At 56.5% G+C, this 61,956-nt stretch overlaps 1 protein-coding gene across 3 annotated transcripts; it reads left to right on the top strand.

Moving 5' to 3' along the window:
• Positions 1 to 8,666: 8,666 nt before the first annotated feature.
• Positions 8,667 to 46,177, top strand: TENT4B (terminal nucleotidyltransferase 4B). 3 transcript variants are annotated; one of them, XM_079760055.1, is made up of 13 exons: positions 8,667 to 8,833; positions 9,511 to 9,990; positions 32,037 to 32,160; positions 34,082 to 34,128; positions 35,133 to 35,253; positions 36,413 to 36,520; positions 38,371 to 38,499; positions 39,078 to 39,291; positions 40,510 to 40,636; positions 40,725 to 40,828; positions 40,926 to 41,113; positions 42,311 to 42,475; positions 43,588 to 46,175. In XM_079760055.1, the coding sequence occupies exons 2-13, from the start codon at positions 9,605 to 9,607 to the stop codon at positions 43,762 to 43,764; spliced, it is 1,890 nt and encodes a 629-aa protein (XP_079616181.1). In that variant the 5' UTR covers positions 8,667 to 8,833; positions 9,511 to 9,604; the 3' UTR covers positions 43,765 to 46,175. The 3 variants fall into 3 exon arrangements, with proteins under 3 accessions (XP_079616181.1, XP_079616182.1, XP_079616180.1); XM_079760056.1 differs by having other exon boundaries at positions 9,508 to 9,990; XM_079760054.1 differs by lacking the exon at positions 8,667 to 8,833 and having other exon boundaries at positions 9,221 to 9,990; positions 43,588 to 46,177.
• Positions 46,178 to 61,956: the final 15,779 nt, after the last annotated feature.

Here is a 61,956-nt window from a genome sequence, read left to right as displayed (position 1 = left end):
AAATTACTAAAATAGAATTTCCATATGACCCAGAGATTCCATTCCCAGGTATGTACCCAAAAGAACCGAAAACAGGTATTCGAATAACAGCTTGTATGTCAATCTTTGTAACAGTCCTGTTCACAATAGCCAAGAGTTGGAAACAGCACAAATGCCCATTGACAGATCAATGGTAAAGCTAGATAGAGCATAGTCATACAACGGAATATTATTCCGCCATGAAAAAGGAATGAAGTGCCTGGTCGGTTTGGCTCATTGGATAGAGCATCGGCCTGTGAACCAAAGGGTCCTGGGTTCGATTCCGGTCAAGGGCATGTACCTCAGTGTCAGGTTCCTCCCCGGACATGTGGCCGGGCATGTGTAGGAGGCAACCAATCAATGTGTTTCTCTCACATCGATGTTTCTCTCTGTCTTTCCCTCTCTCTTCCATTCTCTCTAAAAAGCAACAGAAAAATATCCTTGGGTGGGGATTTAAAATAATAATAATAAATAATAAAAAATAAATAAAACGCAAGTTAAAAAAAAAAAAAGGAATGAAGTGTTGATCCATGCTACAATGTGGATGACAAAGGCCACATATTATATGATTCCACTGATATGAATATAGTATATTCAAAGTAGGCAAATTCCTAGAAATGAAAACAGATTAGCGAATGCCCATTCAGGGGGGTGGGATGTGGGGAACCAGGTAGAGGTGATGGCTGCACGACATTGTGAATGTACCGGTGCCACCGAATTGGACACTTTCAGAGGGTTAAAATGGTGAGTTTTACTTCGACTTTAGAAAGTCCTGTACCTCCACTAGCAGTGAGATGGGTAGGGCAAAGAGTACAGCAGAGGGAGGAGCGGATCCTTCGCCCGCGCAAGCCCAGGCCTCGGTGGGAATGACGGCCAGTGGTTTCTTGTAAATCCGTCAGGAAAATACCGGTGCGTATACTTTTTGATTTTAACAAAAATGGATTGTATTCTGCACGCCATTCTGCACCTTGCATTTCCCACTGAACGTCTGAGTGAGTTCTCCCGGCCAACCTGTGTCATGCCGGCTCATTCGTTCGCACAGCTGCACACTAGTACTTTATCGACTGACTGAGCTTAATCTGTTTAACTAGCCCCCACTTGATGGATGGTTAGGTTCATTATCATTTTTGGCGATGACAGGCAATGCATCCTTTTTTAAAAATATATTTTTTTATTGATTTCAGAGAGGAAAGGAGAGAGAGAGAAACATCAATGATGAGAGAGACTCATGGATCAGCTGCTTCCTGCACAACCCCTACTGGGGATGGAGCCCACAACCTGGGCATGTGCCCTGGCCGGGAATCAAACCTTGACTTCCTGGTTTATAGGTCGACACGCAACCCCTGAGCCATACCGGGCCGTGCACATATTATGCATTCTTATTTAAAGATTTCTGTGCACATATGCAAACATATGCAGGATCGATTTCTGAAGCTGGATTCGCTGGGTGTTATGAACCGTATTGTGACACCTCCTCCCCATTCATATGTCGAAGCCCTACCCCCCCAATTTGAGTGCATTTGGAGATAGGGCCTTTAGGGAAGAAGCTAAGGTTAAATGAAGTCATAAGGATGGGGCCCTGTCAGGCCGGCGTGGCTCAGGGGTTGAGCTTCAAACTATGAATGAGGAGGTCACGGTTTGATTCCCGGTCAGGGCACATGCCCAGGTTGCGGACTCCATCCCCAGTGTGGGGCGTGCAGAAGGCAGCCGATCCATGATTCATTCTCTCTCATCATGGATGTTTCTCTCTCTCTCTCCCTCTCCCTTCCTCTCTGAAATCAATTTTTTAAAGAAGTCATAAGGATGAGGCTGTAAATCCAAAAGATTAGTGTCCCTTATAAGAAGAGGGAGAGCAGAGAGCTCTCTCTTTCTGCATGCGCACAGCTGAGGACGCAAGAAAAGACGCCGTGTGCGAGCCAGGAAGAGCGGTCTCACCGGAAACGCCTCAACGGCACCTGGCTCTTGCACTTCCAGCTTCCAGAACTGTCAGAACATACCCTTCTGTTGTTTAGTCCCCCCAGCTGCTGGCATTGTGTTAGGGCAGCCCGAGCAGACGGAGGCACTGGGTCCAAGGACATGCACGTCTTTACGTTGGTAGATGGAACCGAAAGGATCTTAGGTCACATGTCCACACAAAGTCAACCAGACTTGTGTCTCCCATGCCCTCCCCGCGCTGGCAATCACTGCTCTGTTCAATCTTCGTCAATCAGAGAAACACAAAGAAAGGTACCCATTTTAATGAATGCTTAATGTCGCGATTTTTCCAAATGTGTGTGTGGCTTGTAACGAGTGAATTTTTTTATACCATATATATATGTTGATTTCATAGAGGAAAGGAGAGGGAGATAGAAACATCAATGATGAGAATCATCTATTGGCTGCCTCCTGCACGCCCCCTACTGGGGATCGAGCCCACAACCCGGGCATGTGCCCTGACCAGAAATCCAACCTCGACCTCCTCGTTCATAGGTCAAAGCTCAACCACTGAGCCACGCGGGCCGGGCTAGGAAGTGAATGTTTACCCTCCCTCCCCATCCCTGGAAGCCCATGAGGTGGTATGCGTTACGTGAAGGCCTGTCCCCTCCACAGGGATGTCTCAACGTCCTCATCCCCTCTCATTTCCTCCTGCTCCTTTCCTATTTCATGAGTTGAAATGGGTGTGAAGAAACAGAGGTGAGCCGAAACCGGTTTGGCTCAGTGGATAGAGTGTCGGCCTGCGGACTGAAGGGTCCCAGGTTCGATTCCGGTCAAGGGCATGTACCTTGGTTGCGGGCACATCCCCGGTAGGGGGTGTGTAGGAGGCAGCTGGTCGATGTTTCTCTCTCATCGATGTTTCTAATTCTCTATCCCTCTCCCTTCCTCTCTGTAAAAATTCAATAAAATATATTAAAAAAAAAAAACAGAGGTGAGGGGACACTGTTTTGGGGCCTCTCATCTGTGGGGGTGAGAGACACACCCCTGCTCCCGGGCGCCAGGTGCCCCCTTTGCTGCCTCCCTCATGCCTGTCCTCCAGGGCCTGGCATTCCAGCTGACCGAACGAGGGTTTGGCTACAATGACACATGCTGAGCAGAAACACACCACACACTGGAGGACCGCAGGGCTGTGAGCACGGCCCCCGACTCATCTCTGTGCGCCCCAGTGTTCAGTGTTGGTGGAATGAATGAATGAATGAATGAATGACAAGGACACTGGTTAAGTGTTCAAATATTTCTTGGGAAGCATGTTATGTTGGCCAAGAGGCCGAGGACAGCTTTTGACCTTCATAGGGTTCAAAGCCATGACCTTGTAGCCATGTTGGCGAGATGGGCGGCTTGAGGAGATGGAACAGTCAAGCTGATATGGCTTTCCTGTCGCCTGTGAGAAATGGTGATGTTTCCCACCGACGCACTCACCCAAAGCTACTTAGGATCTGAGAAGGTGGACAAATGAGGTAACACTCCCTTTAGCCAGCAGTTCTCCGATGCTGATTCGTCACCGAATCTTCATCATGGCTGTGCGTTTTCAGCTCCAGTTTTCGAACTTTGAACAAAGGTCAACCACCACGTGCTGCTCTGGCCACCGCCCCTCGCTAGCCGCTGGGAGGGAATATCGATGTCCCAGACAGTCTCTCCAGCCCTAGGAGGGGTGCTCAGGGGATCCGTGGGGCACCGGCTAGTTTCAGAACAGGTCAGGGGTTACGCGTGTGACACCGCTCCATCTTTCGCGAGTGGTGACCCGGCAGCTGGTTGGCGGCCCGCGGAGTGGCCTCTCGGAGCTCCGTGCTGCCCCCTGACTCAGTCTTCCTGACAATGGAATGGGTTCTCTCCGTTCGTCCTCAGCCTGCAGACTTCCGCTCCACCAAACAAATGTGGGACTTGCCCCACGCCCCATGATCTTGGCTGCACTTTTCTAAGTCTGTTATTAGACCCTCCCCAACCCCAGGCTAACTCTGTCACTTACTCCAAATTTTCTTGAGTGAGAAGCCTCTTGGGTCGGATGCACAATAGCAGTGAGGGGAAAGCGGGGGCCTTTGGCTTGCAGTTACCTTAGAAAAGGCCCGGGGCCTGGCTCTCCCGCGTCTGAGAGCGGAGTTTGCCTCTGCCTGTGAGGCAGGCAAGTTCAAGGGCGCCCTCCGGTGATGCGCGGGCACACGCAGACCGCACAGCCGGGAGCGGGCCGTGACTCGCTGTCCACTCGGTCGCTCTGCTCGGCTTTTCCACGGCAATGTATTCCCCCACCAGGTCACCCCGGGGCGCCCCTGCGCGCTGGACCCCGTCCTAACAACGGAGGGGAGAGCAGGGAGCGGAACAAACCGGTGCTGAGTGGCAGGTGGAAGGACAGACGTGCAGTAGCTGTCCGTCCCGGGGTTCCGGCGCCCGGGCATGGCTCTGCGGGGTTCTCCCCTGCTGCGTTCTCGCCGGGAGGCCCAACGGGAGGAGCACCCGCTGCCGGCTCAGCCCAGCTGCTGGAAGCACGTTTGCTTGCTGGGCTGTGCTGCGGGTCAGAGGTCAGCTCCCACAGGCGCCTGCTCCCCTGTGAGCCCCGGAGGCCAGAGTCTGCTATGAGGTCACATCCTCAGGACGAGGCATCCATCCAGTCACCACGTTCTGCTGGTTAGACAGGTCGTAGGTCACACCCTCAGGGAAGGGGAGTGGATTATACAGAAAGGGGAACCCCAGGAACTGGGGATCACGGGGCCATCATCTCCGAGTCCGTCTGCCACCCACCAGGCCCCTGCTGTCATGGAGCTTCATTACAGGGGGGCAGACGGACCATGGGGCACAGACGGAGAAACACGGGGTGCCGCATGTGAGAGCCGAAGCCGACCTATCAGGATGCCCAAAGGGGCCAGCCGCCGTGGCTCCGTGGTTGAGCATCGACCTATGAACCAGGAGGTCGCGGTTCAGCCTGGTCAGGGCACATGCCCAGATTGCCGGCTCGGTCTCCAGTGGGGGGCGTGCAGGAGGCAGCCGATGGAGGATTCTCTCTCATCACTGATGTTTCTCTCTTCCTTTCTCTCTCTCTCAAATTTGCAAATAAATAAATAAATGAAATAAGGAAATATGTTTTATTAAATATTAAAAAGAAAAAAAGAAAGAAAGAGCTGCCTGAATAGCTAGCGGAAACTTGAACAGTTGTGTTTTTTTCCCACCGTCGTTAGGCAAGGCGGGCAATTCTCTGTGGGGGCTTTACAGCCACCAAGGTCAACGTCTATGGAAATGCCACTCAAGTCAGAGGTTACCCAGAGAAGGCAAATCTCTAGAGGTAGAAAGAAGGTTAGTAGTTGCCCAGGGCGGGGGTTGGGAAAAGGGATTGACTGCCAATGAGCCCTAGAGATTTGGGGGAGGGGGGGTTTTGATAGAAAATATTCCAAAATTGGATGGTGGTGATGATTGCACAACTCTTAATTTTACTAAAAAATTTCACACTGAAAACTAACAAATTTTATAGAGTATGCATTATACTAAAAGTTGTTATACACCCACGTACGCACTCACGCACACACTCACTCACTCCAGAGATCCCAGAATGACACACCATTGAGCAACGTGTTTCTAAAAACAGCGCTGGGAGAAATTGGGACTGTCCTTCCGCTGCCTGTTGTTTTGACGTCTCATTGAAAAAGATCTCCCTACTTACGAGTCTACTTTGTTTTCCCTTCACGAAGGAGGAGAGAAAACCCACGATATAATGAATGTATACTGTGTGCAAGAGGGAAAGTTGTAAATGCGGCCTAAGCCCTAGGTTACTAATGCCTGGAATGACTGCTTCATAAACTGAGTCCCGGAGGTACTAAGAGCCCTACTGTGTGACTGTCAGCCCTGGGCTGGTTCGCGCCGGAGGGCGGGAATATAATCTTACACTGCCCATGCCTTCATTCCAAGGCCAATTCCAAGGCCAGTTACTAATCACACCCCGTAGTAGTGCGCGTGCTGTGTCCCTTCTGTTCCTTGCAAGTTAATACGACAATAAAAATCCTATTTAAATCTGCTGATTCTTTGGTAATTTGCTTTCTTCTCACTTCTCGGCTCTGTGTTTGACCTGCAGAACCTTGGTGTTGCCGTAAATCTTTCAAGTTGAGACCAACAGCTCAGCATGTTCTTCCCTAAGACCAAGAATCCTGAGAATGAACAGGACATCCTATATAATAAAAGGCTAATATGCAAATTGACTGAACGGTGGAAGGAACGGTTGCTATGACATGCACTGACCACCAGGGGGCAGACACTCAACGCAGCAGCTCAACCAGAAGCCGGGCTCACGGCTGGCGAGCACAGCAGCAGTGGCGGGAGCCTTTCCTGCCTCTGTGGCTGCGCTAAGGATGCTAAGTGGGGAATGGGCCTAAGCCATCAGTTGGATACCCCCGAGGGCTCCCCGGACTGCAAGAGGACGCACGCCAGGCTGAGCCCCCCCACCCGCCCCCTGAGTGCACAAAAATGTCTGGGTGTATGATAGCTGTGTTGTGTTGTTGTTGCTCATCAATATAATGCAGAGATTTTTGAAGACTATAATGTCTATTCTCTTGTTCTAAAAAGCAAAATGAAAAGGTTGAGTCATCAAAATTTATGATTGAAATGAGTCTGTCTCTTTGGATGCAGCAGGTTACTGCGGATTTGTCTGAGAAAGTGGACACATTTTTGTGTATGTAAAATTCCCTACTGTTTTACTTGAGACTGGATGGTTTTTGAGGAAACCTTCACGAGAGAGACTTTATGGTTCTAAATCATGGCACCACATTCACCACTCAATGACACGGCCTTATCATCTGGTCCACAAAGGCCATTCCTGCCACAGGGCCTTTGCACTGGCTAGTTCCTGGGCCTGACGGGTCATTCCCTAGATGGACACGACCCACTGCCTCACTGAAGTCCCTGCTCAAATATCCCTTCCTCAGAGCAGCCCTCCCTGACCAGCCCATCTAAAAATAGCACAGTCACTGTCCCTTTAGCCTACTTTCTTTTTCTTTGTAGCACTTAACCACTGTCTGACCTTACACGCTTGCCTTACCGCTGGAATGGAAGGTCCATGAAGGCGGGGACTTCGTCAGTGTAGGTCATGCTGGTACATAATATCTGCTCGAGACATAGTTGTTGAATGAACTGAATAAATTGCCATGTGACTTTAAATATTTACCCCTTTTGCCTCCCTAACCAGACAGTAAATTCATGGCAGGCAGCCAAAGGCCCCGGTTGCTTACTTATCTTCTCTGAAGCAATTAGCTCCATTGTGTATGGATGCTAGACATTCAACCCAGATGTACTGAGTGAAGGCGCTGAAACATGAGCATGTGACCAGGCTAACGGGTCAGCGTTCCCTGCAGGTGAACAAGGACAGGTCCGTCTTACCGTTCAGCCCACACGGTGCAAAGTACTTTTACGTCTATTAGCTCATTTGATCGTTTTGCCAATACTGTAGTAGTTATAAGGTTTGCCTTTAGAAATGAACACTCTATACAACAAATGTTCATGTCTGGCATGCACTGCCCCATGGATACTTTTTTGGGGGCGGGTCTTAGATGGCAGTGGCGTTTAATGTGTTCTTGGACATTGGAAGAATATTTTAAAAGACGGAATCACATTTCAAATCAGGTAAGTGAAAATTGAAAGAGCCTACAGGATGTTGGTCCCTTGACGTACCCGTGTGCCCGGAGAGATTTCTGGAAGACTGTGTCACAGTCTTCACGGTGGTGATTTCTAGATGGTGGGACCTGGATCATGTTTACTTTGTTCGGCTTTCTATTTTTCCCTTTTGAGTTTTTCAAAACAAACTTGAAGTCCTCAAAAGAAACCAATCTCTATGCAACAGTTTATTTCTGTTTCGTTTGTCAGGGTGACGAGCATGAAAACACTGCTCCTCCTTTTCCAGGCGAGGTGATTCTCAGCACACACACAAAGGACCAAAATTCTATAGGGCTTGTTGTAGGTTTTCCGTATTTACAGCCATATTATCCTCTCAGCAAGAAAAAAGGGAGAGCAACGCTTCCTTATTTGATAGTTTTTTATCATTTGCCAAAAAAAAAAACTTCCCAGGATATTGAGCTCCCCAAACAGAAGGCCCAAATCTGGGGCTGGGACTTGTGGACTTGGGATCACCTTAGAGGCATACGAGAGATGTGCTCATTCTCCTTTTTTTCTCTCCTGATGATTTGAAATACTGAACATTCCCTTTTCCGCGTCTTAACCACAGGGATTGGGAAGATATGCAAATAGCCACCCCGTGGGAAATCTCTACCGATGCCAACAGTATCTGGTCCTCCTGTGAGTCTGAAAGGTCGGGTTTTCCGTTTATTCTGAACCGAGGCCTTTCCAAGAGGGCGGTGCACCCCTGGGCGGGCGAGGTGTCCTTACACCCCAGCAGCAGCGCATGTCCGTCTCCGCGCCTGTGCATCCGCGCGCGTTGATGTGTGCGTGGATGTGCAGAGTGGGTTTGGGGCTCATGGCTAACACCTGCAACGATCACGCGCGTGCGGCCGCGCAGGTGGGCTGGGGACCCTCCGCCGAGGCCAGGGCGTGGCTGGGCGGGCGCGGGGCGCGCGGGGCGGCGGGCGCGGGCACCAGCGCAGCCGCGTCCGGGCGGGGCCCAGCGCACGTGCGCGGGGCCGGGGCACTTCCTCCCTCAGGCAGGTGTGCTCGGAGCTGAGACCTCGGGAGGGGTCGGCACCAAGGACATCCGGGAGGCGGGCGGGGGAGGGCCCATGGGCGGGGCGGCGCCTCCCACCGCCCCTTCCCCGCGGAGCTGACGCCGACTTCCGTCCGGCCTCACCCAGGCTCCGGGACGCGGAAACCGAGACCGGCGGTGGCGGCGTGCGCGCGCGAGGGGCACCCGGACGCCCAGGTACGTGCGGCTCGGTGCCCGGCCGGCGCCGGGACGGTTGGGCCGGGCGGTTGCGGGCACCGCTCCGCGCCGTGGTCTCTGTGACGCACGGTGCGGCCTTCGGGCAGACGGACCGCACGGCGCGGGGGCGGGGCCGGCGCGGGGGCGGGGCGGAGCGAGCGGGGCGGAGCCGGCCGAGGCCCCGCCCTCGGGCCGGAGTAGCGAGGACGCTACGGAGCAGGCGCATCCCGCCGCCCCTGCCACCGCCGCCGCCACTGCCACTGCCGCCGCCGCCGCCGCTCGTCCTTCTCCGGAGCCGCCGCCGCGGCCGCCATTTGCACGGGGACCTCGGTGACAGGCTCAGCAGAGGGGCGGAGGGAGGGGGGAGGGCCCGCGGAGCCCCCGAGGGCGGGAGCGACGCCGCCGGCAGCTCGGGCAGCAGCGGGAGCAGCGGGAGCAGCAGCAGCGGCAGCAGCGGCAGCAGCCGAGGCCGGGCGTGCGCCCGAGGCGCGGCGGCGGCGGGCGGCCCTGCGGGAGGCCGGGAGGGGCGGGGGCAGAGGCCGCCGCCGTTTGATGGATCCGAGGATCGCCTGGTTCCAGCCAGAGCAGCTCGGACCGTCCAACAGTCTGTGGATGCAGATCTGGGAGACGACCCAGGGGCTGCGGAACCTCTACTTCAACCACCACTGTCACAGCAGCGGCGGCGCGAGCGGCGGCGGCGGCAGCACGGCCACCGGCGGCAGCGGCAGCGGGAGCGGCAGCCCCGGCGGCGCGGCCCCGGCCCCGGCCAGCATGTACCGCTCCGGGGAGCGCCTGCTGGGCGGCCCCGCGGAGCAGCGGGACTTCCTGCCCCTGGAGACGACCAACAACAACAACAACCACCACCAGCCCGCGGCCTGGGCCCGCCGGGCAGCCGCGGGTCCCTCGGCGTCCCCGGCCCCGTCGGCGTCCCCGGCCCCGTCCTCGGCCGCTGTCCCCGCCGCAGAGTCCACCGACCCGGCCTCGGGCAGCAGCAACAAGAGGAAGCGCGACAACAAGGCCAGCACCTACGGACTCAACTACAGCCTGCTGCAGCCCAGCGGAGCGCGGCCCGCGGGGGGCGGCCGGGCCGACGGCGGCGGGGGCGTGTACAGCGGGACCCCCTGGAAGCGGAGGAACTACAACCAGGGAGTCGTGGGGTGAGTGGTGGCCCTGCGGCCTGGCGCCTGGCCCTAGCACACGCGCAGCGGGGCACACGCCCACAGAGGGGGGTGGGGAGAGCCCGGGCGAGGCCACCCCCCTGGGCCTCCTTCACCGCTGCCTCTCAGGGGGCTGATGGACATCCCTTCATCTGCCCACCATCCACACCTTCCCCTAACCCTCCTTAGCGGCCCACACCTCTCCCCTCTAGCCATCCACGCCCTGCCTTCACCTCCCTTAGTCATCCACACGCTCCCTCTTAACTGTCCCCGTCTTCTCCGACCTTACCCATTCATTCTGTCCTCACAGCACCCCTCCCCGTGGCGCCCCCCCGCAGTGAAGCACACCTTCCCAGACTCCCCCCGCAGCCCTCCCCACTTTGCTCCCATCCGCACACCCCAGGATGAGGTCGTTTTGCCCAGGGAGGGCGTTCATTCCCCCAGAACGGTCCTGCGTTGGGGCCTTCTGATGGAACTGGACCTGGAGCTAATTTCCTTGCCAAGAATAGAATCATCCAGAAAGCTCCTCCCCCTCCCTCAATCCCAAACAGGAATCGCCAGCCCAGCAAGGCTTTGCCTGCTACTGGCCCTTTGCTCCATCGGTTCATTTTCTTTTTATTTTCAAAATGTATCATCTTAGCGATGCCGGATGCTGTGGGGAGTGAGGAATGGGGTGAGGGCTAAGTTTAGGCCGGTGGAGCTGGGGAGCTCTTCTTCTGCGGCCCATAGAACTTTCTAGGAGTTCATGGCCCCTGGCCCCAGCTCCTGGCCTGGCCTGGTGGACAGCCAGGGCTTTTCATTCAGGGGTAACTGTATGCTAATGAGGGAATGTTGCACCACTATGACAGTCTGGTTAAAGTTCAGCTGTTACAAAATGCAGCCTCCCCCTGACCCCTAGTGAAATTATGTACATGAGCAGGGGAAGTTTTCAGCTAGGTTTCCCGTCTGGGAAAGCCCTCTGCTGGGATAGGACAGGTTACTGAGTGTGTGTGCGTGTGCGTGTGCGTGTGTGTGTGTGTGTGTGTTTACCTGGTGTGTGTGTATGTGTGTGTGTGTGTGTGTTTACCTGGAGTGTGGAGAAGGAGCTTTCCAATTGCTTTTCACTTTTCAGACCCTGCCTTACATGGGGCTGCAGGAGGCCAGTGAAAGCTCTGTTAGCCACCCCTGGTGGAGCCTTCTCCGAGATTCACCCGTTAGCTCTGCCGGGAGCGGGTGTGGAAGGCCTGGGGGAAACGTGGTGGGTTCCATCTGCTTCTCGTGGCCGGTGTCTGCCAGACGCTAGTACAGCTCACACCTTCTAGGGAGGATGCGGTCCAGCGTTGCAGGGCTGGCGCCGGGGAACGTGTGGAACCTGCCCTCACTGCCCCCCCCAGGGGCGCCCTTCCAGGGTTGACCCTGTTGCTGAGCTCCAAGGGCGCTCTCCATGGCCATGCCTTCCCCTAAAAGGCTCCGGGTTCCATCCTGGGAGTGTGGCCGGGCGGGGGAGCGTCGACCTGAGGCTCAGGGAGAGCACGTGGATGCTGAAGGGTTCTGGTTTCCTCGGGGCTGGTTCAGGAATGAGCTCCAGTGAAGTAATCCGTCAACTAAACACTCGAAGTTCCCTGATTCCCGTTTCCAGAAGCTTCTGCGTACGCGCCTAGCAAAGATCCCTTAGCAGTCCAAAATGCCGCGGCCTCTTTCTGATCAGGAGCTGTCCCGCCCTCTCCCGGCTATCGGTGGGTGAAGGAGCGATGACAGGGTCACATTTGAACTTGGAAGCAATCTGGTCTTGTTCGGATGGTATGTTGCCCTCAAAGGGATTAAAGAGGAACGTTTATTTTCCAGCCGGGTTACTGTTTAAACGGATTATAAACCTGTTTTAACAGTACTTGTCACTTTATCAGACTTCCCTTCTGTTTTTGTTTCCTCCTTTGAGACGAGGTCAACAGTTTAACATGTGTTTGTTTTTATTACATTTTTTTTATTGAAGAGTGTTTTTGTAAGAGTGTCTGGGTGCTTAAAGATTTTTCTTTTGATTTATGGATCCTAGTTTCTTGACTGCTGTGGGAGTTTTGCTATTTTTAATGCAGACATTTAAAACATCTGAGTTCAGAGTGCATTGTTCGGCTCTTCTGAGATTAAACATAGTAAAACCGTTCCCAACATCCTGAGCCCTCGGCACGCGGCTGACGCGGAGCTAATAGGTGAGCCGTTGTGGCAGCCCGGCCTCCATCGGGAGGGAGAGGAGAGCAGAGCACGGGACGGGGCTGGGACAGGGGGGTGCGGGTGGGGGGCAGCTGCGTGCCGCACTCACATCTCATCTCCACGTCCTCTGCCTCAGCCACGCGGGTAGACTTCCTGCCTGCACCTCCGGGGCGGGTTCTGGCCCATCCCCCGGCTCTGGACGCTTTTGGTTCCTCCTTGAACTCTTGAAGCACTTGCTTCGGGTACAGCTTGCCTGTCTGCTTTTTCTTTGATGCATATGTTTCTGCTCACCCGCTAGGCCACTAGGTAAGATGGGGATTTCTTTTTTTTTTTTTAATATATTCTATTGATCTTATACAGAGAGGAAGGGAGAGGGATAGAGAGTTAGAAACATCGATGAGAGAGAAGCATCGATCAGCTGCCTCCTGCACACCCCCTCCTGGGGATGTGCCCACAACCAAGGTACATGCCCTTGACCGGAATCGAACCCGGGACCCTTCAGTCCCCAGGCCGACGCTCTAGCCACTGAGCCACACCAGCTAGGGCAAAGATGGGGATTTCTTAAATGGAAACTAAGTTACTTAGCTTTCATCCTGAAGTCCTCATAGTCCTATTTCAGACAGTTACGTTTGCCTGGCTCACCCTCCCAGCCTTCTCCGTGTACCCACAGGCCCAGGGAGTGGGTTCACTTTCCTTTTCTTCTTTAAGAAATTTAAAAAAAAATTTTCAATCCTCACCTGAGGATAGGTCTGTGGAAACATTGACCAATGGACCCCCATACGTGCCCCAGCTGCGGATCACACCCACAAACTTTCCGTCTCGGGGATGTCACACCAGCCCGGCGCCTTGTCTTCATTGTGAAGTTGCTTTCACTTGTTTTTCTCCCGGGGGATTCGTGTCCCTCCAGAGGCTCTCTGTGGTGTGGGAAGCAGTCCACCTGCTCCTTCCGGTTGTCCATGAAAGTGAGCCATGAGCCCTTTCCTTTTCAGAGATTTAATTGTCCATCACCCTGGAGAAAGGAGGGAGGACAGAAAGGAGCAAATACAGGAAACGTATGGAGTCAGAGTCCCTGGTCCGAGCCCCCGTGTCCAGGAACGTCCTGTGTCAGGCGCTTGATGCTCGTTCGGGCCCATTGGAAAAGGCCTGGCTCAGGGTTTGAGCATCAACCTGTGAACCAGGGAGCTCCAGTGGCGCAATCGGTTAGCGCACGGTACTTATAAGACCTGTGAACCAGGAGGCCACGGTTCACTTCCCGGTCAGGGCGCAGGCCCGGGTTGTGGACTTGATTCCGGTAGGGGCCGTGCAGGAGGCAGCCGATCCATGATTCCCTCTCATCATTGATGTTTCTCTCTCCCTCTCCCTTCCTCTCTAAGATCATCAATAAAAATAAAAATCAATAAAAAAAAAAGTTTGAGTTGGCCACACTGCCAGGACTGGAGAGATGTTTTTCAAGGGTTGGATGACGTTAGCATCACGTTTTGGAGTGCACCTGTGACCGTGGGACATCAAGAAGACCCCGTGGAAACCTTGGTTTAAGGAATAATCTCTCGATGGGATGCTGGGATGGGAATGGAAAGAAGACCAAATGAATGTGAGCGGAACTTCACGGTGAGGATGGAGAGGATTTGGACCCACCGTGGACTTAATAATCAACTACAGTCTTGACCTTGAGTGACTGGGGAAATGTTGGTATTATTCTTTAAATTTTTAAAAATATATTTTATTGATTTTTTACAGAGAGGAAAGGAGAGGGATAGAGAGTTAGAAACATCGATCAGCTGCCTCTTGCACACCCCCCAACTGGGGATGTGCCCGCAACCAAGGTACATGCCCTTGACCGGAATCGAACCTGGGACCCTTCAGTCCGCAGGCCGATGCTCTATCCGCTGAGCCACACGGTCAGGGTGGTATGATTCCTGTTGGTTTGGAGCAAAAGAGGGTGATGAGGTGGAGCTGTCCATCAGGGAGTGGAAATTTGGGGGCTGAAATGTCGTGGTCCGTGTGCAGGGGGGCAGTGTCTTCCCCCGGTCCCTACCCTCGGTCACAGTCCAAGGTGCTGACGCTTTCTTCAGCACTGGCGACAGGGCCTCTGCTCCGCTGCACAGCGTGACCATGTCCGGGGCAGTCGGTCCGTCAGGCAGCCGCCCGTGGGCTGAGGGTGAAGGAACTTGGAGGCCTTGCTCCACAGAATTATTTTATAATTTCTGGGCGCTTGCAGGGGCAGCCCGCGGAAACTCCAGGGGGCGGGACCCTCCAGGTCACTGAGTGCTGCGGCATCGGGTACTGGAACGCGCTTTCGAGGCGGCACCAAGTGTTCTGCAGGGCAGAGTCCACAACATCTTCCATCCGAAATCCGTGATGCCAGCAGCGTCACGGGCAGGATCAATGGCGTTTCAGCGGTGGGCTCTTTCAACCCCCATTTTAAGTTTAGATGTTGGAATCTACCCTGTGCTCACACAAAAGGTGTAGCGTATATATTTTCATTAAATTTTTAAATTGATTTTATAGAGAGGAAGGGGGGGGAGAGAGAGAGATCAATGATGAGAGAGAATCATCGATCGGCTGCCTCCTGCACACCCACCACTGGGGATCGAACCCGTAACCCGGGCACGTGCCCTGACTGGGAATCGAACCCTGACCTTCTGGTTCATAGGTCGATGCTCAACGACTGAGCCAGGCCGGCCGGGCCAGAAGGTTTAGTATATTGCAGAAAAGGAAGGATGAGAAAGGGGGTACAAGAAAGGTCTAAGGCTGGGAGGGGGCGTGTGTGTGAGAACTGCTCAGGTCCGGGGGTGCTCAGTGGCCTTGGATCCCAACTTCTTCCAGTGAGTCCTGGTGTCAGGAGTCCAGAGGGTCCATGGGAGGAACGTTCCAGGGCACCTGTGCTGGTGTTGGATTGATGAGAGGTTCTTGCACCTGCTGACGCTGAGCGGGGAGTGTAAGCCACTTTTTTAATGGAAAACAGAAAAACAAGCTGTGGTACGTGCTTTTACTCCGCTTCCCGTCCTCCCGTCTGCTGAATCCATTAGAGTAACAGTCCGTGGAGGCAGCTATTTCAGGGTCACACCCCCGGTGCTAGAGATGGTGTGTGTTAGTCACCAGCGCGCACGCAGGTATGGAGCAATCCTGAAAGGGCCAACGAGGATGCTTATCTGAGCCTTCGGGCCAGATCCCGGCCGCTCTCAGCACCCTGTCTCTGCTCGTCCGCAGAGCGGGCCGGACAGCGCGGCCTGCTGCAGGGCCTCAGGAGCAGAGGGGAAGGCGCCTCCACCCTCAGAATCCGTGCCAGGGGCCCAGCGGCTGCCGGACCCACAGCATCATCTTACCGCCTGGAAAGCGGCACGGGATTATGCATCCCCAAGGTTACGTTGATGGACGTTGAGGGCGCCTTCTAGCAAGGCTTTTATCGTTTGGACCCAAGCAGCGGGTGATACAGCTATTCCCGTCCTCGACGTTCCTGGAAGATACCAGGGGCTTTAGGCCACAGGGGCATCGGAGTTAAAGATTTTGAAGAAAACCCTGCACGTTCAAGCCGGACGCAGTTGGGGCCGCGTGCGTAGGAGAGGTCATGCCGATCTGGCAATGGAACTCGGGAGCGCCACGCGAACCGTGGGCAGAAACCTGGTCTTCAAACCGCTCGGGCAAAGCAGGATGTCCATGTCGCCTCTTCATCAGGTTCCACGCAGGCTGTCAAACCTCCCCTATTGCTACATTAATATTCTCATGCACAGCTTTCCAAGTGTGTGATTTTTTATATTTTACTTTGTTTACTTATTTACTTTTATCCTCAAGGATATTTTTCCATTGATTTTTAGAGAGGGTGGAAGAGAGAGGGAAAGACAGAGAAATATTGATGTAAGAGAGACACATCAATTGGTTGCCTCCTGCACGAGCCCCAACCAGGGCCTGGGCTGGGGAGGAGCCTGCCACCGAGGTACGTGCCCTTGACCGGAATCAAACCCGGGACCGTTGGGTCCACAGGTCGATGCTCTATCCACTGAGCCAAACCGGCCAGGGCTACATTTTATTTTGAAATACAGTCACAGAAATTTGCAAAACATAGTACAGCAAGATTCCCTGCCCCCCTCACCTACTCTAGTACAATGCTAACATGTAACTGTAGTTTGATACCAAAACCAGGAAGTCGGCATCATTACCACCCAGGCCTCACCAGTTCCATAAGCACTCATTTGTGGTGTGTGTGTAACTAGACTGAGGACTTAAAAGGGCCCAATGTCGGTTTTACTCTCAACAGTGTTGTTTCAACGCTTTTTCTTTTCTGTGAAGTACTTTGCAGCGTTCCCTTCACATGTCCTTTTTTAGCGACTCGTGTGAGATGGATCACGATGTCGATGGAAACGTGTGAGCGGATCACGCTTTCAAACAGAGCCCCGCCCTCCCAGCGGCCGGGAGGAGGCCGGGCTTCCCGCCGGCGTGCCTCTGCTTGGGGAGTGGGCTCCAGGGTGAGTGTGGTTTCGGTGGTGGTAGTCGTTCTCTGGCGGTATGTGTATATCTGAACGAGCTGTCAGACCGTATGGCATCCACGCTTCTAGCTTCACGTCGGTCCTAGAATAAACTTCTTGGGAACTGCTTTCCGGACCGGGATGGAACCTGGGCTCTTCCTTCCATGCAGCTCCGTGCAGTCACTGCTTGGACTTTGTCGGAATAACACAGTGCGTGGCACTGTTGCGTTTTGTCAGTTTCCGCCAGCACGAGAGGGAGAGCCCGTTGGGGCTGTGGTGGAGCGTAAGCGCTCCTTTGCAGGGCCGTGGCTTTGATGCCACGCTAGATCTGCGGTGAGCTTTGGGTCTGCGTGTCTTCAGTCCCCGGAGTTAGTTCTTCACCCTTTGTTTTCTTCGTGTGAAATCTCTGCTCCTTGGAATATACTTGTTTTTAAAATCGGCGTGTATCTCGCATGCTACTAATAAATGCTAATTGTCAGAAGTCAGAAAACACAGCTAAACCAAAGGAAGAAAAAATAGGCCCTATAATACCACGACCAGGATATAACTACCATTACCATTTTGGCATCAATATTTTTAGGCTTTTTAGTGTATGTATAAATTATATCCTTTGTTCTTCTTACCGGTATGGACTCCTACTGTGGATATGCGTACAATGTTTTTTTAAATGTATTTTTATTGACTTCAAAGAGGAAGAGAGAGGGAGAAAGAAACATTAACGATGAGAGAGAATCATTAATCAGCTGCCTCCTGCACGCCGCCTAATGGGGATCCAGCCCGCAACCTGGGCATGTGCCCTGACCAGAAATCGAACCATGACCTCCTGGTTCATAGGTTGATGCTCAACCACTGAGCCATGCTGGTGGGGCTAAATAATTTTTTAAAATACCTCCGCACACATGTTACAAAAAAGGCAAGAAATGGCGAGTGTGGGGGAGGCTGTGGAGAACACGGAACTCTTTTTTTTTTTAATTTAATAAATCTTTATTGTTCAGTTATTACAATTGTTTCTCCTTTTTTCCCCCCATAGCTCCCCTCCACCCGGTTCCCACCCCTCCCCTTTACCCTTACCTCCCCCCCCCCCCCCCCCCCCCCGCTGTCCTCATCCATAGGTGTATGATTTTTGTCCAGTCTCTTCCCATACCCCCCACACAGACACCCCTTTCCCCCTGAGGATTATCAATCCACTCCCATTCTATGCCTCTGATTCTATTATGTTCACCGGTTTATTCTGTTCCTCAGATTTTTAATTCACTTGACTTTTAGATTCACTTGATAGATAAGTATTTGTTGTTCATAATTTTTATCTTTACTTTTTTCTTATTTTTCCTCTTTTTAAAGAATACCTTTCAGCATTTCATATAATACTGGTTTGGCAGTGATGAACTCTTTTAGTTTTTTCTTATCTGTGAAGCTCTTTATCTGCCCTTTAATTCTGAATGATAGCTTTGCTGGGTAGAGTAATCTTGGTTGTAGGTTCTTGCTATTCATCACTTTGAATATTTCTTGCCACTCCTGTCTGGCCTGCATAGTTTCTGTTGAGAAATCAGCTGATAGTCGTATGGTTACTCCCTTGTAGGTAACTAACTGTTTTTCTCTTGCTGCTTGTAAGATTCTCTCTTTGTCTTTTGCTCTTGCCATTTTAATTATGATGTGTCTCGGTGTGGTCCTCTTTGGATTCCTCTTGTTTGGGGTTCTGTGTGCTTCCTGGACTTGTAAGTCTATTTCTTTCACCAGGTGGGGGAAGTTTTCTGTCATTATTTCTTCAAATAGGTTTTCAGTATCTTGCTCTCTCTCTTCTTCTGGCACCCCCATAATTCTGATGTTGGTACCCTTAAAGTTGTCCCAGAGGCTTCTTACACTATCTTCAACTTTCTGGATTCTCTTCTCTTCTTGCTTCTCTGGAGGAGTGTCCTTTGCCTCTTTGTATTCCAAATCTTTGACCTGATTCTTGCGTTCCTCTAGTCTGCTGTTGGGTCTCTGTATAATATTTTTTATTTCAGTCAGTGTATGTTTCATTTCTAGTTGGTCCTTTTTCATATCCTCGAGGGTCTCATTAAATTTATCGGCCTTTTCCATGAAATTCTTGAAAAACCTTATAACTGTGGTTTTGAACTCTATGTCCATTCGTTTGTTGTCCTCCATTTCTTTCGTTTGGGATCTGTTTCCTTGCCTCCTCATTTTCGCTGCTTCCCTGAGTTGGTTGGGTAGCTTTGTGTACTAGGTGTCCTATTGGTTCAACGCGTCAGCCTCCCAGTTACCTGAGGTGGACACTCTTGGTGTACCCCTTTGTGGACTGTGTGTACAGCCTTGTTGTAGTTAAGTCTTGATTGTTGTTGCTGTCGCTGGGAGGAATTGACCTCCAGGCCAATTGGCTGTGAGGAACCGCTGTGTCTATAACGGAAGAATTGCTGTGCTGGAGACACGTTTATGGGGCAGGACTTGTTCCAGTAGGGCTTTGGTGCTCACTGAATCTGCCTCTTGAATGTGTCCCTTATGAGAGTGGTTGAAATCTGGTGTCGTCTCACACCGACCACTAGATACACTAGTTTCTGGATCTCTAATGGGGTGCAGGTCAGCTACTGTCTGAGCAGGAGCTACAGCAAAAACTACAGTTTTCTCCTCTTTGCTTGGGCTTTGGTGGTTTTGGAGCAGTCTGACTGGAGCTGCAGTTTATTTGGTTAAGCTTCCACAGAACAGGCCATTTATATGCAAAAGCCACTGTGTGGAGCCTGGGCGGGTTTGTAGAATGTGTGGGGTGGGGCCTCAGGGCAGGGCGGGGTCTCAGGGCATCACTAGGCTAGGGCATGGCAAACTGGCAATGGCTGCCATCAGCCATCTCTGCCTTTCCGCGTTTCCAATTCCCTGCATCCCACGCTCCAGTGCAGTAAACAATGATTGCTGGGCGCACCTCTGCAAAAAAGTCACTCTCACTTTCCGACCCGATGGCTGAGAGTCCAGCTTCTCCCCGTAGGCATCTGGGTCCCCCGCGTGTCCCCCAAAACTGGATTTCAGAGTGACCGGGAGCTTGTCTCCCTTCGGATTGAAGAAAAGCCGCGCGCCCAGTCGCCCGCCGCCAGCCTGATTCGCGCCTCCGTACCTCAGCTTTTTAGCGCTTGTGCTCCTTTCTCTCCTTAGTTGTAAATCGACCACTCAGCCAGCTTTCCCGTGGTTCTGGGTGGTAGACGTTTTGTCTTTTAGTTGTAGTTTTGAAATTGTGCGAGGCGGCAGTTTAGTTGTTTACCTTTGCCGCCATCTTGGTTCCTCGAACACGGATCTCTTGTGCATGCTGGTGGGAATGTCGATCGGGTTAGCCACTGTGGAACACGGTACGGAGAGTCCCCAAAAATTTAAAAGTAAAACTTCCATATTATTTAGCAAATCCTGGGTATTTATCCAAAGAAAATTAAAACACTGACTGGAAGACGGTAGCTGCACCCCCATGTTCACTGCAAACAGTTGATTGTGGCTGAGACATTGAAGCAGCCGGTGCCTCCCCAGGAAGGAGTGGAGAGGGAGTGGGGTGTCTGTACGCAGCGGAGTACTGCCCGGCCGTAAAGAGTGAAATCCTGCCGTTTGTGCCGGCCTGGAAGGACCTGAGGGCGTGGGGCTAAGGCAGTGAGTCACTCCTGCATGATCTCACGCATGGGGCGTCTAAGAACAAGCAGCGCCCGTGTGTATAGGAGCGGGCAGCAGATTAGTGGTTGCCAGGCGTGGGGAGTGGTGGGAGTTGGGGGGTGAAATGGGTGAAGGGGGTCAAAAGGTACAGACTTCCAGTTGTGAGTCCTGGGGGTGTGAGGCACAGCGTGGGACTGCACTTAATACTCTTGCATATTCGAAAGTGGCTAAGAGAGTTCATCTTACAATTTCTCATCAAAACAAAAGGAAATCTCTCTGTACGGTGACAGACGTTAACTAGTTATTGTGGGGGTCTTTTCCCAGTGCAGGGGTGGGCCAAAGCGGATTTACAGTTGTTCATAAGGAAAAGTTACTGTAGACAAATACTGAACCGTTATGTTATATACCTGAAGCTAATACATGTCAGCGATACCTCCATTAGAAAATAACTTAAATAGTTAAAAAAGATGAAAGAATTAAAAACTTTTAAAAAATGTACTGAATTTAGAAAGAGAGAGAGAAACATCCATTTGTGGTTTCACTTATTGATGCATTCATTGGTTGATTCCTGTGTGCGCCCTGACCGGGGATCAAACCCATAGCCTTGGCGTGTCAGGACCAAACTCTGACCATCTGAGACACGTAACCTGGGCATGTGCACTGAACTGGGACCTCCTGGTTCATGGGTCGATGCTCAACCACTGAGCCCGCCGGCCGGGCTCCAGTCCACCCTTTTAAAGGGTGCCGCCCAGGGGTGTCCGAAGGCTGTGTGACCACCACAGCTGTGTACTTCTAGAACGGTTCATCACCCAGAAAGAGAGGCTGTCCTCGTCACCCCCCCGCCCCCTTCTCCCTAGCCCCTGGCAGCCGCATAAAGACTGGTTGTCTCTGTAGATTTGCTCTTCTGGACATTTCACATACATGGAGTCATACAACATACAGCCTTGGTGCCTAGTGCCTTTCACTTAATGTCTCCAAGTCCATTCATGTGGTAGCATGTGTCAGCGCTTAATCCGTCTGATGGCTGGGTCCTCCATTGTGGGAACAGCCCACATTTCGTTTATTCCCTTATCAGGTGGTGGACATTTGGGTTTCTATGTTTTGGCTATTCATGCTGCTATGTACATCCATGTACAAGTTTTTGAGTAGACATGTGTTTTCTTTATTTTTTAAAAATATATTTTATTGATTTTTTTTACAGAGAGGAAAGGAGAGGGATAGAGAGCTAGAAACATCGATGAGAGAGAAACGTCGATCAGCTGCCTCCTGCACACCCCCTACTGGGGATGTGCCTGCAACCAAGGTACATGCCCTTGACCAGAATCGAACCCGGGACCCTTCAGTCCGTGGGCTGATGCTCTATCCGCTGAGCCGAACCGGTTAGGGCTGGACATGTGTTTTCATTTCTCTTGGGTGAGTATCTAGGGGTGGGATTGCTGGGTCACACAAAGCGGCTGTCACTTCTTCACACACACACACACACACACACACACACCCGCACCCGCAGTGGACGAGGGTCCCAGCTTCTCCATGCGCTTGTCAGCGCTTTCCATGATCTGTCTTCTGGGTGGTCGTCACCCCGGTGGGCGTGACGTGAAATGTCCTGTGGTTTTGTCTGCACCTTCCTGATGGCTCGTGATGTTCGTGATGACCCATCTTCCTGTGCGTACGGGGCCAGTGTATCTTTGGAGACGTGCCTGTGGAAACCCTTTGACGTTTCAGCCATCGTGTTGTTGAGTGTGAGAGTTCTTCGTGTATTCTAGATACTGCCTTTCCCGCATAGGTGCCTGCAGCTACTTCCTCCCGCCCTCCGACTGTCTCCCCTCCCATCCCACTTTCCCGAGAGTGTCCTTCGAAGCACAAAGGTTTGCTTGTTTTCCTGTAAATCGCAGTTCCTGTAAGTGGATTCCAGTTCATCTCTTATTTTTTTCCTGCTGCTTGTGCTTCAGCTGTCATAGCCTAGATACCGTTGCCTAACCCAAGGTCCCGGACATTAACCCAGTGTTTCCCTCTAACAGTTTTATAGCGTTAGCTCTTACATGAGATCGTTGATCCATTTTGAGTTCGTTTTTATGTATGGCGTGAGGTAGGGGTCCGTCTTCATTCTTTTGCCCGTGAATAACCAGTTGTCCCAGCATTTGCCTTTTCCAGAAGGTCCATGTGGCCTTTTATTTTTATTTATTTATTTACTTATTTATTTTTTTAAAAATATTTTTATTGGTATCAGAGAGGAAGAGAGAGGGAGAGAGAGATAGAAACATCAATGATGAGAGAGAACCATTGATCAGCCGCCTCCTGCACATCCCCTACTGGGGATCGAACCCGCAACCCGGGCATGTGCCCTTGGCCAGAATCAAACCCGGGACCCTTCAGTCCACAGGCCCACGCTCTATCCACTGGGCCAAACCAGCCAGGGCTATGTGGCCTTTTAGACTGTTGACTCTCGCGTGGCAATATGCATTTAAGGTTCCTTCCTATCTTTTCCTGGCTTCATAGCTGCTTTTCTAAGTGCCGGAAGTCCTGTGTAAGGATGAGCCCATTACCGCCTGCAGGACCTGGTTGTTTTACGCTTGGGCAGTGATGACTGAAGCTGCCCTCGCCATGTGTGCGCAGGTGTCCTGTGGGTGTACAGAATCGTTCGTCATGTGCCTTTTTTAAAAAAAATATTTTTATTGATTTTTTTTACAGAGAGGAAGGGAGAGGGATAGAAAGCTAGAAACATCGATGAGAGAGAAACATCAATCAGCTGCCTCCTGCACACTCCCCACTGGGGATCTGCCCGCAACCAAGGTACATGCGCTTGACCGGAATCGAACCTGGGGCCCTTCAGTCCACAGGCCGAGGATCTATCCACTGAGCCACACCGGTTAGGGCCGTCATGTGCCTTTATCGGCCTCTTACTGTCCATGGCTCAGGAGTGATGGCCCTTCTTTCACTGAGATTAGTAATTTGTGTCTCCTCTCTTTCTTTCTTAGTTCATCTGGCAGAAGTTTATCAATTTTACTGATCTTTTCAAGGAATCAGCTCTTAATTTCATTGATTTTTCTCTATTGATTTCTTCTTTTCACTGATTTCTGTTCTGATTTTAATTATTTACTGGTCCTACTTTGAATTTAATTTGTTCACCTTTTTTTTTTAGTTTCCTAAGGTAGAAATGTAGATAATTGGTTTTTTACAATATATATATTTTTAATTGATTTTAGAGAGGAAGGAAGAGGGAGAGATAGAAACATCAGTGATGAGAGAGAATCATGGATTGGCTGTCTACTGCACGCCCCACATTGGGGATTGAGCCCGCAACCCAGGCATGTGCCCTTGACCGGAATCAAACCCTGGACCCTTCATTCCGCAGGCCGATGCTCTATCCACTGAGCCACACCGGCCAGGGCGATAATGGATTTGTTAGGCTTCTCTTCTCTGATGTTTGCATTCAGCACTATAAACTTTCCTCTGCTTCCTCTGTGTCCCCCAAGTTTTCATAAGTTGTATTTTCATTTTCCTGTAGTTAGAAATATCTCTTGAGACTTCTTTTAGGGCCCATGTTTTATTTAATCTCCAAGTATTGTGTGATTAATCTCCAAGTATTGTATTTTGGGATTTTCCTGCTATCATTTTTGTTACTAATTTCTAGTTTAATCTTCGTGTGGTCTGAGAGCATACTTTGAATCGTTTCTGTGCTTCGTGAAGGTGTAATCTTGTTAAGGTGCAGAATTGTAGTCTGCTTATGTGTTGTTGTTTTTAAACATAGCTCTCTTGTATGTGACTTCAAAATAACATACGCTTAAAAAAAATCGTATGTTGGAAGGCAGCAGCCCACGTGGTGTATCACATAGTGGAATACTCCTCGGCCTTAAAAAGCAGGGACGTTGGGCCCATGCTGCACAGGGCGAACCTTAGGGACCTGCTGCGCTAGAGACGGCTGCGAGTGAGTGTCCTGTGAGGCCCAGACGTCACAGCCGCCGAGACAGGACGCAGACCTGTGGTTGTTGGGGGTTGGGGCAGGAGAAGGGGAGCTGGCGTTCAGGGGGACGGGGCTTCATTGGGGGGGCATCGCTAAGTTGTGGAGCCACTCTCCAGTTGTGCAGCACAAGTCAGTTCTGGGGACTCTGCGCGGCGTCATGTTTTGTTTTAATCGGTAATTTGAACCTCAGACCAGTTACGTGACTTGACCACGTTTCACCGCTGAAGTGACTTTGTCTTTACCTGAAAGCAGGTTCTTAGCGCTGGTCTCTCGCAGGTCTATGTACCCGTCAGCCTCGCCTGGGGTTTCAGGTACCCAGCCCGCCCGGCTCCCCACAGCCCCGCAGTCAGGTGTCCTGCTTGGGGAGCTGGGCAGGTAGCTCTCTCCCCCAGCCCGCCCGGCTCCCCACAGCCCCGCAGTCAGGTGTCCTGCTTGGGGAGCTGGGCAGGTAGCTCTCTCCCCCAGCCCGCCCGGCTCCCCACAGCCCCGCAGTCAGGTGTCCTGCTTGGGGAGCTGGGCAGGTAGCTCTCTGCCCCAGCCTGCCCGGCTCCCCACAGCCCCGCAGTCAGGTGTCCTGCTTGGGGAGCTGGGCAGGTAGCTCTCTCCCCCAGCCCGCCCGGCTCCCCACAGCCCCGCAGTCAGGTGTCCTGCTTGGGGAGCTGGGCAGGTAGCTCTCTGCCCCAGCCTGCCCGGCTCCCCACAGCCCCGCAGTCAGGTGTCCTGCTTGGGGAGCTGGGCAGGTAGCTCTCTCCCCCAGCCCGCCCGGCTCCCCACAGCCCCGCAGTCAGGTGTCCTGCTTGGTGAGCTGGGCAGGTAGCTCTCTGCCCCAGCCCGCCCGGCTCCCCACAGCCCCGCAGTCAGGTGTCCTGCTTGGTGAGCTGGGCAGGTAGCTCTCTCCCCCAGCCCGCCCGGCTCCCCACAGCCCTGCAGTCAGGTGTCCTGCTTGGTGAGCTGGGCAGGTAGCTCTCTCCCCCAGCCCGCCCGGCTCCCCACAGCCCTGCAGTCAGGTGTCCTGCTTGGGGAGCTGGGCAGGTAGCTCTCTCCCCCAGCCCGCCCGGCTCCCCACAGCCCCGCAGTCAGGTGTCCTGCTTGGGGAGCTGGGCAGGTAGCTCTCTCCCCCAGCCCGCCCGGCTCCCCACAGCCCCGCAGTCGGGTGTCCTGCTTGGGGAGCTGGGCAGGTAGCTCTCCGCCTGTGACTGCAAAGCAGGGTCTCCGTCCGAGGAAGCTAAAAACAATCGCCAGTGACGAGCCGGCTGCTCCTCAGAGATCCTGGTTTATAGGTCTGGGGGTGGGGGGTGGGGGTCCTCATATCATATTTTTAAAATCATATGCAGCCCAGGTTGAGAAGTGCTGCTCAAAGGGTTTTTCCAAGCAGAGGTTCCCAACCCTGGTTGGTTGTCAGAATCCCCTAGCTCCGTGGTTGGCAAACTGCGGCTCGCGAGCCACATGCGGCTCTTTGGCCCCTTGAGTGTGGCTCTTCCACAAAATACCAGGGCCTGGGCGAGTCTATTTTGAAGAAGTGGCGTTAGAAGAGGTTTAAGTTTAAAAAATTTGGCTCTCAGAAGAAATTTCAATCGTTGTCCTGTTGGTATTTGGCTCTGTTGACTGATGAGTTTGCCGACCACTGGCCTAGCTACATGAGGACCCTCGCTGCACGGGGACCCTCGCTGCACGGGGACCCTCGCTGCACGGGGGTCCTAGCAGAGGCGCGGGAGATGCTGGGGGTCACCTGAGGTTACGCTCCAGGTGGAGTAGCTTTGCCTCCCGTGAGCTTGCCTCTGTCCGTTCAAACCAGACCAGTGACTGGGACAGCTGTGGGCCACCGACATGACTTAACGGAGTGAAGCGTGGCTCAGGCCTGGTACCACGCTTGACTTTGGGATTAAAAGTAAAAATGCTTATTAAGAAATTTGAGATTATGTATAAGACTTTTTAAAAATGTGGTCTTGTACTGAAAGTGCTTTATTTGGGCAAGGGGTGGGGTTCAATGCTAAGTTGCCCCCGCCGGGCTGTGATGGGTTGAGGGCGCTCGGGAGAAGTTGCTGGACTTGCACATGACGGAGCGGAGACACAGCACAGCAGAGCGCATGCCGGGTTTCGTTGTGACTGACACAGCGACGGGGCGCTTTGGGTTTGCCCGGTGCCACTGTGCTGGGTGCTGACGGGGACCATTTACCAAAAACGCAGCATCAGGTTTGTGACGTGAGGATGATGAACAGATAATGGTGCCAGAGTGATTGTGTCAAAACAGCAAGGAACAGCGAGGGAGTGTGATGCATTGTGCATTTCCGTGCTGCTTGCCTGTTGTCGTAGTGTTAGAAACTTTAGGTTGCACGTTTAATCATTTTTCTTGTATTTTTGATCAACTTGACTACAAACTAACAGCAAACATGCCATTTCAAAGAAGCTCTTCATTACAAGCTCTCAGCTATTCATTAGTCTCTAAACTCGTCTGTGTCTTTCTGAAAGATCCATTAAAACAACTCCCCCAAGGAAGGCCTTACTGCTTCTGCTGTTTGCAGGCCTTTTCCCTGCATCTGCATGCTCTGTAAAGGCAGCGCTTCGGGGGCAGACCTTTTCCTCCATCCATACCCCAGGGTCTACGTGGGCGCGGCCTGCGGGGGCATCCCGGTGGCTTTTATTTCCGGCTGTGCGGACCGTGCTGGGGCGTGCCGCGCTGACTGTCCAGCTGGCTTCTCGGTCTGCGTTCCTCGGAGCAGATTGAGGGGTCCCTTCCCACAGGTTCCCAGAAAGACCACGATGGTCACTGAACGAGGGGAACTTCTCCGGGGGCTCCCCGGGCGCCCCTCTCCTCTCCGAGCAGGTTAGGTCTTACCGCGCGCGTATGGTTGTCTCGGTACAGCGGCTGTGCGGTTTTGCCCCGGGTCTGTTGGTGCGTGTGCTGTGTGTGTGGAGGGACGTGTAAGTGTGGCCTCGTAACTTCATTCTCCTTTGAGTTGCGCTCGTGCGCCAGTGTTTTAACTCTTCTCCTGCTCATCCCTTCCTCATCTGAAAGTGAGATGATGACGGTGGGCTTGGCACCGTGGAGGCAGGACGTGGGTTGTTTGTCCTTGGCCAGAAGGTCAGTCACGTGCCCGGCAGCAGGGTGAGGTGCACAGTTGGCCATTCCAGAGTGGGTGGCTGTGTTTTCCCGGGAGGAGGCCCCGCCGCTGCCTAGATCTGCGTCACCGTGAAATGAAGCAGGGCTCCCGCGGCAAAGGGCAGCTGAAGGACATGTCACGTGTGCTCATTGGTAAGGAAGGTGATGGTGGGAGGGCTTTGGTGTGACCCTCTGTGGCTGCTTGAAGACCATCCTGTGGAGCCAGCAGTGCCCGGGAGGGAGCTGGTACGGCCGGTGCAGACTCGCCCCTCGGGGGTCATGTGAGAAGCTGGGACTCGATTAGATTGTGGCGACCCTCGATTCCTAGGTCCCCTTTGGGTCCTAATAGAATGTGGTCTGCACGTATTTTCAGTATTTCTTTTTTTTTTTTTTAAGTATATTTTATTGATTTCAAAGGGGAAGGGAGAGGGAGAGAGAGAGAAACATCAGCGATGAGAGAGAATCATTGATCGACTGCCTCTTGCACGCCCCCTACTGGTTATTGAGCCTGCCACCAGGGTATGTGCCCTTGACCAGAATCAAACCCGGGACCCTTCAGTCCTCAGGCCAACGCTCTATCCACAGGGCCAAACCGGGTAGGGCTGTTTTCAGTATTTCAAAAAGGGTGACATCTTGCTTGTTAGCTTGCTTCGCGTGCTAAATAACTAAAGTGTCTAGTTGCTTTGTGTGGGTTTTTCTAAGTCGTTCATTACCTGGCTGTCCCGTCGTCTTGTTATTCACCTGCAGACAGTCCTGTTCCTCTTAGTTTGCTTTGTGGTTGCACACAGTTACCTATTGACGGGTGTTTGGGTGGTAGCCACCTTTGGCTGCTGTGAATAATGCCGAGTGTTGGTGTAGAAGTGTCCACACTGCTGGTTTGCATTTGAGTTTGCACCTAGGGTGGCATTGCTGGATCACATGGTAATACGACGTTTACCTGCCAAGCTGTGCTCTATGCAGCCGAGTCATTTTCCATCCCCTCAGCGATGCAAATCACCCATCTGTACACATTGAGAAAACTTCACACAGTGGGAAGGCCAACAGGAAAGGGTATTTGCCATATGTCTCTATGGCAAAGGTTAGCAGCCATCTACATATATAAAAGCCTAAGCGACCTTACGACCAAACGGCTAGTCGCTATGACGTGCACTGAGCACCAGGGGCAGATGCTCAATGTAGGAGCTGCCCCCTGGTGGTCAGTGCGCTCCCACAGCCAACCTCCCATGGCCAGCCAATCTCCTGCAGTCAACTCCCACCAGCCGGCCAACCTCCCTGGTCCCTTCCCCCGTCCCTCCCCCAGGCCAGCAGGCCCTGATCCGCCCCGCCCCAATCAGGACTGGGCGAGACGGCCCCGATTGGCCCTGATGGCTGGCCAGGCCTAGGGACCCCACCCATGCACAGATTCGTGCACCAGGCCTCTAGTAATGCATAAAGAACGCTAGTGAACCAAAAAGAAAATAACAAGCACAACACAAAATAAGGATGAAAACTTAACCATTGTCGCCCCAATAAATTTAATAAAAAACATTTACTTTAAAAATGGTTTTTAAATTACTTCCCAGTAGGCTATAAGCTTCAGTTCCATCCTGTAGCTAATGAAATGGCCCCCGGGGGGAGAGGGGAGGGTTGCCAGGTGTGGGGGCGTGGCTCCGCGCTGCTTGCTGCTCGGGGGTGGAGCCCAGGTGACTGGTGTGTTCGGTTGCACTTTGTTTCCTGGGTGCTTTTCCCAGCAGCTGCACGTGCCCTCTCTCTCAGAGTTTATTTTGTTGTTAATTTTGAGGGGATCTGGGGCCTCATAAAGTCCGCTGTGTTTGTTTACGTTCTGTTTTTGGCACCTGCGTAAGTGAACTCTGTGAATCAGCCTGTCTTTGCGTTTTTCACTTAAGCTTTTAAAAATTCCACAGCCAATACCAGCACTTGCCCAAGAGATCTCAACAGCACAGGGAGGACCGGGAACTTGTAAGCTTCTCCGCCAGCCTTGTTCCTAGTTCCAGCCGCCGGAGGTGCTGGATGTGTGTCGGGAGCTCGCCTTACCCGATGTGCACGGCTTATTAAGCAGACGTCACCTCTGACCCGCCGGGACTGGCTCCCCCTGGGCGGGGTGGTTCCGGGCCCCCTCCGCGGCACTCGGAGGCTTGTGTACGCATGGAGGCCTGTCTGGTCTTAAACCCCGCCTCTCCCCCAGAGAGAAGTCCGTGGACTGTAAGTTACGGGCCCGTTTTGGTGTGAGGACTGGGTTAAACGGGCACGTTTCGTTGTCGGAGCTCAGCATGCCCCAGCTCCTGTGGAGGCTGCTCTCTGTGGCGTTGGCTCCTCGGGGGTCAGGAGAGGTCTGACCGTGTTTATTGGTGCTTTCACTCTGCAAATGTTTGAGGGACGCCCATTTGGGGACTGAGTTTAGAACTAGCTTTATCTGGAGGTAGTTGGTCTTAGGCGGGGAGTACTGTCCGCTGTTCTTGCGTTTCCCGGCCGTTTCCACGTTTGGCCCGATCTGCGCCGAGAGCTGGGGAGTCCGCGTTCTCCCTGGAGGGGAGAGAATTAACGCCTGGGTGAGTCTCTCTTCCTCTCTCCCTCACGGTTGATTAGAAGTGGTGGCAGGGTTGGGGGGCGAAGTAAGACGCGGGGGGGGGGGGGAGCGAGCAGGTTTCGTTCTCTCTCATAGCAGGAGAGGGGGAGGGACAGGGAAAGCCAACGAGGACCGACCGTCCTTCCCAAACACGGGCCGAGGGGACCGTGGTCCGGAGGGAGGCCACGGGCCGGCACGTGGAAGGACCGCTGATGGCCGGGAAAGCGGGTCTGCGAGCTGCGCTTCCAAGAGAAGTTCACCCGGTGGACACAGCCTCCGTGCCTCCTGCCAGGCCCCTCTCCAGGAGCGGGACACAGCGTGGCAGTCGCTCTTCAGCCGCGAACACGGTTGCAAATGCCCACACAGCTGGCGGAAGTCGGATACGTCGGCTCCTTTTCCTTTTCAGTAATTGTACGCTGTCACCGTATCTTCGCTCCCTCGTTTTTTAAATCTAAGGTGTAGTGAGAATTTGGGGGTGAGTACGTTTCTTTCCTTTTGGCTTTGATGCTCCTGATCATGTAGGCAGTTAGCACACGTGCAGACTGCACCAGGAAGACGGTAGGGCATTGCATTGTGGGAAGACCTGTGGCCCTCGGCTGTGGGCCGGGCCACGTGCACACGGACGCCGTGCACAGGGAGACGTGTTGCTGAGAAGTGGGGTTGTGTCCTCACCTTCCAGGACGTCTGTCGCCCTCGGGCCACCCTGCCCTCCTTCCTGGTTCTGTCGTTCCCCACAGTGTGAGCCTCCGTTTCCTGGGACCCTGGGACCGAGCTCACTGTATGACCAGGCACACCGTCTCCTGTATGACCACGCGTGCGTGCGTGTGGGTACACGGGTGAACGAGGGAGAGCGTCCCTGGGCTGCGCTGGGGCGGGGACAGGGCTGCGCAGGAGAGGGCGTCTGAGTGGGGAGGCCTGTGCTGTGAGCGGGCCATGGCTGTGGCTGGCCGCTGGGAGGCACGGCCAGCCGGGAGTGCCGGGAGCCCCGGGGAGGTCGGGATTGCACCCGGGAGGTGACGTTTGAGTGCTGAAGGCTCATGGGAAGGGTTCCCGGCCCAGGGCCTGCTGGGCAAGGGGGGCATGCTGCAGGGCGTGTGGGCGCGCTGCTCTGGGCTGTGGTGGAGGCTGCAGGTAGGCACACCGAGAGGGAGTTGGCAGGTGCACCGAATGGCACCCACGGAGACCCTGTGGGGGCTGCTGCCGTGGCCTTCGGAGACGGGCTGGGAGCCCTAGGGGGGCAGGGCCTGGTTTGGAAGTGGGTTTGGGGTTTTTTGGAGGGTGGGGGGAAGGGATAGGATTTGGAGACCCGTTAGCTCCAGAGGATGAGAGAGGACGAAGCAGGGAAACACTGCAGTTTCCATTGGGGATCAGTACTCCGAGGGGAGCCCCCAGGAAGGAAGGGGTTTGGGAGAAGATGTGGACTTTCGATTGGACTCACTGCATTTGAGTGACACCTAGGTAGAGTGGTCACCTGGCAGAGGAAACACGGGAGTGCAGGCGTGTGTGTGTATGTGCGTGCACGTGTGTGTGTGTGTGTATGTGCGTGCACGTGTGTGTGTGTGTGTGTGCGTGCCAGTTTCCTTGTGCAAACCCAGCAGAGGGCCTCCTGAAGATGTCACTCAGACGCACGGGGCTCGCCTGGGCCGGCTGCGCCTGAGAAGAGCCAGGCCAGGCCGCACCCCGACCTCAGGCTCTCCCGGAGGAAGTGCCAGCAGATGGAATGTGCTCTCCCAGAAACTCGCTGGCACTTCCACACGGCCGTCTGCGCGTCCCCGGGAAGGGGGAGCCCGAGGCGAGCAGCCCCCCACGTGCGTCGGGCCGCGGTGACTGCCGAGCGTCCTGTCCGGGGCTTGGGCCCCTCCGTGTCCCGGGTCAGGGCTGCCCGGGCCGACCTCCGGGCTCCGCAGTGGCCGCTCAGGGTCTCCTGCTGCCGCTGTCAGCATGCCATCGGGACTCCTCGGACTTCGTGTTTTGTTGTTTTTGATTAAGTTTCATTCGTTCCCATGGTAGCTCAGCACGAGTCGCAGCGTTACAATTAAGGAAGCAATCGAGGCTAAGTCCTCAGCGGAGCTACCAGACTTAGAGGAGGCTGTTGAAGACCGCGGCTTGTCCTGAGGCCGGCCTGCCCGTGTGACCGTCTGCCTTCCTTTGCAGCCTGCACGAAGAGATCAGTGACTTCTACGAATACATGTCGCCGAGGCCGGAGGAGGAGAAGATGCGGATGGAGGTGGTGAACAGGATCGAGAGCGTCATTAAGGAGCTCTGGCCCAGCGCTGACGTGAGCACCTGTCCGGCCGGGGAGCGGGTGGACGTGAGGGCCGGTGTCTCGCCGCGGCCTCCGGGCAGCTGTCCGTGCATCTGCAGAGTCGGGGCTAACATTTGCAGGCCAAGAGTTCCCTTCAGCCTTTGGAATGGGGCTCCCGATCATTAGCACGGAGTCGGCCGCTCCAGGCCGGGGCCCTCGGTGCCGGTGGGCCTGGCAGAGGGCGCAGGAGGTGGTGTAAGGAGGGCACGCCCGTGCGGTCTGCTGCCCGAGGCGCCGTGTCCGCCACACGGCTCCAACCTGCAGATGAACGGTGTCGTTTAGAGGGAAGGAGGGGGGACACTTCTGTCATCTGGAGTTCACGTTCTCAGGCCAATGCGGGCGTCTGTGCCCCCCGCCCCCCCCCACACACACACGCTGTTCTCTGCTCCTACCACCCGGCTCCCCCCACAGTCTCCCCCAGTGCGCACAGCCGGGCCCGGCCTGCCTTTGTTGTGGTTTTTGCACCGAGTCAGCTGCACTTTTAGGGCTCCCGTGAGGGTCTGTTGTACGACTCTGTGCGTCCTGAGGGCCCGCGCTAGAATCCGTTGCTGTGTCTTACACCTTTCTTAGGCTCGGTCCTGGGTGGAGAAGGGGCCTTTTTTTGGTTTTCTTTTCCAATTGGTCAAACACGAACACTTCAAATGAGGGGCTGCAGGTGGCGGGAGGGGAGAGGACACGCATACTTTACTAAGAGCTGCTCCTGCCCATGGCTTCTCCTGTTGGCCTGAGTCAGTGGGTCTGGGGGGGGGGGGGGATGTGCCCCCAGGAGGCATTTGGCATTATGGGTGGGAGATGGTTTTCATTCTCATGACTGGTGAGTGCTCCTGGCAGATGGTGGGCTCAGGCCAGGGTGCTGCTAAACACCCCACAGTGCATAGGGCAGCCCCCCACAACCGAGAATGACCTCCACGTGTCAGGATGCTGAGGTCACAACCCTGACCTGAGCTCCGCGTCCTGCAGCAACGCTTCCTCCAATGTTACGGGGCAGGGACCAGTGTTGGGGGGCAGGGACCAGTGTTTATAGGGCAGGGACCAGTGTTTATAGGGCAGGGATCAGTGTTGGGGGCAGGGACCAGTGTTGGGGGGCAGGGACCAGTGTTACGGGCAGGGACCAGTGTTGGGGGGCAGGGACCAGTGTTTATAGGGCAGGGACCAGTGTTGGGGGGCAGGGACCAGTGTTAAGGGCAGGGACCAGTGTTACGGGCAGGGACCAGTGTTGGGGGGCAGGGACCAGTGTTTATAGGGCAGGGACCAGTGTTGGGGGGCAGGGACCAGTGTTGGGGGGCAGGGACCAGTGTTAAGGGCAGGGACCAGTGTTACGGGCAGGGACCAGTGTTTATAGGGCAGGGACCAGTGTTTATAGGGCAGGGACCAGTGTTTATAGGGCAGGGACCAGTGTTAAGGGCAGGGACCAGTGTTGGGGGGCAGGGACCAGTGTTAAGGGCAGGGACCAGTGTTACGGGCAGGGACCAGTGTTTATAGGGCAGGGACCAGTGTTTATAGGGCAGGGACCAGTGTTAAGGGCAGGGACCAGTGTTACGGGGCAGGGACCAGTGTTGGGGGGCAGGGACCAGTGTTGGGGGGCAGGGACCAGTGTTGGGGGCAGGGACCAGTGTTACGGGCAGGGACCAGTGTTGGGGGGCAGGGACCAGTGTTCAGGGTCTGTGGCTATCGGGAGCACGCGTGACCAGCATGTCCCTGCTGGAAGTTTCTGTGCTATCTGAGCCTCTGCATTGGGTCCTTGACTGAGTGTGGGTACCTGTCTGGGTGCCTGCCTGAGCGCTCTGAAGAGTGCGCTGCAGTGCTCAGAGGCGCCAGGAGAGGGCAGCAGACACCAGCCTTCCTCCTGGCTGGTGGCTCTCGTGATGCATGGGACCTCCTGTTTCTGTTTCAGGTCCAGATATTTGGGAGTTTCAAAACCGGCCTATATTTACCCACCAGGTGAGCACACGGCGCGCCGGGACTGCCCGCCCCAGGGTGTTTGTTCTGCCCGTGAACGTGGGAGCGCAGAAAGCAAGCGGGTGCTGGAACAGATACCCACATGCCTGGGTTCCTGGGTCCCTCCCGCCAGCGGTCAGCAGCGGCATCGTCGTGGCGGGTGGACGGGGCACCCGTCTGGACGCGGCTCAGGTCCTCTGGCCGCGGGGCAGGTTCTGGTCGCCTGCCCACAGCACAGCAACGGGGCTGTCGCTGGCCCCCCAGACCTCCGCCCATCCCCTAACCACTCACACGCCAGGGGCCTCTGGGTGAAGCACCTGCGTATACAGGGGGCCGTTTTACTAGGAGCTGCACCATCACCCCGCATTCTGCACCTGACCCAGGGGCTCAGGTGCACGTGCCCCAGACCCACAACCCGCTGAAGGGGGTGGGTCCTTACCACTCCCTTTCCCCCCGCACCCCCCTTCATCTCCACTTGTCCCTGTGTAGGAGCTGGGGGTCCCTCACCCTTCCTAACTGCAGTGAGCTTAGGAGTGGTGGTGCAGTCAATCGTTCAGGTTTGACAGGCACAGAGGTGATCACAGGCAGGGGCCTGGACCGGCCTCCGTCCCGGGGAGGGGCCGCTGGGCAGTCCTGGCGCCTCCTCCCGGGCGGGACGGTGGGTCCGGGCGTGGGAGAGGGCGAGCGTGCGGTGTTTTCTCCTGTTTACGCCGTGGCGGCGTCCTGTCTGGACGCTCACTAACGCAGTTCTCCTCAGCCACAACCAGAGGCTGAGTTTCTAGTCCCAGAGCCTTACGAACAGGACACGTTACCAGTGTTTTTGAGGTTCTGCTGTCACAGTCGCCCTGCCTCCCGGGGCCCAGCGGTGTGAAATGACTCAGGAGGCGGCTGTTCCAATCCCCAGCCCCCTCCTCGGAGAGTCGCCGCCCGCAGGGGGCCGCGGGAGGGAGGGCGGGCGGGCGAGGCCTCCCCGCTGGCGGCCGCGCTCAGCCTTGTGCTCTGCGCAGTGACATCGACCTCGTGGTGTTCGGCAAGTGGGAGAACCTGCCCCTCTGGACCCTGGAGGAAGCTCTCAGGAAGCACAAGGTCGCCGACGAGGACTCGGTGAAAGTCCTGGACAAAGCCACCGTGAGTCCCTCCCGCGCCAGCCTGCCAGGTTCGGGTCCGTCACCGGGCACCGTGCCGGGCGCACACACCGTGTGGGACACGGGGGCTCCTGGTCACGCCTTCCCGTTGAAGGGCCCCAGGCTCCCCCTGCGTGGCCTGCAGGGCTTTGTTCCGTGGAGCACAGAGCTGCCCAGGCGTCTGTCAGGCCTTCCTCGTGGCCCAGCCGGGGCCGCTCTGCTCTGTGCGCGTCTGCGTCCGTGACGGGCCTCATCTGACATTCCGTGCGTCAGGCCACACGTTCGCCAGCCTGGCCTGGCCGTCGGGGAGCTTCCGTGGGGCCCGGAGCACAGTTTCGTAGACGTGGGGTCTGCACACGATGTTCTCCTGGCACAGCGGCCTGGGCGGCCGGGGAGCCTGTCGGGGGGCGGCCGGGGCTGCGGTGTGCCGCCGCGTTTTCTCGCGTGTGGTGCACGTGGGGTTTTCCTGTTCTTTTAAAGAATCCCAAACGTCTCATTGAACGCGTTCTGTCACTATTTGGGGATGATTCTTGCGTTTTTGTCTCCTCTTGCTGGGTTGTGTTAGGGCCCCCCCTTTTTAAAAAAAATATGCATTTTGTTGATTTATTTACAGAGAGGAAGGGAGAGGGATAGAGAGCTAGAAACATCAATGAGAGAGAAACATCGATCAGCTGCCTCCTGCACACCCCCCACCGGGGGTGTGCCCGCAACCAATGTACATGCCCCTGACCGGAATCGAACCTGAGACCTTTCAGTCCGCAGGCCGACGCTCTATCCACTGAGCCAAACCGGTCAGGGTGTGTTTGGGCTCATCGCAGCGCTGACCGTGACGCAGGGGCCGCGAGTGTGACTCGGCCTCGGGGTCCCTCTCTGACTGCTTGGCGGCGGTCAGCGAGTAGGAAGCTGCTTCCACAGCGTGGCGTCAGGAGGGTTTCTGTCACTGGTGTCAAAACCCAGCCAGAGGCATGACAGGATGCGCGGTGCGAGGGGAGCGCCAGCTGCGCAGAGGGATGTTTCCGGACGGCAGGCCGGCTGGGGCGCGGGCCTCAGGGCCTCCTGCTCGCACGTCCCGCGTGGGGTGGGGCCTCACGCCATTCACCCTGCGCCCGATCTTGCCACTGGTCCGGGTAAAGCGTTTTAATGCTCCCTCTCTCCCCGTCCAGGTGCCCATTATTAAGTTAACAGATTCCTTCACGGAAGTGAAGGTGGACATCAGCTTTAACGTGCAGAACGGCGTGCGGGCGGCGGACCTCATCAAAGACTTCACCAAGGTCAGGCTCACACTCGCCGTGAGGCGGCCGGGCCGGGCGTGGCGGGAAGGCTGTCCTGTGCTGAGAGGTGCACGCGATCGCCGAGCGCTTCTCTCCTGAGCCCCCGAGAATCGGTCACTTACAACGCGGCCCCGAGTGCGAGCCGCAGTGGAAAAAGCCGCTCTGCTCGTGGGAGACGGGGGCGGGAGCCACGCTGTGGGGCAGGATCTGTCTTTTAAGATTTCAGAGAGGAAAGGAGAGAGTGAGAGAGAGAGAGAAACATCAGTGATGAGAGAGAATCATGGATCGGCTGCCTCCTGCACGCCCCACACTGGGGATCGAGCCCACAACCTGGGCCTGTGCCCTGACCGGGAATCAAACCGTGATCTCCTGGGTCATAGGTCGGTGCTCAACCCCTGAGCCACACCGGCCGGGCTCCGTCTGCTTGTCATCGCGAGAGTTCAGCCTGGGACCCTCCCGGCGACTTCTCTAGGTGTCAGTCCCCAGGCGCCCGGAGTGGGCGGAGATCGAAGCCCGTCCGGACTTGCTCCATTTTCTCTGCTCCCTGAGCGGAAACGCCAGGCTGCTGTGGTTACGCCCACATCTCTTCTGATCATTGGCCATTTTTTAGCAGCTCTCCGGGTTCGCCTTTCCCTGTTTCATAAGAAAACATGTGAACTTCTTCATTCTCGTGTACATGCACGGAGTATAGAAAAGCAGAGAAAGGAACACCAGGCCCCATCTCACACTTGGGGAGGTGCCGGCTGTGTGTAAATTTTCTTCTCCCACAATGTTTTTAACTGAGTTAACAGGAATAATAAAAGTTTACGGGTGTAGAAGGATACCTTACACCCTACAGGCTTAGAGTGGCTTTATATCATCAACTTTTTTTTTTCTTGTTTATTCTCCTCTTAAATTTTTAACAAAAAGGATGGCACCATGTACGCTCATTATCTTATACTTAAAATCAACAAATTTTTAAAATTTTTTATTGATTTCCAGAGAGAGAGATTGACTTGTTGTTCCACTTAAATTGCATTCATTGGTTGATTCTTGTATGTGCCCTGAGCGGGGATTGAACCTGCAACTTTTGCGTATTGGGATGACGCTCTAACCTACTGAGCCACCCAGCCAGGGCCTTGTCTTGTCCTTTTTTTAACTTAATATTTTGGAGGTTTTTCCTGTCCGCACAGACGGGCTTCCTTCGTGGAAAGAGACTGTCTGACTTCCGCCATCATGCCTGGAAGTGACGGCTTTCCCTGCTCGTTCCTCCTGCTGCTTGCAGAGTCCACACTCCTTCTTTCTCACGGAGGCGCCGCGTTCTTAGTGCCCGGGAGGACCTGGACGTCCCTAGTAACCCACCTCCGCTGGGGCCGTGCGGACTGCTGGGGCCTGGCTGCTGGGAGCGCTGGGGGAGGCTGTGCCCGAGGGGCGCCGGCTCAGGTCTCCGTCCTCTGTGCGGGGAAGGCTCGCCTGCCCCGGGGAGCCGCAGGCCGGCTGCTCTGGCCTGGGGGGCCCTGGCCGGCCTGGGGGTGCTGCCCATGAGAAATGACCCCCTGATGCCCCACTGACTTGGTGCTGTCGGCGTTGAGACTGCCTTGCTGCTTCTCTTACCCGTTTGCACCTGAGCATGTCACGGGGTGGCGGAGTGCGCGTCGGCAGACGCGTGTGGTGGCGTTGCCGGCCCGTGGTGCGCGGTGCGGGCTCCGGTGCCGTGTGCCGTGGGCACGTCTCGCGCTCCCCAGTTGCTGTGGCTGCTTTTACAGCTCGCCCTTCCAATGGGACATGAGGGTCTCCACCATTGGGTAGTGGAAGGACCGTTCGCACTCGGCGGTCCTCACGCGGGGTGACTGGGGCGCCCTCTTTTCCAGAAATACCCCGTGCTGCCGTACCTGGTCCTAGTGCTGAAGCAGTTCCTCCTGCAGAGGGACCTGAACGAGGTCTTCACCGGGGGCATCGGCTCCTACAGCCTCTTCCTCATGGCGGTCAGCTTCCTCCAGGTGAGTCGGCGCACGGGCCCGTGTGCGTGGCGGGGAGCCCTGGGAGGAGCTGCCCGCGGCCCCATCGCTTACGACTTCCCCTTCAGACTTGTCCCCTTTCTGCAATTTAGCGAGAATTTCAGAATCCCCGGGAAAGAGTATTGTTTTGCTTTTAGTCCCAAGTGTTCTATTGTTGTTGAGATTTTTCACGGCAAGTTTTAAAGGTGGGGTGTGGTTTCCCTAGCGGTGACGAGTCGTGGGAATACCACACACAGCAACGTCCTCTAGGCCGCTAATCTTGTGCGTCCCGCTGGACGGGGCTGCCGTGGGGCGAGGGGCACGTCCCGCGGCCCTGAGCGGGTTTATGGGGCTTCGTGCTGCCAGCGGCCTGGCCTGCTCGTGACGCAGCGAGGCGTCCTGTCGGCCAGCCCTGCCCCTCCTGGGGCCGTGGTCAGTCCCGCCGCCCAGCGGCCCAGCCCGCTGCCGGGAGGTGGGGGCCGGAGGCGGGCAGTGCTGGGGGGGCGTCAGATGTCGTGTGTGTCCCCCGGGGAAGTCAGAGGACGTGCAACGTAACTTCTTTTTTCTCCTTCTGGTTGTAGTTGCATCCCAGGGAAGATGCTTGCATCCCCAATACAAACTATGGTGTTCTCTTAATAGAGTTTTTTGAATTATATGGACGGCACTTCAATTATTTAAAGACTGGCATCCGGATAAAGGATGGTGGTTCATATGTGGCCAAAGACGAAGTTCAGAAGAACATGCTGGATGGCTACAGGCCGTCGATGCTCTACATCGAGGACCCGTTACAGCCAGGTAATGAGATTAGGCAATGGGGCGGGCGGAGGAGGGCGCGGGCGTGGTCGCCGTGTGGAGGTTGGCACTGTTTCGACAAGACGTTCAGGATCAGCTTCTAAGGTGGCCGTTCTCTTCTCATCAACATAGTTCACGAGCAAATACATGAAAGTCAACATACACCAGGGAAAACACATGAGAACACACACACACACACACACACACAGACCAGAGAACACGCCGCAGACCCTGGACGAGTGGGGGGTGGGGGTGGCTCTCGGGGGGGCGGGGTCTGTCTCCATTCTGACAGCCACTTGTCTCCTTTCTCGGTCCTCCTCACCCCGTTCGCCTGCTGCCCCCGGCTTTTATCTTGTCTAGCTGACAGGGTGACGTGGGTTTCAGGTGTGAGCTCTGCCGTCCGTCACTGTCCCGGGCACTGCTCCCCAGTGCAGTCTCCGTCCATCGCCGGTTGTCCTTTACCCGCTCCGGCCGCCTCCTCTCCCTCCCGCCCCCGGGGTTGTGGGCCGTCGCCCCCCAGGGCGAGTGAGGGGTTCAGAGAGGCAGCTGGTCTCCGTTAGCTTCCTCTCCCCGTCAGTCCTGCGTGGTCTGCGCTGTCCCAGCGTCGAGCGGCTGGGAGGGACGGAGGGTGCTCCTCCCGTGCTCCGTCCCCGAGGCTCCTGGGAGGCGGTGCCTCCTGGCGTGACGGGAGCTCGCAGTCCCGCACTGTCGGCCTCTGGCTGAGCCATGTGCATGCTGACAGGGAGGGGAGAGGGAAGGGGGAGCCAGAGGGCAGCCGTGGCCTCGGCCTGTGCTGTGACGTGTGACGTGACGTGCTGGCTTCCGGGCGTCTCGTGACTGGTCCCGTGTGTCTCTCATCGAGGGGGCGTTTACCGGGACCTGCTCTACATAAGACGCCAGGACTTCAGCCCCGCGGCCCTCGCTTCACGGTGACCGCGTGGGCGCTGTGCACGCGGCGGAGAGAACAGACGCATTTCGCCCGGGCGCGCTCGGGAAACAGGCGCGTCCTAGTTTGCAGGAGAGCCTGCGGGTGGCCCCTGGCAGGCCAGGCCCGTGTAGGCCCGAGCACCCGTTCTGACTGCTTAGTCAGGACGTCCACGCCGGGAGCCTGGGGTTCGGGTCGCTGCCGGGTCCCAGGGCAGCTCTGCGGGGCCCGATGGCCCGCGTTGCCGGCTGAGCCCCGAGAGCGGCCCGGCCCCTCTGACCTGCCCCTCTCCCCAGGCAACGACGTCGGGAGGAGCTCGTACGGGGCCATGCAGGTGAAGCAGGCCTTCGACTACGCCTACGTGGTCCTGAGCCACGCCGTGTCGCCCATCGCCAAGCACTACCCCAACAACGAGACGGAGAGGTGACGCGCGTCCCCCGCCCTCTCCCGCGGGCGCCCGGGGAGGTGGGTTCCGCCTCAGGGTCACGTCCCTCCTTTCTCCCGCTCGCAGCATATTGGGCAGGATCATCAGGGTGACGGACGAGGTCGCCACGTACCGGGACTGGATCTCCAAGCAGTGGGGCCGGCAGAGCAGGCCCGAGCCCACGTGCAACGGTGAGTCCCACGCCGGCGCCACGCGCTGCCCCACGGCGCTGACCCCACGGCGCGTGACTCACGGGGAGAAACGTGTTCCACTCTCCGCCCCTCTCAGGACACGGTGTCACCCTGATGGTGGGGCCCCCGCCGTCGGAGAAATGTGCCAGGAGCCTGTCCGGCGAGAACGACGCCCTGGGGAAGTGCAGGAGTAAGACGGCGGAGCCGCTCAGCAAACACTCTTCCAACTCCTCGTCCGGCCCCGTGTCCTCGTCGTCCGCCACGCAGTCCAGCTCCAGCGACGTCGTGAGTACAGGGCGCGGGGCCGGGGTGGGGCGGAGGGGCCCGCTCGCTGCGCTGGTACTGGGGAAGCGTAATGACGTTACCGTCGCCTTAAAATGGACACGCTTCCCGCGCACGTGCACGCGTGTCCGTGAACCCTCCCGGCTCCACCGCTCCCGTGGCGCTTGCCCATCAGCGCGCGGCTTCCGGGGGAGGCCAGTGGCGCCCCGAGTGCTCTGCCTCCCCGTGGCCAGAGCGCAGGTGGTCCCGGTTTTGCTTTGACATGAGATGGACACTAAGGACTCTCACTTGTCCGTTCACTGAGCTTTTACAAATGCGTACGCATGGGAACCCAGCCCTAACAACGGGGAGAGTCCCCCGGGACGCCGCCAGCCAGCCCAGCCCCACCCCGGAGGTCCCGGGGGCGTCTAACGCCGTGGCCGCCGCTGTCGGCATCCGCAGGTGGAGTGCGTGCGTCGCTCTGTGCGGCCCCCTCCCTCGGGATGCTTCGGAGCCTCCTGATGGCAGCTAACCCGCTGGGCTGTAACACAAAGTTCACGTTCAGAAACGCCTGACCCCTCTTCCTGCTGCATTCCGTGTTGTACAGCCAGCACCAGCTGCTCCCAACACATCCCAGCCCCCACAGGCCTGCTAGCGGCCCTGGCAGGCCCCTCCCCTCCCCTCCCCTCCCCTCCCCTCCCCTCCCCGGCAGCCTGCCTGCTCTCCGCCTTTCCTGGGGGGACTTTGGGGGTCACTCCCACAGTTCCCCTTCCCCTTGGGCTGATGGAGTTTACAGCACTGAGACCGAGACGCCCCTGGTGCTGCATGTGGGCCCGGTGAGGCGGGAGCAGAGTGCTGGGATGTGGGAAGGACGCCGTTTCCCTGCCGACGGCACCGCACGGCGTAGGGGGCGCAGGTCCTCACGGCGTAGGGGGCGCAGGTCCTCATGGGCAGAGCCCACACAGAGCGAGGCGACTCAGACGCAGCGGCGGGCGGAGGCAGACGTGCCCGGGAGGGAGGAATGACTAGAAACCCTCCGGGAAAATAAGCGCTTTCAGTGGTCGGAGGAACTTAACCAGTTTGTTTCGTCCGTTCCTTCGTGTGCGTCCTTAGCTCCCAGATGCTTAAATCGGTCCAGGGAGCACTCAGCGGAAATCGGTTTCCCTGTTAACATGGACTGAGTTATTAACGTGCCACATTGTAACCCATGCGACTTGTCAGGACTCCGACGCGACGCCGTGCAAAACCCCGAAGCAGCTGCTCTGCCGTCCGTCCGCCGGGAGCCGCGTGGGGTCTCAGGAGGTGGCCGCGGAGTCCTCGCCAGCAGGCGGGAAGGCGCAGAGCGCCCCGGCCCCCGCCACGCCCAGCAGCGCCAGCAAGTCCCAGGTGCGTGAGCGCGCTTCTCTCTGCACAGTCAGTGCGGAGCATGTCACTCCTCACATGTCAGCTACACGTGTGTGCATCACGGTGAGCAGTCAGTACAGCGTATGTCCAGCTTCTTACATGTCAGTTACACGTGTGTCACTGTGAGCAGTCAGTGCAGCGTATGTCCAGCTTCTTACATGTCAGTTACACGTGTGCGTCACTGTGAGCAGTCCGTGCAGCGTATGTCCAGCTTCTTACACGTCAGTTACACATGTGCGACGTGGGCTTGCAGAGACTCAGGTTAAAGAGCACACGTGTTTGGTTCTAAGAGGTGATTGCACGATGGGCTTCTAGTGACAGGGCCTGGGACCCCCGGGACACAGGCCTCCGGGCGTCAGTCCCGGTCGTGGTGCGATGCCGGGCCGCCGCCCTCATGCCGACTCAGCAGAGCGGCCGCAGGGCTGGAGAGGGCCTCGCTGACTTAGGTCACCGCAGGTGCGGCTCTCGGTGACCGTGGCCGCGTGCGCACCTGGGAATAGCGGGGCCAGGACGTGTCTGTGGCCGATGCAGGGCCGGGTGAATGGTCAGGCAGCGGCCAAGCAGCTCAGTGGTTTGGCGTCCGCTGTCACTTGCAAAGGCCTCAGAGCGCCTCTTTTAAGCTGTTTGTTGCCTGAAGCTGTAGCATCAGGGGCCCTGCATCCGGGGAGGAAGCCATTTGCTCCTGGTCCCACCTCCCCCGCGCAGGGCGTGTCCGTCACGCGTGCCTCCGCTGACCTGCGGGTCCTTCACCGGCACAGCCTCAGGCCCGTGCCCCGAACGATCACCCCGAGGAGCAGTTAACGTGGCAGGTGACGGCAGGAGGGCGGCCAGCCCCCGCACCTGGTGGCGGAGCCGCGGGGCCACTTCCTGTGGCGTCTTGGCTGGAGGCTCCTGGGGAGGAGTGCGCCCCACCTGCTCTGTGGGGGGCCAGGGGGGGGTCTGCGCTCGGCATTCCCAGGGACAGAGCCCAGCTCCGCAGCTCAGGAGGAGCCGCCGCCAGCTGAGCCGCACGCCCTGGCTGTGAGAGCTCCGGGGGCGGGGCGAGCCGGGCGGCGCCTCCGGTACTGACGTCTCTGCCCGCTTCCTTTCCGCAGCACGGACCCGCCCGGCTCTTCCGATCTTCCAGCAAAGGCTTCCAAGGTACCGCTCCCAGCAGCCACGGTGTCCTGGTGGCAAACAAGCCGCATCCCGGCAAACCCACTAACCAGTGTTTCCACGGCAAGCGGCGGAAGCACAAGAGGGACGCCCCGCTCGCCGACCTCTGTAGGTAGTCGGCGTGGGCCACGGACGCCTGCTGTGCAGTGACCTCCCGCCCGACAGCGGCCCGGGGCCTCCTGGGACCCGGTCAGGAGCCTGGCGCTGTCCACGTGTTGATTTAGCAACTGTGTTTTCCCAGCTCGCCACGGAATGGATCATGAAGACTGACAGCGGCAAAAGCAAAAAGCACGCCGAAAGGGGGGAAAGGCTGCTCGCTTGATAAGTCATAGGCTACAACAGGGTCACTTCAGAGTCAGAGCTTGAATGTAAAGTAAATCTATTCCTCATTGGCTTTATGCAGAGTTAGGGAGCAGGGTCAGTGCGGGGAGAGGGGTGGGGTGTCGGAGGACGGGGAGGAGAACAGGTCTCTCATAGGAAGCCCAGATTCCCAGGGGGAAGGGGTCTGTGCATGTGTTTTTAAAATATTTTTGCATATATTTACCATTTTATTGTGTGTATATATAGACGACCACATAGGAAATTGATATTTGTAATAGTGGATTTGTTAATACTTTTTACATAACATTACTGTTTAAATTGTAAACAGATTTTTCTCAGGATTAGTTTGCAAAATAATCTGAATTGTCATCCTAACATCCACGCGTAGGGACGTGACTAGCTCTCGTATTCGATTTTCTCTGCGTTGAACGACCTGGTGGGGCCCCCGGGACCGGCCGCTGCAGGCACGTCTCCTCCCTCGAGGAAAGGTTTATGGTGGCAAATGACATTGATTTTATTTTGTACAAACGAATATATATATCCGTACTACGTACTTCTGTGTGCACACTGAACAGATCTCTCATCTCTGACCGTGAACTGGCACCCGCTTCCGATCGTGCTGTCGTCTGGGCAGTGGGCAGGTACGAGAGTCCATGTTTGTTTCCTCTGCGGTTTTTTTTAACTTGTGATCGGGCGAGAGGCCACGTCTGTCCCGTTCCCGCCGCGCGAGCCCTGGCTGCGGACTCTGCACGCGGCGCCGCTCGCCCGGGCGCTGCGCCTGCCAGTCTCTCATCTCTTTTTTAAAATTCATGCTCCCGTGGGAGAGAACACCTACCTGCAAACAGCTTTAATTAAATCATACTTACAAAAGCTATTTTCTTATATCCACTTCATGCTCTTGGTATTGTCGATCTTTCCCAACGAAATGGTCTTTGATAATGGGTCTGTTTTGTATTGCCTTACGAAGACCAAATACTTCTTGTCATCCCAGTCTTCCTCCTCCTCCCGTGGAATTGTTATCTTGAATTAAAACATTTTTTAACATCGGCTTGTTTCAATCACGCTGTAAATCTCGGTTGTGGTCAGCTTTGAGTGCAAACAAGATGTATATTCTGTCACTCGTCACATGTGGTGTTTGGGAATATTTACTGTGATCAAATGAATGTAAGTGGATTTCTGAAATTGCTGTCTGTAGGTGGAAGCGCTCATGTCTACCATCCGTGTGTGTGGCTCTGTCCGTGACAGCCATTTCTGAGATGAGATTCTTTTATATATACATACACACACGCGTATGAAGTACTGTCGGTTTTTAGGAATTTCTTTTCTGTATACACTTATGAAATACTGAAGACCCATCAGACCACGAATGGACACTTAGTGCAACTTTTTATAAAGAAAATAATGCGAAAGTAAGACCGAAACCGATGTCATCCCTGAAATCAACCATTTCCAATATGTTCGTTATTTTAATTCACAACCGGAAGACGTTCTGGAACTGGAGAGCCACCCCCACCCCCGTGTGAACATGGACGATTTCCGACGTGCTGTTACTTGGACAGCGTTTTCAATCTGAAGGTGCCCATTTGGTTCTGATCAGGGCTCTTTATCAAGGGGGTCGAGCTGCTTTTTGTTCTTCGGAACTAGTTTTGTCATAACATGTTGTGCGCATAATCACAGTATTTATTTCCTAGGACTGCTGCGAACGTGTAGACGTACGTTTACTGCTAAGGGAACAATTATTTATACAACGAAATGGGATTCGGTGTTAGCTGCCCACTGCGGACACTCGGTACCTGCGGAGACCCGTGTGCCGTCAGCCGCACTGGTTTCTCTCAGAGCATCGCCCTCGTTGTCAGAAGCGAGCGTCCTCTTGGGGTGCGGAGAGCCGTGTCCCACAAGCATGTGATTGTACTCCAGGTGGTGATAGCGGGAAGATAATCTTGATTCCATTGGGAATCTTAGGTTTTCGTACACTTATTGGGAAATTAGTTTTTCCTGTACTGCTGAAGTTTCTTTTTGGTAAACAGTATCTTTCTAAAAGAAAAAAAAGCATGACGGAGAACTTGAGGCGTGTACCTTCCTCAGACCAGCACTGTACTCGTGAATACTGTGTATCTTGCAGCGAACAGTGTTAGAGCTGTTCCTTTTCAATCGAAGTAAAATACTTTGAAGAACTAGCACTCGGCCTGCTCGTTTGTTCTGTCCCCTTCCCTCCGTGCACGCCTCTCCTGCCTCTTTCCCTTCTCCGAGTCTTGATCCTCTAGAGCAGCGTTCTCCACCTTCCTAACGCCGCGGCCCTTAAACACAGCTCCTCATGTTGTGGTGACCCCAACCATAAAGTTATTTTCGTTGCTACTTCATAACTGTCATTTTGCTACCGTTAGGAATTGTAATGTAAATATATGTTTTCCGATGGTCTTAGGCGACCCTGCTAGCGGTTCTCAACCTGTGGGTCTCGGCCTTTCACAGGGGTCGCCTAAGACCATCGGAAACCATAGATATTTACATTACGATTCATTAACAGAAGCGAATTACAGTTTTGAAGTAGCAATGAAAATAACTTTATGGTTGGGGTCACCACAACATGAACTGCATTAAAGGGTTGCGGCGTTAGGAGGTGGAGAACCACTGCTGAGTCTAAAGGCTCGGCAGACCCATCAGATGTGTGTCCCTGAGGGAGACAGCCCGCCCGCACCCACGAACCACGACCTTCCTTTGCAGGCACTCGTGGAACACGGGTTACCAACGCGGGCCCCCCCACTCCCTGCCCCATGGGGACGTTCTGTTGGCGGTCGTGTGTGTGTGTGTGTGTGTGTGTGTGTGTGTGTGTGTGTGTGCCCGGTCCGTGTCGATGCTCCTTAAAACGCCATCGGAAACATTTAGGTACTGGCCGTTGGAGGTGCCGGTGGGTCAGAGAGGCGCCGGCCTGACCCCAGCGGTTCTGTGTTGATGGAAGTCGGGTGCTTCCCCTGCAGGTTGGAGGTGTCCCGGAAGGTGCTCGTTTCAGCGTGTGTCTCGCTCAGAGGTTGCCGTGGCCTCCAGCTCTCGCTTGGACCAGGGAGCGGCTGGCTTCACGTGTCGCCGCCGTTCTGTCCTCAGGATTAAGGATCCCCCTGTCTGTCCATCCCGTCGCGAGTGTGTCTTACCGTTCCTTGCATCTGGGTCCTCCAGGAACATTGAGGTTCTGTGTGTGGGCTCAGGTATCCCTGGGCAGAGTCTTGGCAGACAGAGCATGGGTGGTAACAGTCGCCCCCTTTAGCGCCTCAGATCCCCATGTGTGTTCTTCCCACCCCTCCCCCACGCAATGCCGAGTGTGAGCTGTTTGCCGTGCCCGGTGGACGAGGGTTTGGGGTTTCCAGACTGTGGGCAGGTCGGGAGAGTATGACTGCTGTGAGCGCAGGACCCGATACTAAAATGTATTTTTATTGATTTCAGAGAGGAAGGGAGAGGGAGAGCGAGATAGAAACATCAGTGATGAGAGAGGGTCATTGATGGGCTGCCTCCTGCACGCCCCACACAGGATTGAGCCCACCACCTGGGCATGTGCCCTGACCGGGAATCAAACTGGTAACCTGGTTCATGGGTTGACGCTCAGCCGCTGAGCCACACTGGCCGGGCAGGACCCCGTATGGCTGATGTGCTCACGGCCATGACCTCCCCCGTGACGGGGGTGTGGCTATCGAGGTCACTGTAAAAATCCTCAGAGCTTTGCTAGTATTTTTATCAATGATGACGACATCTCGATTTTGATAGCAATCTAGAGTTTTATCCGTTCCTTCCATCCTAACACGCTTCTGATTTCTGTGTGTTAGTCACTCATCAGGAATGTTGGTGGGAAATGGACTGCCTCTCAGTTAACTGTTCAGAAAGGACATGCTGAAGAATAAAACCGGCGGACCGACACCGACAGGCTACGGTGGCGGATGGGACGAGTTCATCCTCCCGCCAGCCCTCGCTCCCGCGCCCATTGCACTGTCTGCGTGGGCCGGAAGCAGCCTTCCCACGAGGCGTTGTGAGCAAAGCGCCCGCTAATGGCTCTGTTACACCTGGCTGAGGGCACAGCTCCGTGTCAGTTCCTCTTTCTCCCGACTGCCCTCTGGCGTGGTGCACGGTGAGATGCTTAGAGAACGGAGCCGCGTTCAGAGAGACGACAGGTCTGAGCGTGCCCGGGGGTGCCTGCCCAGCCTCGACTCCTCAAGGCAAGGGCACTGCCATTCTGTCAGGACATTGCGGGCAGAATCCGTGTTCACGTTTATGAACACATGTCAACGTGCTGCTTGATACTCAGCACGGCAAGCCAGGTCCTAGGGCGGACGTCACTCACGTGGTGCGGAAACTTGGCTGTGTCCTCGTGAGCCGTGTCCTCATGAGCCGTGTCCTCGTGGGCCGTGGGCCGTGTCCTCATGGGCTGTGTCGCCGTGGGCCGTGTCCTCATAGGCTGTGTCCTCATGGGCCATGGGCCGTGGGCCGTGTCCTCGTGGGCCGTGTCCTCGTGGGCCGAGTCCTCGTGGGCCGTGTCCTCGTGAGGCGTGTCCTCGTGGGCCGTGAGGCGTGTCCTCGTGAGGCGTGTCCTCGTGAGGCGTGTTGACTTTGCACCTGAGGCCCCTTCTTTTCATCAGAGATAACGAGCTCAATGAATTGGGTGTTGACAGAATGATTAACCAGAAGAATTGCCTAGAAACGGACCTGTTTGCTATCCAGAGTCAAATATTGACTCGAGGGCGGTTTGGGGGTGATAAGCCGCTCGTGTTTGGATTGCCCTTTCCTGGCACTTTCTCTCTGAGGCCCTCGGCCGTTGCCTTTTCAACTTAAGTCTGTGCGCTGTCAGGCTGAACCTGGTCCATCGCCCACCAGCGGAGGGAGATGGCACTTCAGAGAGAGGGTGCCCAGAGGGAGGGAGAATGTGCACCCCCTGGGGGGTCACGGGTTGGAGGTGCCTCCTGGGTTGACGGGGAGAAATGCCGGGATTCGTAGGAGCAGAGGCTAGACAGCAAGGGCGTCGGGTGGCCTCCACCTCGCGTTTCGGCGCGTGTTGCTGGGTGTTTGCACGTCCTCTTTCGTTTAATTCAGTCCGTGGGTTCCCTGTGGCCGTGGCCCCCTCTCCCGCAGCAGCCGGTGCCAGCGAGGTCTCCGCCAGGCAGGCAGTCTGGTGAATTCATTAGGAGTGTTGGCTTATCTTTTTTCCCCCAATATATATTTTTATTGATTTCAGAGAGGAAGGGGGAGAGAGAGAGAGATACATCAGCGATGAGAGAGAATCGTGGATCGGCTGCCTCCTGCACGCCCCACACTGGGGATCGAGCCCGCAACCCAGGCACATGCCCTGACCAGGAATTGAACCCTGACCTCCTGGTGCATAGGTCGACGCTCAACCACTGAGCCACGCCAGCCGGGCTGGAGTCCTGGTTTATCTTAAAGGTGCTGTTGTAAAGAGCTGCTGTGAAGCAAAACTGGCCGTTACCCGGACGGTGGGTGTGGGGAGGGGGAGGCCTGGGGAAGCCGCCTCCAAAGGGCATGGCGTGGGGAAGGCTGTTCCGTCCTGTCTCCCGTGGATGAGGCAGCGGCACCTCTGAGATGAGAGAGATCTCGGTGGTCGGCTGCACTCCCTGAGTGTAAACCGCCCTTCCCGTCCAGGCTGCGTCCGTGCCACGCACGCGCTTTCCCAAGTCTCGTCGATGCCTCTGGGTACGCTAGCCTGCTGCGTCTCCTCGTCCCTCCACTGACTCCGAAATTTAAGACCCCCTCTCTCTGATTCCCAGAGACAGTCCAGGGGTCCCCGTTTAACATCAGTCTTTTGCAAGTCCTGTGGCCCCAAAAGAACCCAAAGGCTCGTCACAGGCGTCCGTTCTCACGGCCAAGTGCACCGGCTCATTGCACGCACCTGCCAGCGCGAGCGGGGCGGCGGCGGCCAGGGTAGTTCCTGGACGGAAGCCGCGAGCTAGGCTGCTTTAGCGGACCGTGTACATAGATGCGTGACGTTAGAAGGGTGGCGAGCCCGTGTTTGTGTGTAATAACCTTCTTGTTTATTCCCTCCGATCAGCGTTGCCTTCGGTGCTAAGAAGCGCGGACTCCTGGGAGGTGCTGGAGGTCTGAATCGTCTCAAGAGCTTCCCAGTCTTGTCCAGTTGCCGCTGCCGAGGCGCTAGGAGCTTACCGGAAAAACAGAGATTTGGTACAAACGATTGGTGAGATCCCGACATTTCCTGAGGCCCGTCACCGGCACCGTTGTCAGGACTAAGGCCGGGTCGCATCCAGGAAGCTTTTTTTTTTTTTTTTTTTTTAAGCTGACGACGATGTCTTCAAAGATGCCCATTGTTTGCCTTGAGAATTTTATAAATCGCATTTCTACGCACCGCTGTCCCCCGTGCTCACCCCGGCTCACGCCTCGCCACCCGCACTTCAATAAAGGCTTCTGCTCCTTCCTCTTCGGAACCTCTGGTCTGAGCCTTTCTGTGACCCCGTTTGTCTCCTCATTCCTAAGACAGCCCGCGCCGACACCGAGAGCTTCCCCACCGCGAGGGCACCTGTGGGGTGCTCATCCTCCTGCCGCCGGGAGGGAGTGGGGATGCCTTCAGGTGCTGGTTTCCCCTCCCGCCCAGCCGGGTGCTGGGCAAAGGCAGGCACTGGCCTCGCCCCGGCCCACCAGGCTGGCAGCGGCCCCCACTCACACTCGCCCACCCGGCGTGGTCCTTTGCTTTAATGCGAGGGACCCTGAGAGACGGAGGCTTCACCCCACGGCCCGTTGGAGTTAGGAAGGCTTTTGCTTCTCCCAAGAGCGGAGGAAGCAGGATCCGTAGCCACGTCCAAACCATTTCTCAGAGTGGAGTTGGCGACCGTGGCTGGCCCCACCGTGCCGCCTGGCCCCACCGTGCCGCCTGGACCGCCCGAGTGGGGAAGTGCACGGAGGCCCGGGCCGGTTTAGCGTGAACAGGAGTCTAGACACCCGCCTGCTCCAGCCCGCTCGCTTCTTCCACATTCATTATTATTTTTAAAATCTTCATTGCTGAAAGTATTCTATACGCCCCTTTCTGGCTTCTTACACATTCCCTGCCAGTGGTCTCTAAACAAACCAGCAGGAAGCAGAATCCTGTTAAATGGGAAGTTAGAGCGTGAAGGATCCACCTCCTGGAATGGATGTCCTTCATTTCTCAGCGAGCGAGTGAGTTCCACGGGAACGCAGGTGACGGGGGGGGGGGGGGGGGGGGGCACCTGGGCCGGGGTCTGTCGCCCTGGCCCCTCGTCCTCCTGAGCTCCCGGCCGCTTTGATGACTTGGGATGTATCCCAGATTTAAAAACATGCATTTACAGCCCTGGCTGGGTAGCTCAGTTGGTTAGAGTGTCATTCCGATACGCCACGGTTGTGGGTTCAAGTCCCAGTCAGGGCACACACAAGAATCAACCAATGAATGCGTAAATATGTGGAACAAATTTCCCTCTCTCTCTCTCTCTCCCCCCCCTTAAATCAATAAATAACAAAATGCGTTGACAAACGTAAACACGTCTGCATATAGATACTTTTGGGGGGTCTTCGCTTTTACACGGAGGTACCCCACGTCGGATTCTGCAGCTCCCCACCATGCATTCTGTGGCCCACACTTTGGCTTGTGAGTAGCTATGCAGAGCGAACACGTCAGATGCCCCGCAGTGACTGCCCGGCCCGGCCCAGCTCGCCTCGAGTGCGGATGTGACACTGTATCGCCATGTGGTGGCTCTTTTCGTCTGAGTAATTTAAAAAGAAATTGTTCCGGTTTATCTCATTTTAGGTGCATTTTCACGAGCTGCTGAGAAGCCTCATCTTTTGAGGTACTTGCGAGGATCGAAGTATCATAAAGGCCACGTGGCCATCTGTTACTTCTCCTCGATTTCCAGTTTTTAGAAAACACTGCCCTGGACAAAACAGATGGAAAAAAACAGTTATACGGATGGCTTCCCACCACCTGCCCCTCAAACTTGATCCTTTAATTTAAAGATCCTTCAGTAATGGCAGCAACTAAATCTAAAACTCTCTCTAAAAATCAGTTATCGCCCTCCTACCCCCCCCCCCAGAAAATTAATAAAAATAATTCTCTGTCTGAAAGTAGGAGGGACCGTCCAGTGAGCCAAGAGGAAACTGGTGAGAAGTGGGACGCAGCTCCGGGTCCGAGAACGCAGGGCTGCTGGGATTTTGTTGGGAAAATCCACCGGAGAGTTTTGTTGGAAAAAGGGGGTGCGAGGCAGCCGGGGGAGAGTTCAGACAGCGATCCCCCTAATCCTTAGCAGCAGCGGGCTACCATTTTATTGGGGAGATGTTTTCTTTGCAATCACTACATGCGGCGCTCATTACGTGCTTGTAGAATTTCCTCTGTGCTTGTCCGGGGAAGTCTGTGGGGAGACGCCCTGTGTTTAACCCGCTGAGCTCAGGAATGCAACGGCGTTGACTTAAATTGGGGCCATTTCTCCCCTTGTAAGTAAAATGCTTTCTACTTCTTGCTTGTCAACACACACACACGCACAAACACACATACATACATACACACACACACACACAAACACACACGCGCGCGGGCGCACGCCATTTAAAACCGCAAACAGACTGATCTCACATGACCCATTTGGAAAGAGCATCGGTTTGTGAATATATGTGTATGTTTCTAAAGCAAGTAACTAGCTCCTGTTTGCAAACAGGGGGTTAAACCGTTGTTGACGAGAGATCCATTAGAGGTTTTAAAACGCCGATGTCTAATGCCAACATCCAAGTGACCGGGAAGGAGGGGCTGTGAAAAGTATCAAGTGGCCTATTGACTTGGTGTCCCTTTTCAAAAGCGCTCCCGCCCACTTTCGGCTGCAAACCGAGTTTTTTGTCCTTCGATCGCTCGGCAGGCGGCGTCACCAACGTGACTTTTCGGCACAAGCTCGCAAAATAGTGGGAAGTGGTTACATCACACATCTTCACTTTTCTAAAATCTGATTCAGGAAAACAGCTGTCACCCAGCAGGCAAGGCATTGGCCCCGGAGGACAGCAGATGAGGGGACGAGGCAACCCCCTGTGGAAATAGGAATGTGAAGGCCCGGGGTGGGGTGAGGTGGGGTGAGGTGGGGGGGTCGGGGGTGGGGGTCGGAGGCCCTGCCAAGGCAGCGAGGAGCAGGTGGCGGGGGCTGAGGAGCAGTGTTGTCATCGTTTAAAGCCAAATGGTTCGAAAAGTTTGTCTCCCACCCACTCCCCACTTCCTCCCTCCCCTGAGGCCACCACTTCCAACTGTGGGTGGTTTGGGGGAGAGGGGGGTGTTATTCATTTCCCTCCATGTCTCTGAGTAACACACGTCTAATGACACCTTGATTTGTAGTTGCTAGAAGCTGTGTTCACTGCCCACCCCCTGAACTCCTGTGTTTGAGCTGCCTCGTAGCTATCCTGACTTTCCTTCTTCATATTTGTATTGATTTCTGAGAGGAAGGGGGAGGGAGAGAGAGAGAGAAACATCCATGATGAGAGAGAATCATGGATCGGCTGCCTCCTGCACGCCCCACACTGGGGATCGAGCCCACAACCCGGGCCTGTGCCCTTGACTGGAATTGAACCTGGGACCCTTCAGTCTGCCGGCAGATGCTCTATCCACTGAGCCACACCAGCCAGGGCGTAACTTTTCTTTTTAACAGTGGTCTGTGTGAGGAGGCAGCAAGAGTAGACGACGGGTTCAATCCACATCTCTTCTGGCCCGTGCTCTCGCGTCAGATGGGGCTGCCGGGAGAAGGGTGTCGGATGTGAGCGCCCCACGGCATGCAGGCAGCAAATGCTGACCGCTCTCTGGTAGCGGGCGCCGGCCCTCGTGGTGGGCGCGGCCCCTGGGAGGGCGAATGAGGCCCATGTTCTCTGGGGGCTGTCACCACAGTGGGTAATGAAAACGACAAACATGCCCTGGCTGGTGTGGCTCAGTGGATAGAGCGTCAGCCTGCGGACTGAAGGGTCCCGGGTTCGATTCCCAGTCAGGGCACGTGCCCGGGTTGCAGGCTCCATCCCCGGTAGGGGGCATGCTGGAGGGAGCCGATCCATGATTCTCTCTCATCATTGATGTTTCTCTCTCTCCCTCTCCCTTCCTCTCTGAAATCAATAAAAATATATATTTTTTTAAAAAAAAGAGAGCGACAAACACGCTGGATGTGGGCCTTGGAGACGCCCCTGCCCCCGCCTGGGGAGGGCCGGTCCGCGTCTAACGACAGCCCTTCCGTGTGGATTGGATCTCCTCTGCCGCCTTCTCGCAGCAGAATGGCGACAGCATCTTCGCGTGTAAGTTTTCTCTTCAAACACTGGATCTTTCATCGGTTGGTTGGTGGTGGTTGTGTTAGTCTGGAGCAGTGGTCGGCAAAGTCATTCGTCAACAGAGCCAAATATCAACAGTTCAACGATTGACATTTCTTTTGAGAGCCAAATTTTTTAAACGTAAACTATATAGGTAGGTACATTGTTATTAACTTAATTAGGGTTCTTCTAAGCTGGCCTTTGCTAAAAACTCAAAAGGCCAAAGAGCCGCATGTGGCTCGCGAGCCGCAGTTTGCCGACCTCGTGTCTGGTGGGAGCTGGTATCTAAAAGCTTTCCCTCCAATGGCGGCCAATTCACCCAGCACCACCTGGGGCAGCCACTCCTTTCTCCCTGGAACGCCCATCCGGTTGCTAACGGAGCCCACCTGGGATTTTTTAAAATTGATGTCAGAGAGGAAGGGAGAGGGAGAGAGAGAGAGAAACATTAATGGGAGAGAATCATGGACCGGCTGCCTCCTGCACCCCCTGCTGGGATGGACGCCACAACCGGGCCTGTGCCCTGACTGGGAACGGAACCCTGACCTCCTGGTTCCTAGGTCCGCGCTCAGCCACTGAGCCCCGCCGCGGGCTCCCCTGGGTGCTGGATAACGCATCCCCGAGTCCTCGCAGGCCTGCGCGGGGTCAGGACCCTGGGAATGGGACGCCAACCCTGTTTGGAAAGCAGAACCTCAGAGCCCAGCTACCCGAGGACCAGCGGCATCGGTGCGGCTGGGAGCTCCGGACGGACGAGGTAAAATTCTTGGGAGCCATGCCAGACCTGCTCAACCAGAACCAGGGTGGGGCCGCGGTGTGTGTGTGTGTGTGTGTGTGTGTGTGTGTGTGTGTGTGTGTGTTTTTCATGAGGCCTCTGGGCGATGCCGACACTGGCCCGTCGCAGTCACTGAGGACAGAGCCTGCCACGAGGCCGCGCCCCTGAGGTGCCCCCACGGGTGGGGCTGCCCTGGCAGTTGCGGGTGAGCGGAGGCGTGTGGACGCCCTCTCCTGCCGTTTCCCGTCTGCTGTTGGGAGAGCTGGTCAGAGCGCTGGGCCACGGGGACAGGTGGCTGGAAGCCATAGCATCGTGCCCTGCACAGGGCGGCGGGCTCCTGGACTCAGCTTGGAGGGGCCCCTCCCTCCCCAGGGTCGACCTTGGCCGCAGGACACCTGCCTCCGCACGGAGGCTTCGATGGGCTCTGAGGGGGGGAGGGCGGGGCCTCGTGCAGGCGTGGGCTGTGGCTGTGATGAGCATCAGGTGTGCCCACCATCGCGCCCAGGTCTGGGACCAGGCGTCCCGGTGGCTCACACCTTCCCGGGTGAGCCCTCCGGATGCAGCAGTGACCTTGCCGGCAGAGTGGCACGGCTCCAGCCCAGAGGGCCCCGTGTCCCCCGTCAGAGGCTGTGAGACCCCGTCTCAGCTCCAGCCCAGAGGGCCCCGTGCCCCCCGTCAGAGGCTGTGAGACCCCGTCTCAGCTCCAGCCCAGAGGGCCCCGTGCCCCCTGTCCAGAGGCTTGTGGGACCCCGTCTCAGCTCCAGCCCAGACCCCGTGCCCCTGTCAGAGGCTGTGAGACCCCGTCTCAGCTCCAGCCCAGACCCCGTGCCCCTGTCAGAGGCTGTGGGACCCCGTCTCAGCTCCAGCCCAGACCCCGTGCCCCTGTCAGAGGCTGTGGGACCCCGTCTCAGCTCCAGCCCAGAGGGCCCCGTCTCCCACCGTCTGGAGTGGAAAGCGGATCTTCACCTGCCAGCATCCACCCTCGTTCCTCAGCTGGCTCCCTGCGGGGTTGTTCCCTCCAAGGTGAGCTGGGGTACCTGGCCTGGATTCCAGTGGACCAGGGTTTTATTCACCTGTGGTCATGGGATCAGCTGGCGCCTGTTAAACTGTAGATTCCCAGAATCTTCCCGTGGAGCTCTGGCTGGGGCCTCTGAGGTGGGGCCTGAGAAATGGGCTTAACAGCTGCACCCGCGATCCCTCTCAGCAGAGTGAGCACCCGGGTTCTCCCTGGGCGTCAGGGTGCTCTGGACAGCGGGAGGGGGACACCCCGCAGGCCTGCGACCTCCCCGCCCCCTGGTCCTGTAGATCCCTCAGGCCTCGTCCTGGCCCCTCCCAGCGGTGACTCAGAGGAGCGGCTCTTGCTCACCAGCCTGGTGCCTCGGAAACAGGACAGCCAACACTGGGCCCCCGGCTGGTGGGAAGCAGCGAGTGAGGTCATGACGAGGTTGTAACACCTACTTTCTTTTTTCATTTATTTGTTGTTGTTTTAAATCCTTGGACATGCTTAGAGAGAGAAAGTGGGGAGAGAAACAGAGAAATATCCATCAGTTGACCTGTGCAGATGCCTCGGCAACCTACTTTCTTTTTTTTCTTTTCTTTTTTATATTTTATTGATTTTTTACAGAGAGGAAGAGAGAGGGATAGAAAGTTAGAAACATCGATCAGCTGCCTCTTGCACACCCCCTACTGGGGATGTGCCCGCAACCAAGGTACATGCCCTTGACTGGAATCAAACCAGGGACCCTTTAGTCCACAGGCCGACGCTCTATCCACTGAGCCAACCCGGTTTCAGCTACTTTCTTTTTTAATATATATTTTTTATTTCTTTCAGAGAGAAAGGGAGAGGGATAGAAACATCAATGATGAGAGAGAATCATTGTTCAATTGCCTCCTGCACGCCCCCTATTGGAGATGGAGCTAGCATGTGCCCTGACCAGGAGTCGAACCCAGGACCCTTCAGTCCGCAGGCCGAGGCTCTATCCACCTCCTTTCTTAGGCGGGCTTTGGCTTCCTGGTGCCAGCACAGGCAGGTGGATAAAGGTGGACCTACTGGGTGCAGGGGGCGGGGAGGGGGCTTAGATCCCACTCTGGACCCCCTCGGAGTTCAAGGCCTGAGTGAGGGGCAGGCTTCCTCATCTCGGCAGGAGGGCATTAGTCCGCCGCTGACGGATCCTTCCAGAAGCGGGGCGTTCCTGGGGTACGGGGCGGATCTGGACTGCAGCCGCTGGAGGAGTTTGCTAGAAAGTGTTCCCCTGTGGGGCGGCGCGGCGCCGGCGCGTCCAGACACGTGCGTGCCTTTGAGAACAGGTTTGAAAGGGTTTCTTTCCTGCTCGGGTTCCAGGGTGCCCGGGCCCCTTCCACGCCGACCGGGGCGGGCGCTTCATTTCTGGGAGAATCGGCGGGGCGGCGGCAGGCGGGGCGGAATGGGGGCCGGAGCGTGCGGGGCGCCCCCCTTCGCCGCCTGCGCCCGGGGCTGGGCCGGGCCGGGCGGGACCCCGACCGCCAGCGGGGGGCGCCTGCGGCCACGCCGCCGCCCCAGCCCTCTCGCCGGATCCCGCCCGCCCGCGGCCGGGCGCACTGACGCTCGGGCGGCGGGGACTCGGCCGCCGGGGCAGGAGCGCGGGCAGGTGAGCGGGGCAGGTGAGCGCGGCGGGGACCCGCGAGGAGGTGCCGCCCGGAGCGGGAGCGCGCGCCCGGAGCGGGTGGGGGAGGGGCCGGGATGCGCCCGCCGGCCCTCGGGCCTGCGCCATAGGGGTGCCTGCGGGGGTGCGGGGTGCCTGCAGGCTCCTCTGGGTGGAGGGCTGAGCCGGCCCTCCCTCGGCTGCCTTCCCAGGCCTGAGATGGGGGGGGGGGGGGCAGCGGGGGAGGATGCCGGCCCACTGGGACCCCAGCCCCAACCCCCCTCCGCTCCACTCCTCTGTCTGGCTGGGGTCTGGGGCTCGTCTCCCCATGCCCCCTCCCTCCGCCCGCGGCCCCCCACTCAGCGCCCTTTCGGGGGCGGGGCGGGGGGGCGGGGAGGGAGAATGTGCCCAGATAGGGCTCCCGGCTGGGCTGGCAGGAATAGGGGCCCAATGGACTGTCCCCACTCAGGACAGCCGGGCACCGCCTCCCTTCTGTGGGAAAGCCCTGGCTTATGGTGGCAGGGGGCGGCTTGGTCAGTGTCCCCGATGGACAGGGAGCTGACAGTGTCCGTATGTAGCTGACCCTTGGACAACAGGGTCCACTTAGGTCCAGTCCAGGGTCTCCCCAGGTTCTGCACCCGTGTGTCCCACCCGCCGCAGATGGGACCGTCCTTCCGGCCCCTGTGGGTGGGAATCCCCGTTTGGTTTGGTGCGGAGGCACTGCCTGCTTGGTCTGACTGCCCACAGCCTTCAAGGCCACTTCATAGGAGGGACTGAGCATCCTGGGATTTGGTGTGGGGGTGGGGTGGGGCTGGACCCTACCTCCCACGGATGTCAGAGAGAACTGTCGTTAAGTTCTGGGGGAGTCAAAGGTCCCCGTGGGGTGTTCACGGTGTGGGGGTGGTGCCCTCACACCCTCCCCCTTGTTTAAGGGCCCACTGTGGTCTGTTTAAAGTGAAAACAGCCCGAGCAGGAGCCTCCCGGAGGACAAGCCCGGGCTTGGGGTTGGAAGCCATCCACCCAGAGCCAGCCGTGGGCAGGGGGAGGGGGTGCAGATGGGACAGTGGGCGGGCTCTGGCCCCTGACTTGGATCCTCACTGGGGGGACCCCAAATCTAACCTTTTGCATGAAGGAACTGGGCAGGGGTGGTGACGTAGCCTGGACATGAGGTCCGCTCTCCTCAGATCCTCCGGCTTTGAGAGTGGGTGATCTTGGCCTCTTACGGGGGAGCGGGCGGGGGGAGCCCTCCAGTGTATGAGGCAGGTGGCTTACACAGCCATGGCATGACGCCCCTTGAATGCGTCAGGGCCGGAGTGATGAGCCCCTCTTACAGGTGGGAAAGCTGAGGTTGTCAAAGGTCAGTCCTGGAGCTGGAACCAGGGCCCAGCCTCCCGGGGTTCTGGGGGGTCGGTTTGAGTATCCTTTGGGAGCTGACCCCACCTTGGCGGGCAGTCTCACATGGGCCCATTAAATCCTGCAAGAGCAAAGCACTCTGCCCACGTCCCCCTCCGCGGCCTGCCCCAACCCGGGTGCTCTGGGCTTTGAGGCTGACCCCACCTCTCAGGCCCCCTTCCTGTGTAGTTGGGCACAAAGGGATGGCTGATGGCTGACAGTGGCTTATGTTGACTCCAGTAAGGGAGCCTGAGTGGCAGGCCGGGCCGGGGCCTGGGCGGAGGTGGGAATGAGCCCACTGGCCAATGGGAGAGACGAAGCGGCTGCACTTTGACCCCAGACACCTGTAGCGAGAGGGCCCCCCCCCCCCCCCCAGCAGGCCAGCGGGTGCAGGAGCCTTGATGGAAAGATCTTTGTGGAGTTTGTTGCTAGATCTCTCCTTTGTTTACACTTTCTGTATTTTCAAAATTGTCTGCGATGGGGAAACAAAGCAAAACTTTATTCCCCTTTTGTTGGTTCTGGAGAAGTTTCAAGAGCAGTTCTGCTGGTTTGAAACTTGGCATTGGGTTTGCCCGGGGTCGGGAGGCTGTGCAAACTTCTCATTTTAATAGGGTGGCCCGGGGGGAGGCCCCAGGGTTCTGAGGCATTTCGGTACCAATTAGCCCCAAACCCGAGCAGGCGGCCTGGACCTCGGGCCCAGCAGCCGCTCTTCGGCTCCCTCCTCTCCCTGTGCGCCTGCTGGCCTCTGGCCACCGTCCTGATGGGGCCAGGGTGATGGCGGCCCCTCTCCAGAGGGGACCAGGCTGGGGGTGATGGCCGGAGCCTCCAGGCTCTGATGCACCCCCATTTGGGAACCACAGAGAGAGTGGTTTCCCAAGCTGGCATGCCTGGCCCGGGTCCCGAGAGGAGTGGATTTTCCCCTCGCTGCGGAGTTTGGGGATCAGCTGATAGGCTTCTCCTCTCTGCAATAGTCCTGAGTCCTCTGTGTCCCCGGGGTGAGCGCTCCCGCCCCTCCCCCTCCAGCCCTTGCTGTGCCTTCCTTCTGTAAACCCTTCCCTCCACTGCCGGGGGTGGGGGTGGGGTGCAGTGGGCCTCAGGACGCTCAGCCCCCTGGGGCAGCTGACCTTGGGGTCCCCTTCAGCGCGGGGGTCTGTGGTCAGGGATGTGGCTCTGACCTGGCACTTGGGCCTGGATGGTCACTTTAAGAGGGGGACAAAGAGAGGCCGTAGATGCTGCCCCCAGGCCTGCAGGGCCCTCTCCTGTCCCCAGCTGTATAGAGGGGCTGGTGGGGCCCGGGGTGGGGGTGGAGGTGGGCGTGGGGCTGTGCAGGAGCTGGCCGCCCAGCTGGTGTGTGCGGGAGGGCGGCACTCCCGCGGTTCATGAGCGCCTGCCAGCCCGCTGTTTGCAGAGGGAGCGCGTCTGCAATCATTAACAGGGCGATTATTCGCGAGGCCTTCTGTCTGGAGGACCGGAACTCGGGCTCTGGAGGGAACCCCCGGGCGCTCCCTGGCTGTGGGACTTCGGGCCAGTGCGTCCACCTCTCAGAGCTTCCGTTTCTCATGTATGAAATGGAGACACTGAGGATGCATCTGTCAAAGGCCAAGGAACAGGTCCAGATCCGAGGGGGCCACAGAGACCCGCCCCGGCGGCAGCACGGGACTCGGGCGGCTGGCCGTTGTGTGAAGGAGTCACTGGGGCGGTGGATGACTGGGTGGGGACTGGAGGTCAGGGTATGGTGTCAGTATTAACTGGCGTGGTGACTGTTTATATGGGGCCTTTTCTCAGGAAGGGTGCGACCTGCCCGCAGCCCTCAGTGGGGCACCAGGCTCTTCGGAAGGGGTGCTGGGTGGTGTGCTGACGGCTCGGGGAGGAGGGGCCCACGGAGGGGCCCAGGCCGCAGTCCCCGTCTTGGCTTGGTGTATGTGGGTGGGTGGGCTCCTCCTCTCTCTCCCCCAGCCTCTGGTCCTTCCTCTGTAAAATGGGGATACACCTCCTTGCTGGAGGGTGGTGGGAGGGCGTGGCCTGGCAGCCTGGAGCAGGGGCGCTTTGCCTGTGGCTGCGAGGAGGATAGGGTTCTTGGCCTCTAGTTCCGCACCAGCCTGGGTGCAGGGTCAGTAGGTGCCCAGCGGGACAAAGACTGAGCCAATGGGCACAGGTGATGGGGGCGGGGCAAGGCTGGCCACGCCTCCTCCCCTGACCTTGTGGCTCTGCCTGCTAGTGCCTGCCTCGCAGCCAGGATGCTGGGAGCAGCTCAGCGTGGCGAGTTTGGTGTCTGACAGAGGGAAACTGAGGCTCTGAGAGGCAGTGTGATCCCGGGGGTCCCACAGCCAGGCAGCTCCTGCCTCCTGGGCCGTGGCTCTGCGCTACGTTCCTGGGGAGGAGGAGAAAGGTAGCTCGTTTCTTCTCGCTAAATGTCTTTCACTTTGTTACAGAAATGGTTCCCATTTCGTACTGAAAAGCCAGAAAACCTAAGCGGTCCGGGGGGACCCCAGCACCTCTCCTCTTCGAAGCAGCCCGTTACCATAGCGGGCACATCTTCCCAGCGGGCTTTTTACAAACACGGCCAGAAAGAGTCTTGAGCGTCCGTGCTCCCGGCTGCCGTCGAAGGAAGCGGCCCGTGCTTTGTGAGTGGAGCCCTGGGCGGGGGGGGGGGGGGGGGGGGGGGGGGGACGGGGTCGTGGTGCCTGGGAGCCTGGCTGGGTCGTGTCCCTGTGCCGGTCGTGTAGGCTGTTTCCGTATTTGTGCGGGCGGAGCACTGCGCTAGGAGCCGGCAGCAAGGTCTGTGCCTACGTCGGGGGTCCTTCCGAAGGGTCAGTGAAGACGGCCCGTCTCTCCACTTCCTGGGCCCACAGACTGGACGCGGGTTTGTGGTCAGGCTGCGTCTGGGGGCGTGGAGGTCCCAGGTGCCAAGCGCGCCCCACTCCCCGCCCCCT

Source organism: Cnephaeus nilssonii (genome assembly GCF_951640355.1).
Source record: "Cnephaeus nilssonii genome assembly, chromosome: 20".
NCBI classification, from domain to species: domain Eukaryota; kingdom Metazoa; phylum Chordata; class Mammalia; order Chiroptera; family Vespertilionidae; genus Cnephaeus; species Cnephaeus nilssonii.
Note: the sequence above shows the minus strand (reverse complement) of the source record. Positions and strands in the feature narration are given on the sequence as shown.

Bases quoted from the DNA above. Each gene is read 5' to 3' on its own strand.
- TENT4B (XM_079760054.1), top strand. From the start codon at position 9,386: ATGGATCCGAGGATCGCCTGGTTCCAGCCAGAGCAGCTCGGACCGTCC. The intron at 34,129-35,132 runs GTGAGCACACGG...TGCTCTGCGCAG, and splicing joins GGCCTATATTTACCCACCAG to TGACATCGACCTCGTGGTGT. The intron at 39,292-40,509 runs GTAATGAGATTA...CCCTCTCCCCAG, and splicing joins CGAGGACCCGTTACAGCCAG to GCAACGACGTCGGGAGGAGC.